Genomic DNA, 72,089 nt, shown 5'->3' on the forward strand with positions numbered 1-72,089 from the left:
AGGCACGGTAGGGCGTCAGACACATCAGAGCTTCACTAGCGGTGTAAATACATTCCATGTGGATTCATTCTATGCATAGTCGCCTTTTAATGAATATCACGCAAATCGTCATGATGATAGGTACATACGGTTTGTCCAGCATGTCCTAGGTGTTTCTATAAATAGATATATTTTAAAAATAATAAAAAACAAAGGCCGGCCCCGGGGGATGGGGTCCCCGGAGCCATAAGTGGCCTGAGGAGGGGGGCAACGCAGCCCTCTCCTAAAGAATTTAAATAAAAAAAAGGCCATGACCCGGGGGTTGGGGTCCCCGGGGCCGATTAAAGCCTTGGGAGGGCCAAATTTATTTTTTTCAACAAAAAAAACTTAGGGTGCAGGCACTGGGGGATGTGGTCCCCAGGGCCAGTAAATTAGAAAAAGAAGTGGGGCCACACAGCCCTCCTTCTTAAAAAAATTAAAAAAATAAAAGACCGGCATCGCGCTGGAGGCCACGCCACCTCCTTGCAGCACTCTGCAAACGCGCCCCCTGGCCAGTTGTAAGTCGGGGAATTAATTCCCCTTCAATACTGAGGGTCCCTGAGGGCCAACTAGCCCAACAGGTATCTCCAGTGTGCGCCAGGGAGCTGCGTTGCAGACAGGTGTTCTCAGGCCACGCCCCTTTTTACACCTCTATGCAACGCAGCTCTGTGGCGCTTACTGGAGGTATCTAGTGGGCTAGTTTGACCCTAGGGACCCTTAATATTCAAGGGGACTTAATCTCTCAACTTAGAACGGCCACAGGGCGCGTTTACACAGTGGTGAAGGGAGGGGACGGGGCCTGAGGTGACGTGTGCAAACACGCCCTGTGGCGCGTTTTAAGTTGGGGAAATAATTCCCTTTCAATCCTGAGGGACCCTGGCGCCAACTAGCCCACCAGGTGCTTCCAGTAAGCACCACTCCGCTGCGTTGCAAAGAGGTGGTCTAGGCTGTGCCCCTTTTTACACCTCTCTGCAATGGCGCTTACTGGACGTACCTAGTGGGCTATTTTGCTCCTAGGGATCCTCAGGATTCAAGGGGACTTAATCTCCCAACTTAAAAAACGGCCACAGGGCATGTTTACACAGTGGGAAAGGAAGGGGACGGGACCTGAGGTGACGTGTGCAAACAAGCCCTGTGGCGCGTTTTAAGTTGGGGAAATAATTCCCCTTCAATCCTGAGGGCCCCTGGGGGCTAACTAGCTCACCAGGTGCTTCCAGTAAGCGCCACTGAGCTGCGTTGCAGAGAAGTGGCCCAGGCCGTGCCACTTTTTACACCTCTCTGCAACGCAGCTCTGTGGCGCATACTGGAGGTACCTAGTGGGCTAGTTGGACCCTAGGGACCCTCAGGATTCAAATGAACTTAATCTTCCAACTAAAAATGGCCACAGGGCGTGTTTACACAGTGGTGAAGGGAGGGGACGGGCCTGAGTTAACGTGTGCAAACAAGCCCTCTGGCGCGTTTTAAGTTGGGGAAATAATTTCCCTTCAATCCTGAGGGACCCTGGGGGCCAACTAGCCCACCAGGTGCTTCCAGTAAGCACCACTCCGCTGCGTTGCAGAGAGGTGGTCTAGGCCGTGCCCCTTTTTACATCTCTCTGCAATGCAGCTCTGTGGCGCTTACTGGAGGTACCTAGTGGTCTAGTTGGACCCTAGGGACCCTCAGGATTCAAGGGGACTTAATCTCCCAACTTAAAACGGCCACAGGGCGTGTTTACACAGTGGGGAAGTGAGGGGACAGGGCCTGAGGTGACGTGTGCAAACATGCCCTGTGGCGCGTTTTAAGAGGTAGTTTTAATCCCCTGCCCTATTATATACTAGGGGCTTACAGAGGAGGTCATGCTGATCACAGGGGGACACGCATAGTGTTCCCTAGTATATGTAGGTGTTTTCACTGTATTCTGAGTGTCTTTTAACATAGCACTGGCTCTAGGACTGGTTAATCAGACTCAGTTACCACCAGTATCCGTCTGAAAAAGTTGAGGGTACAGGATGATTTTGCAACAAGGCTTCTTTCTGCTCTTCTGTTTGTTCTTTCTGCACGTTATCCTTCTTCCTGTACTTTTCTTCGTCTTTGAGGACTTCTGTTGCTTCTTTCTGCATTTCTTTTTTTTTTCTTTCTGTGCGTTTTTTCTTCTTTCTTCACATGTCCCATCTCTGTAGGCATAGTTAGAAATTAGCATTTAAAAAAACTTTGAAATTCACTGAAAAAACCATAGGTTTCAGGCATGTTATAGTTAGGAATTAGCATTTAAAAAACCTTAGAAATTCACTGAAATAAAAAAAGGTTTCAGGGGCGTTATAGTTAGCTGGACTTTTCACTCGTACAAAACCATTGAAATTCCCCCGTTATAGTTAGTTTAGCTAACTATAACTCGCGCACCCGCAATGCACTGCTGATGATGTCACATATTACATCACTCATGACATGGTCAGTGACATCACTCATGACATCACTGATGACATCTCAAATGACATCACTAATGACATCACTGATGACATCATCCTTGTGATAGAGTGGCAGACCTCCTCTTCCCCTAATATAACCTTTGATACACATGTTCAAAAATAGAAACTACAATGTTCAAAACAATGGACATACCAATACCAGTTACAACAACCTATTCAGTAATTCTAAGATCCACATACACATCCACTCATTCACCAACAGTCCTATACAGTCACTCATACATGTACTCACTCATCATATGTACTCACACACCTGTACATCCTGTTACACAACGCCACTCATCCACAGAGTTACTCACACACATAGTCACTCATGCTAATAAAGAATCAAACATCCATTTACTTGCATATACAGTTATACACACACCACCAAACTTACTTCTACAGAAACTTACACATACTTAGTCTTTTAAACAATCACTTATAGAAACACATACTTATTCATACAGGAACTCTTTCAATCTCTCACTCTCACATATACTCACTTATATACACCAATAGTCACATATACTAGTTTAAAACATATGTAGTTACACATAAAGACACTATTGAGACAGTCTATCACTCACTAACACACCATTACACACACTCATCCACCCATACAGTCCTGCACACATGCTGTCTTCAACACATGCAAACAGTGAATCACTCATTCATGCACCTATGCACTACGTAATACCCCCCACCGAACCATACAGACACTCAGACACTCATACTGATACTCAAAAAAACAACTAATAACCTATATAGACACTCATGTAGCTACTCACCAACCCATGCAGCCACTTATACACAAAGTGAGAGACTGATACAGATATTTACACATTTAAACATTACTCATTAAGCCATGTATTCACTAAGATACACTTAATCAGTCAGTTATACAATACATTTTTCAAAAACAAATCATCCATTTAGACACTTATATACCCATTTATTCTTCCATCGACCTTGAGATATACATATATAAAACATATGTAATTTTCAGAAAAACACACATTCACTGGATGATGTCATCAGTGATGTCATCAGTGATGTCATTTGTGATGTCATTAGTGATGTCATGAGTGATGTCACTGACCATGTCATGAGTGATATAATATGTGACATCATCAGCAGTGCATTGTGGGCGTGCGAGTTATCGTTAGCTGAACTAACTATAACAGGGGAATTTCAATGGTTTTGTACGAGTGAAAAGTCCAGCTAACTATAACGCCCCTGAAACCTATGTTTTTTTCAGTGAATATATATATAATTCTGTTTTTTTTACCTTTGGCCGTATTTACTCGTGTGATGCAATAATACTAATGAGATCTGGTGCACTGAAGGTATAGAAGATGCATGTATTGTGTGTGTGCATATTAATGTTTTTTCTTGTCACAGACATCTGGATTGCTGATATGAATCTTCTGTAGGTTTAGATTGTAAGGTGGGGTGCAAAAATGCATTTGATGCAGTGCATTTCCCAGTAATTAGTATGAATGAATCATATATGTGTTCAATGCTTTCTTTATGAATTGTGACCAGTTGTTGTTTTTGGTTATTAATATATGTATTATTTTATTGTGCCACATATAAAAGTACGGTATAATTTATTGGATTATATGTAGGTTGTAGAATTAATATGAATTTAAAGAAACTGTTAAGTTAGTGTGATAGTGGGCCTTAAGCTTACAGTTGAGGTATTTAATTCAAATGTAAAAGTTGTTTTTCTGCATGTTTTTTCACTTCAGGTGAAGACCAAAGTCATTAATTAGTTAGTAAAATGAACATTGTATTTCAGAGATAGTGAGGTGAGGAAGAACTGGCAAAGTCAATTAATTTTAATGAAGAGCAAAGGGAGTCTTACCAGTTGGTAGTATCAGATGAAAGGAAGAATTCAAGGATGGATTGGAAGCAGAGATTGGAATAGGGGAGTAGTGTTGATGGTACCAAGTTCTTTCTTGGGAACTGGGAAAGCACTATGATGTGTATGAGGTCATATTTCTCAAATGTACTTTGTGCTTTTTAGTTATGGAACCCACCGTGGGTTTGGTCAGATTCCTTTTAGACTTAGAGAGGTACAGATCGCTCTTGTCATCTCTGATTGTGTGGCTTCATGTCATACATGACTTCTAACCTATAGAACATCTACAGTATTTCTGATGCTGACAACTTTCTTGCTTCCATGAGTCAAAAGGGTTTCCCCTATCTTTAGTTTAGGGATGTGTTTAATAGATGTTGCAAATATTTCCAATGTATGGGGAGAAGGATCAAAAACATTTGTTTAGTCATCAAATCCTTTTCCCTATTTTATGCTTTGCTGCCACCGATATTCTTATGTGTTCCTTGGTGTTGTGTGACGGAACCATGCATGCGATTACCACGCATACCGGTTCAACATTGTCCTAACCATGCAAGTCTTAACCATGCATATGAATATACCACACAGACCTTTGCAATGAAATATGCATTGTTCAGGCATGTTTGGCAAAGAGTCACTAAGCCACTTCCCGTACACTCATCCAATCACCCAGACTCCTTCCATACATTCATCTAGACACTACTCATGTACTCAATTAATCACCCAGATACTGCTCATGCACACATCCAATCATCCAGGCAGTACCCATGCACGTTTCCATTCACCCAGACACTGCCCTTGCAGTCATGTAATCAACTAGACTCACACACTCATCCAATTACCTATTACTCATTACTCATGCACACAAACAGTCTCTCATACACTGCTCATGCACTCTTGCAATCACCCAGGTACTATCCATGTACTCATACAATCAGTCAGATACTACCCATACACTCATCCAACCACCCATGCACTATTCATATAGTTATCCGATAACCCAAGCATTAACCGTGCATGCTTTCAATCACTCAGGTACTACCTATGTACTCTTGCAATCAGCCAAGTACTACTCATGCAGTTATTCAATCACGAGGCACAACACATTCCCTCATCTAATTACCCTTGCAGTCATACAATCATCCAGGTAGTACACATTTAATAATCCAGGCTCTACCCAGGCAGGCAAACAGTCACCCAGGCAATACCCATGCACTCATTCAATCACTCAGGCAGTACCCATACATTTATCCAATCACACAGCCACTACCCATGCACTCATCTGATTGCTCACAGTACCCATACATTCATCCAATCACCTAGACACTATGCATACTCTTATCCAATCACTCAGGCACTACTCATGCACTCATCCAATCACTCAGGCATGACCCTTGCAGTCAGCGAATCACCTAGACACTACTCATACACTCATCCAATCACCCAGGGCCTACTCATGCACAGAACCAACCTCCCAGACACTGCTCATGCACTCTTACAATCACTCATACACTAGTTATCCACTCAACCAATCTCCCAGACAGTAATCATGCACTCATCCCATATACATGCACTATAACACAAATGACTCTCCCATACACATATGCATACATACAATCACTTTCACAACATAAAATATTTCTATTTTTAATCAGAATAGGTGGTTCCGCTTGAATGGGCGCCACTGCTTGATGAATCTTTGCAAAATAGGAAGCAAAAGTCCCCTTTTGAGTTCAGCTGCTGTGTTGAAAGATTCGGGGTGATAGGTCAAGTTGGGGCCATGAAAAAAGGGGGTCCCAAAATACATTTTCCTTATGTTATGTCTAAGCGGATTTTTCTTTTTTTTTAACACAGCCACAGCCTGAACCACTCAATGGAATTACACCAAATTTCGCAAAAACCTAGATCTTGGTCCAAAATGTGTGCGTTTTGTGATTTGCTGTAAATCTGTTCATTAGTTTCAACGATATTTAGCTTTAAAAAATATAGATATCTGGGGACACAAATCCTTGCATTGGACTCTGTGGATCCTACTTAAATTTGATTGGCTGCCAACACTTCAACCAGGAAGTGTTAGCAGCATCTTGGGAGCCGAGTCCCACGGAAAATTAAAAAAGAAAAGAAAAGGGGGCAGGGTAGGAATACCCTGACCCTATAGAGATGCTGGGGGATTCCCACAGGGAACCCGCAAGAGGATAAAAGCTGTTTTTTAAATTGTGCCACTATCGCATGTGGATCCATGTATTCACCGCAAAATAAAAAAAAATATTTTGAAAGAAGCCCCCGGGTGGGCCACATTCCAGGGGACTGTTTATAAAAATATGTGGCTCATGTTGCACCCCCTGCACCCTGGGGACCACCACTTCCTCAGAGATTTATGTATTTTTGAAGGGGGGCCCGAGCAGACACCCCACAGTCCCAGGGGTCGTTACCTCCCAGGGCTTTTGGGAGCCATGTGCCCCCCTGCAGCCCCTGGGCCCACCACCTCCCTGGGGCATTCATTACAATATATGCAGGGGTTGCCCTGGGCAACTGCCAGAGCCCACGGGACCACCACCTTCCTGGGGCTAAATAAGACATTAATGTGGGTGGCATGCACCATCTCCCCGGGCCAATCAGCACTAGAAATGTGAGGGGCCTCTGAAGACCTCTCAGAAATCTTGCTGTGTGGGCCTTACTGGAGGTAATAGGACAGCTTGTTGGTCCCCAAGGACCCTCTGGACCCAAAGGCTCATCCCCCAGCCAGAAGAGTGCCAGGAGAGGCGTTTTCAGAGTGTTGGAGAAAGGGGGCTTGTCCTTGTCCTCCGAAGCCCTTGCAGCAATCCCACTGTGTGGGCCTTACTGGAGGTAGCAGAAGGGCTTGTTGACCCCCAAGAACCCTAAGGAGCCAAGAAGACTTCATCCTGCAAGCATCAGTGCACCAGGAGGTGTTTTTGCAGATTGGTGGAAAAAGGGGGCGTGGCCCCTGAAGACCTCTAAGCAATTGCGCTGTGTGGGACTTACTGGAGATAACAGGAGGAGTTGTTATCACCCTAGGACGTCCTTGTGGGCCAACTACCCCCACCTGTTACCTTTAGTAAGTCCCACACTGCGGGATTGCTGAGTGGTCTTCGTGGCCTGCCCCTATCTCTACCACTCTGCATGTGCACCACTGACTCACCCACTCACTCATTCATACAGGCAGTCACACACACCCTAACCCACCCACATAGACAGTGGGACAACCATACAAGTACTTAGACAACCAATCACTCACCAACACAAGTTCTCACGTACCAACTCACACAACCATACAGCCACTTAGACACCAAATGACAGACTGATACAGACAACCAGTCGCTCATCCACACATTGAACATACATTCACTGAGCCACCTAATCAATCACATATATAGTCAGCCAGTCAGTCACTGAATCACCCATACAGGTAGTGATACACCCACTGATTCACCAATACACCTCACTATATTTATTTAAAACTCATAAACTCGGGGGGGCGTGGCTTGACCGCCGAAGTGTCATGGCAGATCCCGAGTGAGCTCCGCTCCGTCGCGGGACTCGGAGCCTCTTTTCTTCTTCATTTTTGCAGTTTTTACTGCTTGGAGGGACTGTCCTGGAATATGATGTCGCTGTGAGTCCGCTGGCCGCCTCTGTACCTGCATATCTTTGTTTTTAACGGTTTTTACCGTTGCGACGTTTTTCTCTCCTCAGAGATGCGAGCGGCCGCCATTTTGAGGTGCATTTTTGCGGCGCTCGCATCTTCTTCTCCTATTTTTGTCAGCTCGACTTGGCATCTGCTTTGAGGCTCTTTTTGCCTCTAATATGATTTTTTTAAATGCTTGAATTTGGTCAGGGGCATTTTTACTGCCATTAATTCCGGATTGTCATCAGTTCCTGTCACAGCTATGCCTTGTCTTGGCGCTTGGTGCAGTTCATGTGCTTCTACTCTCCGACTCTTTATAACATGATTTGCCATTATTGCCTCTGACTTCTTCTGCTCTGGCTGGTTTTGTGTGGTGCCTTCAGCCTACCGTAGCTGTGCCACTTTCAGATAAGATGTGTTCCCATTGGATTTTGTGACTGTGTTCCGGCGGTATAAACACCTTGGGTTCGAATTTGTCTCCTACATGTAGCGGATTACTTTCATGTCCTGCTGCCTCTCCTGGATCTGACGCAGTGCCCCTGTTGGCGTGGTGTTGCTATTTATCTTCAGTAAAGTGTCGTCAAGTTCTCGTTTCTTTGGCGATTTTTGCTCTCTTCGGCGATTGCTGTGTTCTGCCTTTTTGCTTTTTAAGGATGGCTAATGATCCCCTCATGTCCAGGCCATCGGTCTCTGGTACAAAACCGAAAAGGCACAAAAATGACCCACCTTCGCCAATCCTATCATCACAAAATCCTGTTCTGGACTCCATTTTGGATGAGGTTCGAGGCCTTCAGCCTTTCATGTCTGCTACCAACGACAAGCTCAAACAAATTGAGGAAAGATGGATTGTCATGGAAAGTAAGGTTTTAGACCTTGAGGAACGGGTCAGTGACATTCAAGATGTCTCTGTGAAGATTCCTTTCCTTGAGCAAGAAATTCATAAACTAAAACTCCACACAGAGGATCTTGAAAATCGAAATCGTAGAAATAACTTACGCCTTTTTGGCCTGCCGGAAAATGTTGAAGGGGCTGACCTAGTCTCATTCCTACAAAAATTCCTGCCAGAGCTTCTTGACCTTCAGTCTACATGTACTCCCCTCAACATTCAAAGAGCACACCGGTTGGGTCGGCTTCAGCCATCGTCTAACAAGCCTCGTGGTATTATAATGTTGTTCTTGGAATTCACCGAGCTTATGCAAGTTTTGAAGGCTGTGAGAATCAAACGTCGTCTTCTTTGATCTGGCCATAACATTTTTATATCCCAAGATGTCTCTACTGCCACCAACGCCAGACGCAAAGAATTCCTTGCTCTTCGACCTCAATTGCGTCAGCTTAATATTCAATATGGAATTCTTCATCCCTGCCTCTGCAAGATCACTCATGATGGTCTCACGCGTTCCTTTGAGGATCCGGATAAACTCAAACTTTTTCTTCATAATTTCCTCTCACATGGCATGGATACTGGCTCTTAATTCTAATCATAGTGTTGGGTTGTTTCTTCTTTAATTGTTTTGGTTGATTTACTTGTCTACTTCCTTTGATTTTCTGTCCCTCTCTACTCTCTACTCTTATTGGGCTTATAGCCCATTTATCATTTTCTGCATCTGCTTTCAATGTGTCCGCGTCCTTCGGTGTCACCTCGCTTCCCATTCTCAAATTTCCTCTCTCTTTACAGGTCTAGATGTTTTTCCTTGATCTGTCTACTTGTCGCTATTTCTTCCTTTTACTTTTCTTTCCTCCTCCTCTCCCTCTTCTTTACTTTTCCTATCCTTCTTGTTTTCTCTCAGTTTCGCCCTTGTTTCCTTGTACAGATTCGTCTCTTAAGAGTTGGTCTTTTGTCTTACTCATTGTAAAATGTCCCTTCTATTTTTATTTTGTCCTTCCTGCAGTTTTGTGGTCCTATTCCTGTACGTTCCCCTCCATCCAGAAGTATGGTTAATGTAGTCTCGTGGAATGTTCGTGGTCTGGGTCATCCCGTCAAGCGTCAGAAGGTATTGTCTCATTTTGCTAAACTTAACACCCAGGTTGCTTTTTTACAGGAAACCCACTGCAATGATAAAGAATCACTTAAACTTAAACGCCAATGGGTAAATCAGATTGTCTTCTCTCCTGCTATTGATCGTCATGGTGGTGTCGCTATTTTATTTCACAGGTCTATTAATGTACAGATTATTTCGTCTGAATGTGATCCAAATGGTCGTTGGGTATTGGCTGAGGTTCTCATAAATAAAAGACAAGTGACTTTCTTCAATATTTATGGTCCTGTTAAACCTGACACTGAATTTTGGCAATCTATAAAATTGAAACTATTATCAATTTCCACTTCTGATATTGTGGTTGGGGGTGATTTTAATAATTGATTGGACCCGTTCACAGATAGGCAATCCAAGTGTAAATTCAAACCTGACAAAACCCACAAATCATTTTAAACAGCTGTTTCCTCTCGCCCACTTTTTGATTCCTGGAAAACATGTAACCCTGATTCCTCCGAATTTACTTTCTTCTCTCCTGTACATCATCCTAGGTCCCGTATTGATTATATTCTTGTGTCCAAATCACTACTACCATGTCTACAATCTTCTGACATTGGATCTATTTTTATCTCTGACCATGCCCCTGTCTCCACCCATATTGACCTATCTCTCACCACTTCCAAACAGGGCAGATGGCGCTTCAATAATTTCCTTTTATCAGACCCTATTTTTATTTCAGAAGCGACCTCTTTTATTAAGGAATTCTTTTCCTTCAATAATTCTTCAGATACCTCCCTACATAATAATTGGGATGCTTTTAAAGCATCTTTTAGAGCATTCACCATTGCCTTTTCCTCCAAGAAGAAGAAGTTGCTGCACACTAAATATAAAGACACCTTAGCCCATATAAAATCATTAGAACATACGTATTACTCCTCCAATTCCCCCTCATCACTTCAAGACTTAATCAAAGCTAAATCCACCCTGAATAAAATCGTAACAAATGATGCCTGTAATGTCCTTCTCAAGATTAAGTCAAAATATCACGGGGGCCAAAACAAAGCTGGGAAATTGCTAGCAAATTATTTAAAAATTAAATCAGAACGTAAAGCCATTGGCCCCATTCACTCAGAACTGGATGACTCTCTCCTTTCGTCTGATTCTGATGTTGCTGCCACCTTTCAATCGTATTACAATCTCTTATACACAGAAACTACCAAGCCTTCTGATGAAGATCTCGCCTCTTTTTTCCGAGATATCCCTAAACCTAAAACCTCCCAAGATATTTTTCAATCCCTTGAAGAAGATATTTCCTTACAAGAATTAACTGATGCTCTTAAAGCCTTGAAGAAAGCAAAAGCACCTGGCCCGATGGCTTTTCAATTGAATTGCTTTCTGCTTTCTCCTCAATTTTTGCGCCCAAATTATTAGAACTTTTTAATTCTTTTATATCCAACTCCCAAGCTTGTGGTTCTTTTTTGGAAGCCCTTATCATTGTGATCCCCAAACCAGATAAGGATTCCTCCTATTGTAAAAATTTCCGCCCTATTTCACTCATTAATTACGATTGTAAAATTTTTGCAAAAATTTTGGCCTCACGTTTAGAGAAAATTGTCCCTTTGCTCATTAACCCAGACCAAGTTGGTTTTGTTAAAGGTCGCCTGGCCTCGGATAATGCTAGAATGTTTTCCAATGTCCTTGCTCTTAGTAAAAAGTATCCTTCCCCATTAGCTGCTTTATCCCTGGATGCCGAAAAAGCCTTTGACCGTGTTAATTGGGAGTTTTTGATTCATACTTTGAGATGGTTTGGTTTTGGGCCGAAATTTATCTCATATGTTAAATTGTTATACACCAATCCTAAAGCATGTATTTTTGTTAATGGCCTTTTTTCCCCTTATTTTTCCCTTCAAAGAGGTACGCGTCAGGGCTGCCCTCTCTCACCTTTACTCTTCCTGTTTTGTTTAGAACCATTTTTGGAACGTATCAGAAATAATCCTCTCATTACTGCTTTTCACCTTAAATCTCACCAAATTAAGTTGTCAGCCTATGCTGATGATGTTCTTATTTATATGTCTAACCCTGTGTCTTCCCTACCCCCCTTTTTGCAGGAAATTGCATGATACGCTAAGGTTTCAGGTTACAAATTAAACTTCTCTAAAACGGAGATTTTACCCTTAAATTCTTCCTGTTATCAATATATGTTTCAATCGTCTAATTTCACATGGTGTCCTCAAAAAATTAAGTGTCTCGGCATTTGGTTTTCCCCTAACATTCGTGATACATTATCTCATAATTTCTCTGCCTTAAAACTTAAAATCACTAATTTGTTAAATCTCTGGTCTCCCTTGTTTCTCTCTTGGTGGGGTAGACTTGATACAATTAAAATGATGATTGTCCCTCAGATACTGTTTATTTTATCTATGTTACCTTTTAAAATTCCTAAATATTATTTCTCTCAGATTAATTCGTTATGCACTAAGTTTCTATGGAATAACAAACATGCACGTATTTCTTTGTCTAAATTGATTCGACCTAAGAATGAAGGGGGGGTAAGATTTCCTGATTTTATTCTGTACCATAATGCATTTTTGATTCGTCAATTTTTTGCCTTGTCCAAAGATTATCGGGATTTACCTAAACCTTCTTGGGTTAAAGTTGAATGCTTATTGTTAAATGATTTTTCAATACGAGATGTTGTTCACATGTCTAACTGTACTTTTATTTCCAAATACCCTATTTTGAAACACTCTCAAGGTTTGTTACACGCACTGTTCTTTAAGAAATTGAATACCTACCAATCCTTTCTTGCGTCATCTATTTGGTTTAACAAGTACATGAAATTTCCCCACAAATCTTTCTACTACAAACAATGGAAGGAAAAGGGCCTTATTTATGTACATCAATTGATTGTTAATAATGTGTTTCTTTCTTTCCATCAATTGCAAGAATCTTTTCACCTTCCTGATTCCTGCATCCAGCCATATGATACTTTACTTTCAATACTACAGGGGTGCCTCCAGAAAATCCTCTCTCTTTCTCTTCCACAACCTACTTCCTCTCTTCCTGATTCTTCATTATTTCAAATCTCTCCTGATGTTATTCCTAGTGCTTCTTTTATCTATAAATCTTTATCTACTTCTATCTGTACACAGACTAAATCTAAGGTGGAACTGGAGTGGGAACAAGACCTATCTTTGTCTCTATCATTATCACACTGGGATAAGTTTTGGCAGAAATTATTCAAGACCTCCAAAGCTGCTAATATCACACAATCCTTATTTTTTATTTATAATAGAGTTGTCATTACTCCCCTTTTGTTACATAAATTCAACCACTCTGTTACATCATCTTGTTGGTCTTGTTCTAATGCTGAAGGTTCTTTAGTACATTTATTATTTTACTGTCCTAAGGTTTTTGCTTTTTGGAATGATATATGGTTAAAACGTTCATTGATTTTTTCCTATAATGTACTCCTTAGTATTCAAAATGTATTTTTAGGCACTGTTTCGCCAGATTTTGATCTAATGCCTCCCGTTTCACCATTACTGAATTTATTTCTCGCTGTTGCTTTTAAAGTTATACTCTCTTGCTGGAAGGATAATTCTAAATTATCCTTTTTTCATTGGTGGAACTATATATGTGATGAACATAGAATTGCTTCTATTCCTCAATCTTCCATTCACCTACAAATTAAATCTGACCTTCTCTGGCTACCTTTTACTTCTTTTCTATCATCACCATCATAATTTCTACCTATTCTTATTTTCTTGTTTCTTTCTCTTTACTCTTTTTTGTTTCGTCTTCTCCCCTTCCTTTCCTTTTTCTTTCTGTCCCATCTTTCTCTCTCCCTCTCTCTTGTTCCTCTTCCCTTTTAAATGAAAATTATTCTCCTATTGAATTATTATACTTATTTTAATTATCTGCCTAGAATGTTTGTAATTCAATGTCATATACTAAGCACTGTTTCTCTTTCCTGGCTCAGTACATAGTTGTATTTCTGTGCATTTATATCTTCAATAAAAATTATTTAACAAAAAAAAAACAAAAAAAAACCACTCATAAACTTTGTGTGTGTGTATATATTTATATATATATATATATATATATATATATATACTCACTGAAAAAACCATAGGTTTCAGGAACGTTATAGTTAGTTGGACATTTCACTTGTACAAAACCATAGAAATTCCGGTGTTATAGTTAGTTCAGCTAACTATGACTCGCGACTCCGCAATCAGTGATGTCATCAGTGATGTCATTTGAGATGTCATCAGTGATGACACTGACCATGTCATAAATGATGTAATATGTGATGTCATCAGCAGTGCCTTGCGGGGGCGCGAGTTATAGTTAGCTGAACTAACTATAACACCGGAATTTCAATGGTTTTGTACAAGTGAAATGTCCAACTAACTATAATGTTCCTGAAACCTATGGTTTTTTCAGTGAAATTCAATGGTCTTTTAAATGCTAATTTCTAACTATAATGTGCCTGTAACCTATGTTTTTTTTAGTGAATTTCTATGGTTTGTTAAATGCAAAATTTTTATCTATAACGTGCCTGAAACCTATGGTTTTTTCACTGAATTTCAAAGGTTTTTTAAATGCAAATTTGGAAGTCTAATGTACCTCAATTCTATGTTTTTTTAAATTTTCTATACATATATATATATTTAAAAAAATTGTGAATAATTTTTAGTTAGGAAAACTATATTCATTCTTTTTTTTGTAATATTATACAGAAGTCTAGCACCCTTCGCGCATCCAGCACAATGGCTGTGCGCAAGCCGGTAGCCATTTTGAAAAGTCGCACTGGGGTCGCGACTTTGGCGTAATTTGTAAAGCATGAAATATCTTTGAAATAGTTATATATAAAAGTTTTCCCTATAAGTGTTTGTCTAAATTTATTAATAAAAGTATTTTTAAAGAATTATTTTCAATATAATTTCGACAAAAGTAAAGTTACGCAAATGCGTGGTGTAGCCGCTTAATGTGCACAACATTTCCCCACGCGTATTTCTGGGGTCATGCCGTGATAGCGCTGAGATCGAGCCGAAGTCGAGACTTCAGCGTACTTTTGAAGTTGAAAAAATGACTATAAAAAGTTTGAATATGATATTAGACTGAACAGTTTTGCTAATATACTTATTAAAAGTTTATAGAAAATGATATTTATAGTGTATAATGATATATATGATTTCTAGGGTGCGCAAATGGTGCGTGACAAGTGCGTGCACCATACGCGACTTCATGTCAGCAAATGGAAAAAGGAATCAATTTCATTGTGAAAGAGGGAGGCTCCATCCTTCTGATATTTCCCTTACTTTTTGTCCTGATAGAGAGAAGACCTGTTTCTTGCTTCTCTTTATATTGAAATACCTTTTTTGTGTGTTTGTTTATTTTTAATACAACTATGGCTTCTAGTTTTGCCGAAGTTGATCCACTTGCAGTAGAGGAGGAAGAACATATGGTGCAGCAGAAGAAGAAAAGAAAGGAAAGCATTGTTTGGTCATTTTTTAGTGTACAAGAGGATCTGCGATGGATGCCGCTTCTGCCTCCTGTAACCTAAAACGGCACAGTACGGTCAAACTGCGGTGGGACGCACACTTGTTGACCTCTCATGGCACTGCACACTTCAGGGAGGACGTTTTCCATTTGCTGTGTTTTGTGATGACGTGTCGCTCCGTCCAACAACAAACTCCTGTCCAACTGACTCTTCTACTCTCTCACCGGAAGTGAAACCAGGCCACGCGGACACTTTCACAATACAACAGTCGGGAATGCACTTTTCGGTAAAAAAACACATTCCTTCTTCCTAATCAAATGAAAGACTCACTGAAGAACAGGGGCCAGCTTCGATCGGTAAACAGCTGTTACAACGACTTTTTTACTTCGCAATAAAATTTCAACGCATGCATTACCATGCATGCGATGTACATCGCAAAGTCATTACTACGCATTTTTTTAGAACGCATGGTCATTTACCACGCATGCCTTTACAACGAATTTCGTTGCAAAGGTATGTGTGGTAAATAACCATGCGTTCCTAAAAAATGTAGACAGTCCATGTCGTTGTAAGGAAACATAGGCTGTTCCATTTCCTCACTACGACATGCACCGCCCCTCAGAGATGACGTGAAGCAGGAACCACGAGGAGTGACAGGTAGGGGGGATTGGGCATTGTGTGGGGGTTACTTTTCTAGGGTTTAGGGTAGTGCAGTGGTGTTTCGGTAGTGTAGGGGGTCATGGTGGGGGTAGTGTTTTAGGGTTTAGGGTAGTGCAGTGGTGTTTGTGTAGTGTAGGGGGTCATGCTGAGGTTAGTGTTTTAGAGTTTAGGGCAGTGCAGTGGTGTTTGGTTAGTGTAAGGGGTCGTGCTGGGGGTAAATTTAGGGTTTAGGGTAGTGCAGTGTTGTTTGGGTAGTGTAGGGGGTCGTGCTGGGGTTAGATTTAGGGTTTAGGGTAGTGCAGTGGTATTTGGGTAGTGTAGGGGATCGTGCTGGGGTAGTGTTTTAGGGTAGTGCAGTGGTGTTTGGGTAGAGTAGGAGGTCATGCTGGGGGTGGTGTTTTAGGGTTTAGGGTAGTGCAGTGGTGTTTTGAATTGAATTGAATTGAAATAGATTTATTGAGCGCGGTTGCTGCCCAAGGGCGTCCAAGCGCTGAGATAATTGGGGAGACATGCTGAGTGGCAGATTAGAACTCGGAGGCTTTGGTGAATAACCAGGTTTTCAATTTTTTTCTAAATGATAGTAGGTGCGGGTTGGAGCGGAGTGGGAGGGGGAGAGTATTCCAGAGTTTAGCTGTGTTCAATGAGAACAACCTGCCCCCGGATCTGGCTCTTTTCACTCTAGGGACCTTTGCCAGGAAAGCCTCAGTGGAACGGAGGTTCCTGTTAGGGTGGTAGGGGATGACAAGGTTGCTGTTAATTGCAGGCCCCGTTTTCCAAAAGGCCTGGTGCACAATGCACAGTGCCTTAAATGTCACTCTGTATTTGACTGGTAGCCAGTGAAGACTTTTTAGCGCAGGTCTGGCTGACTGGGCTCGTGGGATCTGTAACAGGGTGCGTGCTGCGCAGTTTTGCACCACCTGGAGTTTCCGGAGAGTCATCTCGGGGGCCCCAACATACAGGGCATTATTTGAGTCCAGGCGGGACTGGATGAGGCCTTGTACTGCCACCTTCTTGGCTTCTAGGGGCAGAAGAGGGAGGACTTTCCTCAGAGTCTTGAGGATGCCAAAACAGGTGGCGGACAACTTAGTAGCCTGGGTGGAAAAGGAGAGCTTCCTGTCCAGCCATACTCCCAGGCTCTTGACGTTTTCCTTGGGGGTAGGGGGAGTGCCCAGAGCTTGGGGCCACAAGGAGGCGAAAGGAATTGGCGAGGCTGGGCCTAGAAGCAAGAGCTCAGTTTTATCTCCGTTTAGTTTAAGGGAGGAGTTGGTCATCCATTCCTTAACATCTTCTAGGCAGCTCAGCAGGCCTCCATGGGGTAGGCTACTGGTCTCTTGAGCCAATGATACCACTAGCTGAGTGTCGTCGGCGTACGACACAATTTTAATGCCGTACGGTTTGACAATCCCAGCCAATGGTTTCATGTAGATATTGAATAGCACAGGGCTCAGAGAGGAGCCCTGTGGTACTCCGCAACTGAGAGGCTTGCTGGTTGATGTTATATCGCCGTCGAAGATCTGGAAGGATCTGTCGGACAGGAAGGAGTCGAACCACCTAAGTGCGTCGCCTGAGACTCCAATGACCCGGAGACGGTTCAGCAAGGTGGCATAGCTGACCGTATCGAAGGCGGCGCTTAGATCAAGGAGGATCACAGCCACTGATCCTCCCTGGTCCAGAACCATTCGGGATTCCTCGGCGACCGCAAGTAGGGCAGTTTCGGTGCCATGTTTAGGCCTAAAACCTGTCTGGGATACATCCAATAGGGAGTGGTTTTCAATGAACTGGACCAGGTGGGCGTTGATGTATTTTTCCAGTACCTTGCCAGCCCAAGGGAGGAGTGAAATGGGACGATAGTTGGAATGATCATCGGGATCCAGGTTCGGTTTTTTCAGTAACGCCCGTACCATGGCTTGCTTCCATGCTGTAGGAACGGCACATGAGGCTATGGATGCGTTTAGGAGTTCCAAGATAGCAGGCAAGGTGGCTTCGTGTGCCTGCATCAGGACTTCTGGTGGGGCTGGGTCGCGTGGGGAGCCCGATTTAACTTGGCGTGCCATTTTGCCGAGGGTGTCGAGGTCCATGGGAGGGAAGCGCTCTAGGGTTGGCTGACCTGGGGGGGGGAGGTTTCTAGGAGAGGGTGGGTTGGCTGTCTCCAAGGCTGCAGCTCCCGTTTGGAAGGTGGAGTAGATTTTCAGGACTTTGTTGTGGAAAAATTCCGCGAGCTCGTTGCATTGATCTTGGGTTTTGCTCGGAGGGGGGGCGGTCATGACACTTGAGCAGTGCTTTAATATCTGAAATATTTCCCTGGGCTTAGATTTAGCCTCTAGGATTTTATCAGAGTAAAAGGTCACTTTTGCCGTCCTAATCCCCTCTCTATATGCTTTTATCGCCTCTTTGTAGGCTACCTTTTTTTTCCGGGAGGAAATCCAAACGCCAGGCTCTCTCGACCTGCCTGCAGCAGCGTTTTAGTTCTCTTAAGGAGTCGGAGAACCAGGGCGCGGATTTATGCATTCTCTTAGATGAGGATTTCCGGAGGGGAAGGATCGTATCTAGTGAGTTAAGGATCCAGCTGACATAATTTTCGTTTGCTACATTGGGGTTTGAGCAAGGGGGCGGGCGGGTAGAGGCCAGATTGTGCCTCCAGGGTTCCAGTTGGAGTTTTGACCAGTTCCTCCTAATAGTTGTCCGGGGGGGTAGCTGGGGAACCTTGTGGATGGCCCAAGCAAACGGAATCAGAAGTGATCTGACCATGGGAGGGGGATGGGAGTGTCGACAGTTAGCTTTGGTAGTGTAGGGGGTCGTGCTGGGGATAGATTTAGGGTTTAGGGTAGTGCAGTGGTGTTTTGGTAGTGTAGGGGGTCGTGCTGCGGGTACATTTAGGGTTTAGGGTAGTGCAGTGGTCTTTGTGTAGTATAGGGGTCGTGCTGGGAGTAGTGTTTTAGGGTTTAGGATAGTGCAATGGTGTTTGGGTAGTGAATGGGGTCATGCTGGGGGTAGTGTTTTAGGGTTTAGGGTAGTGCGTTGGTGTTTGGGTAGTGTAGGAGGTCGTGCTGGGGTAGTGTTTTAGGGTTTAGGGTAGTGCAGTGGTGTTTAGGTGGTGTAGGGCTCATGCTGGGGGTAGTGTTTTAGTGTTTAGGGCAGTGCAGTGGTGTTTGGTTAGTGTAAGGGGTCGTGCTGGGGGTAAATTTAGGGTTTAGGGTAGTGCAGTGTTGTTTGGGTAGTGTAGGGGGTCGTGCTGGGGGTAGATTTAGGGTTTAGGGTAGTGCAGTGGTATTTAGGTAGTGTTTGGGGGTTCGTGCTGGGGTAGTGTTTTAGGGTTGAGGGTAGTGCAGTGCTATTTGTGTAGTGTAGGGGGGGTCGTGCTGAGGGTAGTGAATTAGGGTTTAGGGTAGTGCAGTGTTGTTTGTGTAGTGTAGGGGGTAATACTGGGGGTAGTGTTTTATGGTTAAGGGTAGTGCAGTGGTGTTTGTTGAGTGTAGGGGTCATGTTTTAGGATATAGGGTAGTGCAGTGGTGTTTGGGTATTGTAGGGGGTCATGCTGGGTATAAATTTAGGGTTTAGGGTAGTGCAGTGGTGTTTGTGTAGTGTAGGGGGTCGTGTTTTAGGGTGTATGGTAGTGCAGGTGTGTTTGGGTAGTGTAGGGGGACGTGTTTTAGGGTTTAGGGTAGTGCAGTGGTGTTTGGGTAGTGTAGGGGGTCATGCTGGTAGTAGTGCTTTAGGGTTTAAGGTAGTGCAGTGGTGTTTGTGTAGTGTAGGGGTTACTTTTTTAGGGTTTAGGGTAGTGCAGTGTTGTTTGTGTAGTGTAGGGGGTCATGCTGGGGTTAGTGTTTCAGGGATTGGTGTAGTGCAGTGGTGTTTGTGTAGTATAGGGTGTAATGTTTCAGTGTTTAGGGTAGTGCAGTTGTTTTTGGATAGTGTAGGGGGTCATGCTGGGGGTAGTGTTTTAGGTTTTAGGGTAGTGCAGTGGTGTTTGTGTAGTGTAGGGGGTCATGCTGTGGTTTGATTTATGGTATTGGGTAGTGTAGTTGTGTTTGGGTTGTGTAGGGGACATGCTGAGGGTAGTGTTTTAGGGTTTAGGGTAGTGTAGTGGTGTTTGGTTAGTGTAGGGGGTCATGCTGGGGGTAGTGTCTTAGGGTTTAGGGTAGTGCAGTGGTGTTTGGGTAGTGTAGGGGATCGTTGTGCTGGGGGTAGTGTTTTAGGGTTTAGGGTAGTGCAGTAATGTTTGGGTAGTGTAGGGGGTTGTGCTGGGGTAGTGTTTTAAGGTTTAGGGTAGTACAGTAGTGTTTGGGTATTGTAGGGGGTCATGCTGGGGTATTTATTTGGTGTTTAGAGTAGTGCAGTGGTGTTTGTGTAGTGTGCAGCGCATGTGCTGCGTCACTAGGTGAGACCTAAAAAGCATTGCACCAAGATGGCTGTCAACACTTCCTGGATTGAAGTGTTGGCAGCCAATTAGAGCCAAGCTTGTGCTTGTGTAGTTAGGACCCACCCAGATATATAAAGATGTTTTTCCTTTAATAGCTCAAAAACTACTGAACGGATTTACACCATTTAACAAAAAAGTCTCTTTCTGAAACAAGGGCTACCATTTTGCCAACTTTGGTGTAATTCCGTTCAGCAGTTCGAGCTGTATCCGTGTCTAAAGTTTCCTATGGAAAATTACATGGAAAAAATAGGTTTTGGGACCCCCCTTTTTTCTTGGCCCCTGCTTGGCAAATCACCCCAAAACGTTCAGGATAGGAGCTGACCGAGCGGGCCATAAATTCTGAAAATTTCGCGAAGATTTGTCAACCGGTGTCAAAGTTATTGGGAAAACAAAAAATGCTTTTCCTATGGAAACTAGGTCCTAACTATAACTATCTACAGGCGACCGCCAGTAGATAATATATATATCGAGCACACCAACCAGCGCACCCTCCTTCACTTCCTCCTCAGTGCGATCACAATAGAAGGGCACAAACTTCACTTTTAGGTACGCAATTCTTTATTTTACGCTTTAGTAGTCATTACACGTTTCGGTAACAGCCATTACCTTGATCACATGATTACAATGCATTTCTGTCTTTCATAAATACCACTGCCTTCCAGTGACGTCGTGTTATAAACATGGTGAACAGATTGTTTAACAATTACTGTCTACGATCTCAGTGTGAGTAATCCCAAGTGGGGGCTGTACAACATTGATATTAAATTCAACAAATAAATTTGCTATTATATTCTAGGCACATGTTTGTAACATATAAATATATATATAAATAAATAAATATATATTAAAATGTTCAAATTATGAATTGAGTTAAAACATCAGTTTTTAACCATTATAATTCATACTGAAACTTAATACGCAGACTATATTCAATCTCCATAGTACCAGGATTGAATGCTATATCCACATGAATGCATTGACCAACATACTTTGATATGCTTATCTCATATATCGATAAAATAAACTACATATGCATATTAAAAAAAATATCATTTGAACTTGAAAAAAGGCTGGTTAAATGCTTAAGCTTATAGCAGCAATATAAATTGTAAACATAATATCTGATAGAATAAAGTGCTAATGTGCTTACTAAATCTTAAAGTGCAAGTTAACTATGAAAGTGCTAATATGCAAAAAATAGTGCAAACGTGTATGTCATGCTACGGTGGATTTTGTAATATTTATTTTATCATTTTTATAAAAAACTAAAGTTTTCTTATTTTATAAAAATCTTTTTATTGTTTTATAAATTAATGTAAAATACACAGCAGGATAACTATGGAGTAAATTGTATAAGTATCAAAAACACTAGGTAAATATCTCAAATACTGGATAGATGTACAGTGAAGTGAATTACTATTATAAATAATTATGCAAATCTTTGTTGTTGTTCAGCCCGTTAGATGTCTTACTGTCCAGCTCTAATCAAATGAGTCTCGAGCTGGCACAGCAGTTTCTCTCTATTACTTCCTCGTCTCAGGGTAGGGACTGAGTCAGCCACAAAGTATTTCAGACATTCAGGATTGTTATTATGTACAGCTTTGAAATGTCTGGCCACAGGATATGTCACATCGCTATTTACAATAGCCCTTAAGTTCTGTAGAATTCTCACGTGCACTTGCAGCTTAGTGCTGCCCACATATTTTAAGCCACAAGTGCACGTGAGAACATACACAGCAAAGTCCGTTCTACTGTTGAAGTTAGCTCTAATGGCTACCTTATCAGTGTCAAAGGCTGTCTCATAATGTGTGGTGTTGACACCAAATTTACAGAGTCTACAAGGCGAGCACTTAAAAAATCCATTTCATGGTTTAAGCCATGAGGTAATCAGACTTAATTCAGGGCTGGCTTTCACTAGCTGCGTTCTCATAGAAGGCGCTCTTCTAAATGTGATAGACGATAGACGGAGCCGCAGGTAGTCTTCGGGCCAAAACAGCATCAGTCAATATAATGCGCCAATTTTTCTTGATAATGGCTTATATCTGTCTTTGTTGGCCACTAAATTTAGTTATAAGCCTAGCCATGTTATTATCTTCTCTTAATTCTGATATTGTTGTTGTGGATTTATTAGTACTTCCTTCACTGTACTGAAGTAGCAGGGATTGCCTCATTCTAATTTTGGCTTTGTTGGCCACTTCTGTCAGGACTCTATTAGTATATCCCGTCGCTTTGAGCCTCACTATGGCTTCCTCCATGCTTTTAGCAAGTTCTCCTTCCATGCTGCAAATTCTTTTTAATCTTAGGAATTCCCCAAAAGGGATACTGGGTATTAGATGTTTAGGATGAGCACTCTGTGCATGCAATATGGTGTTACCAGCCGTGTTTTTCCTATGCAAAGTTGTCTCAATCTTCATTTCCGAAATATATACTTTTACATCAAGGAATTCTACTGTCTGGCTACTCACATTTGATGTAAATTTAAGATTCACATTGTTCTTATTGATATCCCTTATAAAATTAGTAGCACTGAGCTCACTCCCTCTCCATATTATAAAAATATCATCAATGAATCTAAGCCAATGCACCACATGTGAAGGTATCTGGAGGGGTAGTTGTCCCGCAAAGACATTCCTGGGGGCCAATTACCCCTCCTATTACCTCCAGTACGTCTCACACAGCAGGTTTGCCAAGTTTGAGATTGTGCAGATATCCATATATGGACCTGAAGGATCCGCAAACCCTCCCGATCTCATGCCTGAGATGTGATTCGATTGAACCGAATCACAAAAAAGAGGTAAAAAAAGTTTAGTTTTTTTACATTTTTGGCGTGAGTCACATAGGGTTTGCAAATCCTGCTGAAAATGTAAAAATAAAAAATGGGCCTGGAGACAGCCACCTCACCGGGGCAAAATTCATTATATGCAGGGGGCCACTTGGGCTGCCCAGACCGCCACCTCCCCAGGGTTTCTTTTTAACAAAAAAAGGAGTGGGGGGAGTCCTACATACCCCTCGCAGCCCTGGGGACTGCCACCTCTCTTGGGCTATATGCATTAAATGCGGGGGGCAACGTGACCCCCCTGAAGCCCTGGAGATCGCTAACTCGCCAGGGCTATCTGTAAAAATGTAGTATGGGGAGCTTGAGCCCCTCCACACTGCCCCTAAGACCACTACCTTCCCAGGGCATACATAGATTATATGCGGGGGCCTGTTGCCGACCCCCAGTCCCTGGGAGCACCACCTCCCTGGGACTTTAAATATTTTGGAGGGGGCCACCCGACCCCCCTCCTGGACACCTCCATGGACCTGGGAACCCCACCCACCATGCCCAGCTCCAGCAATGTCCCGGGGTGCCCACCCCTGGGACATTGCAGTTTGGTATGCGATGGCGGGAGCACTGCTCTCACCATCCCATAGCAGTGCTCCACTGTAAACAAGTGAGAGTATTTTGCTCTCACTTGATCACAGTGGAGCACTTTGCTTTTTACCTTTAGGGAACTGCATGTGACCAGTTCCCGGGGGGTACAGAGGTTATCCAGCTCCCACAGGAGGCAGAAGCTGGCTGGGACCGCGGTCCCACAAGAGATGCCCATGCCCCAGGGCATGGGTTTCCCAGGGCAGAAAAGGGCCAGGAGGGGCAGCGCTCGACCCCTCTCCTTTTTAGTTAAAAAAAGAAAAGAATGGTCAGGTTCCGGGGGATGAGGTCTCAGGGACCATAATCGGCTGGATGAGGGGGCCTAAGGCTTCCTTCCATAAAAATTTAAAATCGAAATGAAATTGTTTGGCCCCGGGTGATCGGGTCCCAGGGGCCGAAATGCGCCTATGGAACTGGGATGCAATCATTATTATTTTTTTCTCTCGTGATAGATGCCGCGACCCTACCGCGGCTCTCAGCAGTGAGTTCGCCGGTCCACCATAAATAATTTATTAAATAGAGTACGATTCAGAAGGTAGTGTTGTAGTGTTGAACTTTTTTATATAGCTAGTGAGATTGAAGTAAATAATCACATTGAAATTGATAAAGTTAGAAATAATATAAAAGAATATAAATTAAAGTCTAAACTTGAAAAGTGAAATGTGTTGTACATTGAATTCGTGTTTTCGTTTTGTGAATTTGTAACGGGTTCGCAAATCCAGAAAATATTTAAAAAGAGCAAATATGCTAAGAAATATATTTTTTCACTGTTGGGTTATAGGGTGGCTCTAATAGGAGCTGTTGTGTTCATTATGACTTTGTTACAGCTACATGTAAGTGCGGATGCACAGTTTAAGGTTGTTGAGAAACACTCTGCTCCCTTCTTCTGTGAAGTGAACTCAATCAACTCTGTAGATGTCATGCATATCAAAATATAGATTGTTGTTATAGATGGACCCCATCCATTGGTCTCCGAGGTAAGCAGAAACAGCTTTATTAACATGCTTCCTACCTTTGTCAATCTGTGGACAGTAGTGATTTGACCACTTCCATTTCAGTCTTTGGCATATGTTAGAGTATACAAAGACAGTTTGAGGGAAAAGCAACATCAGTTGTGCAAAGGTATCCTTCATTAGGATTTCCAGACCTACCAGTCAATGTGCCTAGGCCATTGCTACCACAGTACACAATCATCAGGTCAGGGGGTTTGAGATGCAAAAAGGTTTTAACCAAAGGCATCAGTTGGTGCCACTTTAATTCTCTCCGTGCAAACCATTTAATATCCACATTTTGCAAACCTAGGTCTTTGTCAATACCTCTGTGTTCAGCATACCTTTTGCCCCAGAAAACATAGCTGTGCCCTACAATTCATACTATAAGCATTTTGAAGGGATGTGTGGAGGGAATCAAAAGACGTCTGTATCTGAGTAAGTCAGTTAGTAGAATGTGTGGTATCTAAAATGGTGGAGAAGATGCTGTTTTACAAAAAACATTTAACTGATTGGTTGTACATAAACATGATGTGCACAAAAAATAAGATGCATGTAACTTTCCTGAACAAGCATATTTCTGATTGGTTATAGAAAAATGTTTGAAAGGTACAGTACATAGGATAAGCAAATGTTTTGCAAAGGTCAACCACACCTGCTATTTGTATTTGTAAGCTAGTCTGCTGAATTTGCAAATATGGTGAACTTGTGACCTTCTGGTACTGTTAAATGTTTTAGAAAGTGTTACTATGGAAACTAGGATTAAACAGAATGGGGGAAGGGTTGATACTTAACTGTGGTTTTAAAATATGGAATGCTAAGTTATATATAAGTAATTTGCTACAAAGGAAAAATTCCCAAATCAGACCTATGTTTAGAAGTGATGTGTTCTTAAAAAATAATACTAGTATTATTGGAAATAGGTTTTTGAACTCTCATAAGGGTTCACGGCTCCATCGTGATGCTGAACTGCGGCACCGCAGTGGAGTCCCAACTCCAATAAATTACAGAAGTATATTGGGTACTTTTGGAAGAGAGTAATAAAGGGTTGATGTGTGTATCCAATAGAAATGGGTTTTAGAATTTGAAAAACTGAAGGGAGCATTTTGATTTGTACTTACATTTATTTGTGTGCAAAAAGAGATGTAAAGTTTGCCATTACTGTTTTTACCGTGGTGCACCACATTTATTGTGTTGGAGAGAAAATCTTTAAGGAGTTTCTGACATTTTCATATTCTGCAAAAGCATTTCAGAGGGGAGTTACGGATCAGTGACTTAATATCGAGAGACAAAATATCGACTACACACAATATCGACGAGAAAATATCGTATACCACAATATCGACCACCAATACTTAATTTATAATGCACTAAAATATTGAACCCACTATATCGACTAAACAAAATATCGTTTATAACATTATCGAAACACAAAGGCGCCGATCACGATCCTGTAAAAACCGGGTACGAACCGTCGGACGGAGCATATTCTCCGTCCGACGCGCACCCGGTCGTCAAAATATACAAACATGGAATTACGATTCGCACGGGAACACCATTTCCGTACGAATCGTAAAAAACCCCGACCGAACAAAATAAACCTACAAATGCGATCCGGGAAAGCGCCGACCTGACGTCGGGACGCTCGCAGCCTGCCATTCACGAACCAAGAATTACGATTTGCACCGACGTCATCCCGCACGGTGAATATTTTCCGGCTGCCAAAAACTGCCGGGAAATCAGGACGACGCGAACAAGGACTACCAGTACGCGACGGACAGACAGGACGACGCGAACAAGGAGTACCCGTACGCGACGGACAGACAGGACGACGCGAACAAGGAGGACCAGTACGCGACGGACAGACAGGACGACGCGAACAAGGAGGACCCGTACGCGACGGACAGACATGGACCCGAACCTACGTGTCATCCCGGCCCTCATAGCAGTCGACCTCCTCTACAGGTTAGGACGCAGACGCCGCAGAAGGTCAGAACAACTAAGGGAGGGGGGAAAGTGGGGTGGGGTGGGGGTGGCAGGACCAGGGCAGGCCACAAACCCCCCACCAAAGTCACACAGCACACATGCCCTGGACATCCCTGACTCCCATGCCCTGGTCACTACGAGGGGGTGGGGGCGTGTCCAGCTAAGCCAGCGACCGCCACAACGGAAGTCCGTCACGACGCGAACCGGCAACACAACCAGACAGGTACGTCCCGTACTCACGCCTGAAGAGTGTGGGTACGAGTCGTACCACGCCCACACCCATGTCACCCCAACAATGGCGGGACGGCTCGTACCCATGTGGCAAAGGCCTGGGTACGGGCCGCACAAGCATCACATAGCGTGGGGACGGATATGTACGGACCCTACCCCCACCCCGTATGCATGGAGCGTACCCCCACCCCAACAGTGTAAGTACGACACGTACCCCCACCCGCGTACGTATGGAGCGTACCCCCACCCCAACAGTGTATGTACGACCAGAACCCCCACCCGCGTACGTATGGAGCGTACCCCCACCCCAACAGTGTAAGTACGACATGTACCCCCACCCGCGTACGTATGGAGCGTACCCCCACCCCAACAGTGTAAGTACGACCCATACCCCCACCCGCGTACGTATGGAGTGTACCCCCACCCCAACAGTGTAAGTACGACCCGTACCCCCACCCGCGTACGTATGGAGGGTACCCCCACCCCAACAGTGTAAGTATGACCCGTACCCCCACCCGCGTACGTATGGAGCGTACCCCCACCCCAACAGTGTAAGTACGACACGTACCCCCACCCGCGTACGTATGGAGCGTACCCCCACCCCAACAGTGTAAGTACGACCCGTACCCTCACCTCGAATGCATGGAGCGTACCCCCACCCCAACAGTGTAAGTACGACCCGTACCCTCACCTCGAATGCATGGAGCGTACCCCCACCCCAACAGTGTAAGTACGACCCGTACCCTCACCTCGAATGCATGGAGCGTACCCCCACCCCAACAGTGTAAGTACGACACGTACCCCCACCTCGAATGCATGGAGCGTACCCCCACCCCAACAGTGTAAGTATGACACGTACCCCCACCTCGAATGCATGGAGCGTACCCACATCCGTGTATGCCATGAGCGTACATATTGTGAAATAGGAGGGGTGTGTGCAGAGTCCTCCCAGCAGTGCCCAGACACAGGAGGGGTGGGTGCCTATCACTCCCAGCAGTGCCCAGAGACAGGAGGGGTGTGTGCAGAGTCCTCCCAGCAGTGCCCTGAGACAGGAGGGGTGGGGGCCTATCACTCCCAGCAGTGCCCTGAGACAGGAGGGGTGGGTGCCCATCACTCCCAGCAGTGCCCTGAGACAGGAGGGGTGGGTGCCTAACACTCCCAGCAGTGCCCAGAGACAGGAGGGGTGTGTGCAGAGTCCTCCCAGCAGTGCCCAGAGACAGGAGGGGTGGTTGACTATCACTCCCAGCAGTGCCCAGACACAGGAGGGGTGGGTGCAGAGTCCTCCCAGCAGTGCCCAGAGACAGGAGGGGTGGTTGACTATCACTCCCAGCAGTGCCCAGAGACAGGAGGGGTGGGGGCCTATCACTCCCAGCAGTGCCCAGACACAGGAGGGGTGGGTGCAGAGTCCTCCCAGCAGTGCCCAGTCACAAGAGTGGTGTGTGCAGAGTCCTCCCAGCAGTACCCAGAGGCAGGAGGGGTGTGTGCAGAGTCCTCCCAGCAGTGCCCAGAGACAGGAGGGGTGGGGGCCTAACACTCCCAGCAGTGCCCAGAGACAGGAGGGGTGGGGGCCTAACACTCCCAGCAGTGCCCAGAGACAGGAGGGGTGGGGGCCTAACACTCCCAGCAGTGCCCAGAGACAGGAGGGGTGGTTGACTATCACTCCCAGCAGTGCCCAGACACAGGAGGGGTGGGGGCCTATCACTCCCAGCAGTGCCCAGACACAGGAGGGGAGGGTGCAGAGTCCTCCCAGCAGTGCCCAGTCACAAGAGTGGTGTGTGCAGAGTCCTCCCAGCAGTGCCCAGAGACAGGAGGGGTGTTTGCAGAGTCCTCCCAGCAGTGCCCAGAGGCAGGAGGGGTGTGTGCAGAGTCCTCCCAGCAGTGCCCAGAGACAGGAGGGGTGGGTGCCTAACACTCCCAGCAGTGCCTAGAGACAGGAGGGGTGGGTGCCTAACACTCCCAGCAGTGCCCAGAGACAGGAGGGGTGGGGGCCTAACACTCCCAGCAGTGCCCAGAGACAGGAGGGGTGGTTGACTATCACTCCCAGCAGTGCCAAGAGACAGGAGGGGTGGGGGCCTATCACTCCCAGCAGTGCCCAGACACAGGAGGGGTGGGTGCAGAGTCCTCCCAGCAGTGCCCAGTCACAAGAGTGGTGTGTGCAGAGTCCTCCCAGCAGTGCCCAGAGACAAGAGGGGTGTGTGCAGAGTCCTCCCAGCAGTGCCCAGAGGCAGGAGGGGTGTGTGCAGAGTCCTCCTAGCAGTGCCCAGAGACAGGAGGTATGGGTGCCCATCACTCCCAGCAGTGCCCATGGAACGCAAAGGGTGGAGTAGCCACAGATACCATGCCCACAAATGTCAGTCAGGTGCACAAAGACCCTGCAGTACATGTACAACATGTGTGCGAGGCTGGGAGTATACGCATGCATAGCGCAGAAAAGAAAACATGTACACATGAAGTCATGTCAATAGGCCACATACACAAGTACAATGACTACCAAGGATGCCACGAATGATGCAGGTGGAGACATCGCTCAGCATGCATGTGCAAAGGTGAAGGACTACGTCACACACCCAGCTAATGGACACACAGCTCTGTGCTAAAGTCAGGGGACACCCTGCAGGGAAGAAGTCAGGGTACACAGAGGAAGGAATACACCTTGGGACAATTGCAACATGCAGCAACTGCTTACATGAATGGAGAAAGGTAGCTAACACCGTGTGATGGCACACAGATCCCAGGGTCCCCCCTATGAGCAGCACACTACTACATTTCCCACACACCCAACACATGACCAACACCCACAACCATGTAGCAGCCCCACCAACAGCAATGCCAGCAATGCAGGAGTGTTCCAAGGGCAAAAAATAAATAGCTTTATTCAGCATGAGCAAAAAACTAGTATGACGTAAGTCCAATAATAACAAAGGCAATAGGGCAGTCCAGGAGTCCCAGCTGGATGGGGGACACAGTGGGATGCGTGTCCCCTAGCTTGCCTGCACAGTTACAATCCGTTGTCTTCCACAGGGGTGAGGGCATCATGTGGGGGGAAAGAAACAGGCACCGCAGGGACAGGAGGGTGAAGGGTAGGCGTCGTGGGTGCAGGGATGGAGGACTCCACCACAGGGGGTGGGGCAGGGCCAAAGGCGGAGGCCAGGATCTCGCTGCACACCTTAGCAAGGTCCTCCAGGGACTCCCCTGCACCCGAAGGAACCACAGGCCCCAAGGAGGGGGGGGTCAGAGGGATGGGTTGCAGCGCCACTGGGGAGGGTGTGGACAGGGGGGGGACTCAAGCACCCTGACCGGGGACCTCCTTTACCGCTTGCGGGGTGGTGTCACTGTGGGGCTCAGGGACAGAGCGGCCATGAAGGAGTCTTTGGGGGAGATGTGGCCAGGAGAGCTGAGGGGAGGGGATTTGGAGGGAGTGGATTGGGTGGAATGCGGACTCCCACTCTGGCTGCGTGTCACACGGTTGCCCCCCGACCCAGTGGGTGTGCCTACTGCACCCTGTGTGTGCGTGTCAGGAGGTGTGTGGCGGACCTTCCCTGCTGGTGTGGTGCCTGTGTCTGTTGTGGTGGGTGCATGCTTACGTCTGGGTGTATGTGGGACAGGCATGGGAGTGGGAATTGTGGAAGGAGCAGGGGTAGGGGGTGGGACGTAGCGCTGCAGGAGACCCACTGCTGCAGTCAGTGTGGAGTCTATGGACCTCAGCAAGTTGCGTTGGTCAGCCTGCGATGAATGAATGCCCTCCAAGTATGCCTCCATGTTGTTGAGGACCTGGCTGTGGCCATGGAGGACATTAAGGATCGCAGTCTGACCAATCTGCAACTGCCGCTGGATGTCCACAGACTCAGCATTGGCGGCAGCAGTGGAGACAGGGGCAAGGGGTGCGGTGCCTGGCAGGAAGGAGACATGTGGTGACCGGGCACGTTGGGAAGGGACACAAGCACGTGGGAGGCGGCTGATGCCAATGGAGGGGGCGGTGCCAGATGTAGGGCTGCTGTCAGATGGTGGTGCAGCCACCGCCCACTCGGAGAGATCATCCTCGGACCCGTCAGCTTCATACACTGTTGTGCCAGTCGACAGGTCCCCGGGTTCACTCTCCTCCGCCTCAGTCCCACTCGAAGTGCCAGCCCCGATGTCACCGCTGGCACTGGTGCTCGGTCCCTCCAAGCCGTCTGTGTCCATGTCTCCCTCCGTGTCCCCCGACGATGCTGTGGGCAGGGTGAAGAGACAGAAATTAATCATACACCTGTATACATATGTCACATGAGTCAAATCTACGTAGGTTACAGTGCATAGCCTGAAACAAAGGATGAGTTACAACTACAAAACAAGGTACATACGTAGGCCCTGCAAGACACAGTTGTGTGACCCACCATGCCATGGAAAAACTATGGAGAGCATGACACAATAGCAAATGAGATGACATGGTATTCTGACTGAGGAGCAAGTCCCTAGGGACAATACAGCACTGCATCTGCACCACACAGCGTGGCAGGAAATTGGGATGAGCAGGGACCAAATCCAGGAACTAGAGGCACATGCAGCATAGGTAATACTGAGAACATGCCCACCCTGACTGGCACGCTGCACCTTGAGTGTATGTCCAGACAAACATCAGACACTGGCCAGTCCGAGCAAGGAGATGACAGGTCTTGACATGTAGGCCATGGCCGCCCCACCCACCCCCTACATGAGACAAATCTGTGGAGACACAGGAAGCACTTACATCTCTTAGTCTGGGTGAAATACACATGGGATGCAATAATTCAAGATTGCACACCAAATACCCAAGGTGCGCCTGTCCAAAGAATCAAGTACAAATGGGCATCATCAGATGATTGCTACAAGACACACAGGCAATGGCCACCGTGAGTATGTACTTGGAAAATCAGGTCAAGCTGGACAGTGGACACTTGTAATACATCTCACGTCAATAAACATGGTGCCAGGGGACAATGGCACAGAGCACAACCTATGCTGTAGACACAGAGATTGTCGACATTCTCGGATTACACACATGATACCTAGGAAAAGATGCCCCTGGGGACAGTAGTGGCCACACAACTCCATGCTCCTGAATGGAAATGACTGCCACACACGCTAACATCCCTGCACTATGCGTAACGCACACTCATGCACATCATGTCACAGGCCACCACATGGGACATGCCTGCTGAAAGGCCTCGCACTCAAGAGATTAACTCCCATGTCTGAAATCAGCATTAGTGCCAACTGACATGGAACCCACAAGTCCAGAACTGGACAGGGCACAGGCAAGGTCACTAAACCTGTTACACACCACCCCCACACATGATGCTGCAGGCATTGTACACTTGGAGAAGGTGTCAGGCTACATAACTTTGTGATGGAGTGACTACACAGAGACCAGGGAACACATTGCAAGGTGGGGAAGGGAGGCAGGAGAGGCCTGCAACACTGTGGGTAACAGGATCTGCACAGCACCATAAACCCTGGAAGTGTATCCATGGAACAGTGCACTTACAAATGCTGGTGAAACACAACAAACACACACATGTACCTACCCCCTTCCGGCTGCTGCATCTCCTGTAGGCGCCTGTCCAAGTCAGGAAAGACCACCGCCAGCACACGTTTCTGGATGTGGGAGAGACGGTGGCGCCCGCGGTTCTTATGGCTCTCAGGTGAGTCCCCCAGCAGGACCCGTGCGATCCTCCGCGTCCAGCACCGGATATCCTGCCAGCGTTTCCTCACCTGGGGCAGGCGCCGCTTCCGACCATCCGCACTCCTCACGGCGCTGACGGCGTCCAGCCATATCTTCTCCTTGGCAGAGGCGTCTACCTGTGAGGATGGACAAGTGACACTACCTCAATACACCTGGCACATGTCACAGGGACACAGATCATAACACATTAGCTGTTTCCAACAAGGCATAGTATGCATCCAACGCATTGCACCTTTGTCATAGGGACATGATCCTCTGGGGGAATGCCAAAAGCAGTACGTGCCATTTAAAGGACACAGGTGGAATGAGGGCAACTACACAAGCAATGCTCCAGGCCCACACTGTGCATCACACCCACCCCTCCTGTCTCTGGGCACTGCTGGGAGTGATAGGCCCCCACCCCTCCTGTCTCAGGGCACTGCTGGGAGTGATGGGCACCCACCCCTCCTGTCTCAGGGCACTGCTGGGAGTGATAGGCCCCCACCCCTCCTTTCTCTGGGCACTGCTGGGAGGACTCTGCACACACCACTCTTGTGACTGGGCACTGCTGGGAGGACTCTGCACACACCACTCTTGTGACTGGGCACTGCTGGGAGGACTCTGCACCCACCCCTCCTGTCTCAGGGCACTGCTGGGAGTGATGGGCACCCACCCCTCCTGTCTCAGGGCACTGCTGGGAGTGATAGGCCCCCACCCCTCCTGTCTCTGGGCACTGCTGGGAGGACTCTGCACACACCACTCTTGTGACTGGGCACTGCTGGGAGGACTCTGCACACACCACTCTTGTGACTGGGCACTGCTGGGAGGACTCTGCACCCACCCCTCCTGTCTCAGGGCACTGCTGGGAGTGATGGGCACCCACCCCTCCTGTCTCAGGGCACTGCTGGGAGTGATAGGCCCCCACCCCTCCTGTCTCTGGGCACTGCTGGGAGGACTCTGCACACACCACTCTTGTGACTGGGCACTGCTGGGAGGACTCTGCACACACCACTCTTGTGACTGGGCACTGCTGGGAGGACTCTGCACCCACCCCTCCTGTCTCAGGGCACTGCTGGGAGTGCTGGGCACCCACCCCTCCTGTCTCAGGGCACTGCTGGGAGTGATAGGCCCCCACCCCTCCTGTCTCTGGGCACTGCTGGGAGTGATAGGCCCCCACCCCTCCTGTCTCTGGGCACTGCTGGGAGGACTCTGCACACACCACTCTTGTGACTGGGCACTGCTGGGAGGACTCTGCACCCACCCCTTCTGTCTCAGGGCACTGCTGGGAGTGATGGGACCCACCCCTCCTGTCTCAGGGCACTGCTGGGAGACATCAGGCATTCCCCCCCCTGGTACCCCCCCTACAGTACAGAGCATGTGTGTCACACCTGGACACAATGGCAGAAGTCACAGTCACAAAAAAGGGACACAGTCTGTGCCAGTGGACACTGAACTCACCTGATAACCTGGTCGCCCATACAGCAGGGGGTACTGTGGGAGGATCACATCCACCAAAGCCATGTTCTCCTCCAGGGTGAATGGCTGTGACCTCTCCACAGCCCTTGACTTGGTTCCAGGGAATCAGTAGCAGCAGCTGGGTCGTGGAATACAGAGATGTGCAGGCAAGTGCTCCCTCATGGGACCTGGCTGCCTTATATCTGCCTTGCTGGCCCATCTCATGCACAGGAGTACAGAGTGATTGGTCACTCACATATGCATCCTATGTTTCCTCCAATCCCTTCAAACCTAGCAGTCTGTGGGTTCTCAATCAGTTTTTTTATCCTGCATGATGTCAGCCCCACAAACACATTGCAACAATGTAGATTCATTCCAACTGACTTCTGCTGTGCAACTTCCTGAACAATATCAAAATTTGAACTTGGTCTCCATGACAACCAGCATGCATGTAGGCCTTAATACTTGTCCCTCATGTGTCCCCTATGTAATTTGGAGCTTCACACATAGGTACGGTGCGTTCCGGGGCCCTAGGGCACCCCAAATGCATAGCAACGGCCCGTACACGCGTGCCTATGTTCACTATCACTATGGGTGTCCTCGCGTATGCGTACTCGTAGTGGTACGGGCCGTACACACGCCTGTATGCTCACTATCACTACGTGTACGCATACGCGAGGACACCCATAGTGATAGGGAGAGTACAGGCCTGTGTACGGCCCTTACAACAACGTGTACGCATACGCGAGGACACCCATAGTGATAGGGAGAGTACAGGCGTGTGTACGGCCCGTACAACTACGTGTACGCATACGCGAGGACACCCATAGTGATAGGGAGAGTACAGGCGTGTGTACGGCCCGTACCACTATGGGTGTCCTCGCGTATGCGTACTCGTAGTGGTACGGGCCGTACACACGCCTGTACGCTCACTATCACTACGTGTACGCATATGCGAGGACACCCATAGTGATAGGGAGAGTACAGGCGTGTGTACGGCCCGTACAACTACGTGTACGCATACGCAAGGACACCCATAGTGATAGGGAGAGTACAGGCGTGTGTACGGCCCGTACAACTACGTGTACGCATACGCGAGGACACCCATAGTGATAGGGAGAGTACAGGCGTGTGTACGGCCCGTACCACTATGGGTGTTCTTGCGTATGCGTACTCGTAGTGGTACGGACCGTACACATGCCTGTAGGCTCGCCATCACGATGGGTACACATACGGCAGCACTCCCATAGTGATATGGGAACGTACACAGGCCCTCTTAGCAGCAGTAATGGTTTTCACACATCACAGTGGTGACAGGCAGCACACAGGAAGGAATAGGGCGGACATACTTGTCCATGGATGGACATACTTGTCCATGAATGGACATCAAGGCATTGTCTGTGCATTACTACATGTGTGGGGCACAGGTGTGACAGGCTGTGATGTGGCACATTACTCCTGAGTCGAGAAGGCACCAGATGTATGATGAGATGTGTACAGATGTAATGTGTGACGGTGCAATGTGTGCCAGGCATGCCCTTGACTCCTTGGACATGTGTGCATGTCGTACTGCACACTTGGGATGACCGACACTGGCATGGCACGGACACCAACACACGGAAGTGTCCCCTGATGCCCGTTACAGGGGTTACCACACATGACTTGTCACTACCCACGGTGCACGATGTGACTATGTCATGTATGTGTGGGGGCTTCCCATTTGGTTGATGTTGGAGCACCCTCAAAAGCTGCAGCTGTTGCAGCAACCAACATGTGTCTGTGTGTAGATTGACATCGCACACTGTTCCGCACACCATGCCACATGTGGTTTTGGATGTGAGGTGCGCATGTATGCATGGGACACGAAGTAGCGTGACAAGGACATGTCTGCATCCTCTCAATGAATGTGTGGTGAGTCATGACATGTGCACCTTCATGGCAAGGTGTGTGGGCTGTCCTAGTGTAATGTCATGTGACCTGTGGCTCTAGTGTTCCGCTACCAGTCTCTGCAATCGGCCTCCTACTTCTGCTGATGTGTGGGTGTATGTCACTCCTGTCTTGCGTCTGGCTGTTCACTTGCACTGGGACACAGCTAATCCCATGGCATGGCATGGGGAGGTTCTCAATCTCCGTGTGTAGCTGGGTCTTGGTAGGAGTGTCACCTGGCAGGCATACGTGTCCAGGGCATGTGGCACAGACCTCACTCTGTATGTAGCATATGTGTATAGACAGAATAACATGTGCTCAGTACAAATGATTTGTTGTTGTGGTGCACTCACTCTTCCTTGTCACTTCCAAATTACTGCAGAGCGCCGCCTCTTCCCCGAGCAATGCCGGACTTGGCTGCCATGCGGGAGAATGATCGGATCCGGTGCTACCGCTTCCCACGATGGTTGATTCTGGAGTTGACGGCGAGACTGGCACCACACCTGCAACCGCTGCACAGGTATCCTACGGCACTGACACCCAAGCTGAAGGTAATGGCAGCCCTACATTTTCTAGCCACGGGTACCTTTCAAAATACCATAGCTCATGTTGGTGGCATGTCCCAGAGCATGTTCTGCCGTGCGCTGCATGATTTCTTAGAGGCCATGTTGCTTCACCTGGATGACTTCATCAAGTTCCCAACCCCTGAACAGATGACTGGGGTCAAGCGTGGATTCTATGCCCTGGGAGGGATGCCACATGTCATTGGGTCCATAGATGAAACACATGTAGCTTTGGTACCACCACACGCACGGGAGGTAGCGTACCGCAATCGGAAGCACTACCACTCCATCAATGCCCTTGTGGTGTGTCTGTCCAACATGGTGATTTCACATGTCTGTGCTCGTTTTCCAGGATCAGCACACGATGCCTACATCATGAGGCGTAGCAGGATTCCTGAAATGATGATGCATCTGCGCAACGAACGAGCATGTGTTGTTGGTGGGTACAGTCTGTCTGTCCTGTATTTTGCATTGCCTACCAGCACGACCGCTTCACCACTTCTAACGATGTCCATGTGCTTCCCATGTAGGGGACGCTGGCTATCCCAACATGCCATGGCTGCTCACAACTCTCCGCAACCCCATCACGCCGGCCCAGCTCCGCTACAACACCGCCCATGGCCGGACAAGGCGAGTGATAGAGAGGACGTTTGGCCTGCTGAAGAGCCGATTTCGGTGCCTCCACAAGACCGGCGGCGCACTCCCATATGCCCCTGCGAAGGTCTGCAAAATCTTCATGGTCTGCTGCATGCTGCACAACATGGCAGTTGAGAAAGCTGTGCCACTCATCCTGGATCAAGATGACGAGGACCATCCACCCGTGGAGGACGAAGGGCTTGGCAATGGGGCTAGTGATGTGGAGGATGTGGAGCCGCAAGAGGACATCCGGACTCGGCTCATACGCGACTTCTTTGCTTAGTGGTGAGTACCAGTGTCTGAGTGTGCATGCATTGGTCCCCGTGTGGCATGTGTTGTGATGTGTGTCTCCACCTGCATGTATGGCACGTGAGTCAGAGGTGTGTGTGGGTGTGTCACTGGAGTGATGGTGCCAGTGATGGTTGTATTTCCCCAGTCATAATTGTGACCTAGCATGTTGTCATCCATACATGTGTCGAGTACATGCACATGCAAGTGGCTGTGCTTTTTGTGGCTGACTTCTTGTGTGTCTCTCTTCCCCAGGTACTTGCGCATGCCGTCTGCTGCTTGCATTGTTGTGGCACTGCTATTCCTCATGGACACGTCATCGTGGGCTGACTCAGCGTTACAGGCACGGACACGTTTGGAAGTCTCCTTAGGGTAAGGGATGCATCAGGGGTGTTTTGGGTGTGGCAGTTGTTCACAATGTATGCACACTGCCCCTGTTGATGTTTGGTTCCTCTGCAGCCATGTTGCATCACCATGGGACACGACATGCAGCTGTGTACACCTGAATAGATGGTCTGACTGGTTGACAGTCATCAGTGATGGGATAGTGGATTGTGATGATGGCATCAATGTGTGTGACACTGCCCTCGGACACATACGGTTAGCATTGGCTTGACATGGTGTGGGACTTCCACATCAGCGGATCAATGGTGTATGGCAGTCTCTCCGTGAGCAGCTGTGGGTGTTTATCTGTTAGCCGACAATTCTGTGCCAGTTCCATGGCTAACACGCATTTGTGCTGCAGAAGGGGGGTGCCAGTGTTGGACCCACATGTTACTCCACAAGAAGTGTTCATGTGTACTTCAAGTTGCCTCTGCTATCCCGAAAACATGACTAATAAAGGTGTCCCTATACCTCCAAGGTGCCTCTTCTGAGTCAATGCTGGTGTGTTGCCACGGTGCATCCAGCATGTCTGGCATGGTTTTCCCGGATAGTGGCTATGTGTCGATGTGTCGAGTAGCAAGATGCAAGCTGTGTGTGTGGGCTGAGACTGTGTATTGGGCATGATGTCCATGACTGTGTGGGTATTGTGACATGTGCCATCCCCATGCATCCAACGTTGGCCAGGCCCCCATTCTCTGCATCCACCGGACTCAAGCTTGCAGGACATGGTTCTGCCACCTGTCTACACATACCTGGGTGCCCCCCAGGACACTCTACATGATCCCTGACCTCTGCGCATGACTGTTGCTGTACTCAATGTGTCTGTCAGCACGGTTGTGCGGCCACCCCCTCAGCTGGTTGGGCCCATCACGGGTGTGTATGGTGCTCCATGTCTGTCTTGCTTAATACACTGTGACCCGTGTGTCCTGTGCCAGACTCAGGCCCCAGGGTGTGGATGGTTGAAGTCAAAAGAGAACTCAGGCATGTTTAGACTTTACAACACACATGTAAGGTAATAATGCAACCAGCAGGCATCTTCTCTTCATGGTGTGATATTTTATTTTGGGGGGGGGGTATAAAGTGAGGGGCTTTCCGGGAGTTTGGAATCCAAAGTTCAGTAGGGGAGTTGGTGTCCTTGCCATTGGAAATCCTCATTGTCCATGCCACAGTCTTTGTCAACATTGGTCAGACAGTGACCAGCAGGGCCATGTGGCAGTGAATGTCTCTTGATGCTGTGATGCTGTTGCTCCAGTGGGCCAGGTGCCAGGCCAGGTGTCCTGGGAGATGGTGATGTAGCGCCGACCCTCACGGTCTTTTCCGTGGACGACCCGCCCTCCTGCGGGGACCCTCAGAAGCAGGCCGTGACGACGTCTGGGATGCTCCATCGGATGTTTCCTCCTCCTCCTCCTGATCCCTCCCTGTGGGTGGTGATGTTCTCCGCCTTCTGGCACAGGGAGGGTCGGCCATGTTGTCGGGCATCCAACGGAGTGTATCGTGAATTCCCGTGTACGCCGTCACGAGCTCAGCCTGTCCGTCCTCCATCCTCCGTTGGTGTTGCAGTAGACAGGCATGTAGCTCCGCATGTTGCTGGGCCTGCTGGGTCTTGATCCCCTCGAGGACGTACACAACCTGGGCCAGGGCCGTGGTGTCCTGCCGCTATGTGTCCAGAATGTTACGGACATGGGAATATACCGGTTCCCCAGCCAACTGGTCAGGCTCGCGCCTCCGCCGTCCTCCACTCCCACCACCCCTGCCCACTTGCACCTGGCCTGCCCTTGTGGGTACATCGGGTCTCCAGGACCCCTGAGGGGTGGCATTGGCGTTGTCGCCTGCCTCCTCCTGGGTGCCCGGGACACCGTGTCCCTCCTGGCCAGCCTGGCTGCATTGTGGTGGTGGGGCAGGGATCCTGGGTGTCTCCTGGGATGTGGCAGGAGTGGGGGTGGTGGTTGGCACAGTTGTACCTGACGCAGGTGCTGCAGGTGGTTGGACACCAGAGGGGCCAGGTCGGTCGGGGTCGTCCACAGAGTGGTGAGAGTCGTCGCTGCCGGTGGGATCGGGCTCCCGCAGATCCGGGTCCTGTGAGTCTTCCCCCCCAGTGTTGGGGGGTGAACCACGACGTTGACCTGTGTGTGAGAGAGACAATGTTAATATTGGTCCATGCAACATCCATGTTTCATCAGTTTCAAAGTTGGCACTTTTCCTCTTGGAATTAGGATCTGTCTTGCATTCCACTCACAGTGCACTTGTGCATGGGTGTGTCCCTTGGGCACCACTTTGGCCCCTTTAACTATGTGTGGCACAGTCTTACTTGCTGCGTCAAGTGTGACTGCAGTCAGCAGTGGAGTGGGCAGGTGTGGCGAGCCATGCATTGGCGCCTTCCGTGTAGCACTGTACATGTGCACATGGAGTGGATCCACACACTTATATAATGCAGGTAGCTGTCGTTGTGCTCGTGAACAGGTTGTGACATGGCCCTGTGTTTTGCCATGGAGAAGAGGGGGGGTTCTGGCACTGGCCACCCTTGGCTACATGCACGCAGTCTACTTGCTGACGAGCAGACATTCCCACACACCACACGGCTGATTTGCTCTCCCTGTGTCTCCCTCCCTCTCTGTCCCCCTCTCCCTCCCTCTGTGTGTCAGCCTCCTCCCTCTGTCCGTGTCCCTGTGTCTCCCTCCCTCTCTGTCCCCCTCTCCCTCCCTCTCTGTCCCCCTCTCCCTCCCTCCGTGTGTCAGCCTCCTCCCTCTGTCCGTGTCCCTGTGTCTCCCTCCCTCTCTGTCCCCTCTCCCTACCTCCGTGTGTTAGCCTCCTCCCTCTGTCCGTGTCCCTGTGTCTCCCTCCCTCTCTGTCCCCCTCTCCCTCCCTCCGTGTGTCAGCCTCCTCCCTCTGTCCGTGTCCCTGTGTCTCCCTCCCTCTCTGTCCCCCTCTCCCTCCCTCTGTGTCCCCCTGTCCCTCCCTCTGTGTGTCACCCTTTGTCACCTCAGCCCAGCTTCCTGGGCACACACTGTTAGCAGATGTTTGAATGGCCCTTGGCTTGTTGATGTGAGTTTGTTTCTGATCTCCAGGCACCCATTGGGTGTAGTGTGTGTCTCTGCGCTGCTGCTGTGGTGGTGTGTGCTGCCACTCTTTCACAATGTTGGCTGTTCATTAGCTGCTGTCATGTGCAAAACAGTGCCTTCACCCCCATGTGTTGATGCAAGGCGTCCGCCATTTGCTGGCGAGTCTTTCCTGTGTGGGGACACAGTGTTTGTATGGCTGTGACCTAGGCCATATGGGCAGAGGGCATTGTTGTCTGCTTCTGAGTTGCACTATGTGAATTTTGGGGCCCGCCCTCCCGCCATCCGGGTTACCGTGTCATGTGTTGGTGTCTTCTGTGGCCTGTGACTTGACATTGTCCAGCTGGGTGCATGGGGCATGGTGGCGGCAGTGGCATGTGCGTGTTCATGGAGTGTGGTTGAGTCATGCGATAGCTTGGGGTGGTTGCGTGCCTGTTAGTGATTTTGGTTGTGGATGACGTTCCCCCCATGTGAGGTGCGTTGTTTGTGTACTCACCCGGGTCTCGGAGTCCTCCTAATCCTTCGACTGCCTCCACCGGCTGTATGGCCATCACCCTCTCCTCCCAGGGCTGGTAGTGCACGGGTCTGCGGGAGGGCCCTCCTCCAGTGGCGTTGGCCTGGTTGTGTTCCTCCAGCATCTTGGCTCGGACCCTCCTCTGCAGATCGTACCACCTGGCTTGGCATTCCTGCCTGGTCCTTCTGGTGTCCGCAACAGCATTCACAGCATCGACGATGGTCTGCCACATGGCTGTTTTTGCTGCCATGCTGGTCTGTCTGACCAATGTTCCAAAGAGCTGTGGCTCGACTCTGAGGATTTCATCAACAAGGACCTCCAACTCTCGGTTACTGAACTTTGGATTCTTGTTAGTGGGCATGGTGAGGGGTGTGGGTGTGGATGGTGGGGGGGTGTGTGGATGGTTGTGGGTGTGTGGGTGTGGTTGTGCAGGTGTGTGTGTGTGAATGTGATGAGGGGGTGTTTGTGAAGGTGGTTGTGTGAAGGTGTGCAAGTGTAAGGTGTGGTGAAGCTTGTAGTATGGTTCTGTGGTGTCTGGCAGCAGTGAGTCTGTTGCAAAGGCTCATGGTTTGTGTGTGTGGGCGCTTTTTATTGGTCCATTGGTGGGTGTGGCTGTGTTTGAAGTTTGGGTGGGTGTGTTATAAGGAGTGGTGGTGTTTTGGGCCTCTGTTTGTTTTTGGCAGTTGCAGGTCAGTGAAGGTGTTTTTTTAGTGTTTGTTGGCCATGTTTAGTGGCTTTGTGCCATTCGAATAGTGTATTCTTGTGTTGTTTTGTTTTGTCCTGGTTGTGTACGTGCGTTTGGAGCGTGTGTACGGTGTGTACATGGGCCATTTGGTTGTACGGTGCTGTCCTTGTGTGTGGCTTGGTACGACTCGTACATGCGGTTGTGATGTTGGGGCCTGGGGTGCGCTACGTACTTAGGAGGTTGTGGTGGGGGTGCGACTCTGACGTACTGGGGTGTACATACACGGTGGTACGACACGTACAGGGGTGGGGGTACGACGCAAACGTACTGGGGTGTACATGCACGGGTGGGGGTTCGACACGTACAGGGGTGGGGGTACGACGCGAACGTACAGGGGTGTACATACACGGTGGTACGACACGTACAGGGGTGGGGGTACGACGCAAACGTACTGGGGTGTACATGCACGGGTGGGGGTTCGACACGTACAGGGGTGGGGGTACGACGCGAACGTACAGGGGTGTACATACACGGTGGTACGACACGTACAGGGGTGGGGGTACGACGCGGACGTACTGGGGTGTACATACACGGTGGTACGACACGTACAGGGGTGGGGGTATGACTCGTATGTACTGGGGTGTACATACACGGGTGGGGGTTCGACACGTACAGGGGTGGGGGTACGACGCGAACGTACAGGGGTGTACATACACGGTGGTACGACACGTACAGGGGTGGGGGTAGGACTCGAACGTACAGGGGTGTACATACACGGTGGTACGACACGTACAGGGGTGGGGGTACGACGCGGACGTACTGGGGTGTACATACACGGTGGTACGACACGTACAGGGGTGGGGGTACGACGCGGACGTACTGGGGTGTACATACACGGTGGTACGACACGTACAGGGGTGGGGGTACGACGCGAACGTACTGGGGTGTACATACATGGTGGTACGACACGTACAGGGGTGGGGGTACGACGGGAACGTACTGGGGTGTACATGCACGGGTGGGGGTTCGAAACGTACACGGGTGTACATACAGGGGGGGGAGTGTACATTAACGGGGAGTGCGACTCGAACGTATGGGTGCTGGGGGGAGTGTTGGACGCGTATGCGGGGACATGTCTCCATGGTTGCAATGGGAGTTCGGTGCGGACGGTGTTTTTACCATACGGTTGTGAGATCGGACGCACGGGTTGGATCGTGATTCCTCGGTCGGACTTGACTTTTCACATTTGTACGGTAAATCGTCCGAGGACGTGTCGGACACATTTTCCGACCCGAGGACGTGTGGGGAAATATTCCGAATGCGGTTCGTATGGACTTTTTACCATGCGAATCGTGATTGCCAGTTTGTACGGCACTTGTACGATTCGTACGGTAAAAAGACCGGATACGAGTCGTACGGGGAATTTTTTTCCAGGATCGTAATCTGCACCACTAAATCGATTATACAAATATCGATATCCATACAATTAAATAAGAAAGAACCATATTATTGAAAATCAAAATATAGACAGCCTACAATATCGAACCTACAAGAATATCGACTAATTATAAAACACATTACAACATATAAATGCATATAAAACTGACTTTTTCCCATCATAAACATACACAATACAATTAATTAATATAAATACATTTTACAAACACATGAAATCCAAATAAAATACCTTTTACTAAAACCACTCATAAAATTATAAATATATATACTAAACAAAACAAACACCAACATATAAAACATCAAATTACTTATAAATAACATTAAAACAATGAAATATACTTAAAATACATTACTACTACTTAATTAGCATCTTCCATATATGGAAACACCAAGAATATAAAATTCAAACTGAACACAACAACAAATCAGAATCGAAGACTAACTAAACCAACCAATGAGACAAAGTAATCAATTAAGACAACAGTATAAAAAAAAATTATTTACTCTTTTCCACTTCAAAACTACAAGAAAACAGAAGAAAAACGCTACCAGATTCTTTCTCAACAACAAGATATACTGTAGAAACAAAACCTCTAACAAAAACAAGTAAGTAAAGAATCTTTGGTAAAACTTTAATTGTACTAACTATTTGTAAGAAATGCATACAATTTATATGTAAGTTAAATACACTTTCATTTACTTATATCTCCACTACAGATACTTGGAAGCACAAGAAAATTCCTCTACAAATAAAGAAAGACAGCTAATCAAAAAGTAAGTAATTTTCAGTTTATAAAACATTAATAATGGAAAAAAGTTATAAGAAATACTATGAAATTAAAATAAACTAAAAATGCTTTCATTTATTTATATCTCCACTACAGACACTTCCAGCAATCTCCAAAATTATCTACAACAACAGAAAAAATAAAGCTAATCAAAAAGTAAGTATTTAAAATAATGACTTTAAAGTAAATAGATATTATAGCTAATTAAAACAAACCCTTTCCCAATTCCCCTATCACCTAAAACAAATAATTGAAAATGTATTAACATTAGTTTTTATATATCAACAGATATACCAACTCTTTACGAAAAATAACAGCCAACAACCACCAAAAGAAACATCTTTTCCACATCTACATCAAAATTGTAAGTATATATCAACAAATAAATATCTTTCTAACACATTATTTCATCACATGATATTAACTTAATTATATCTACATTTTCTTTAGAAATAAAGACATCACCATGACTGAAGGCGAAGAATTCATCCTATCACAAAAAAGGAAAAATGCTCCTATGTTACATGGGTTATGTCTATACGCAAGAAAAACAGAAAGATTTAAAAGTCTTCTGGAAATGTAGCAAGTACTATGCTAACAAATGCTATGGAAGAGCCACAACTCAAGAAACTACTGTATTATCTGTCAATGAGCACAACCACCCCCCAAATATTACAGGAATTGAAATTAGAGGAGCAATAGAAAATATCAAAGAAGCAAGCACTAGCACCGAAAAACCCACTAGTGAAATATTAAAAGAACAGCTACTACAAATACCCCAACATGCATCTGGACAATTACCATCCATTGATGCATTAAAAAAAATGATAATTAGACAAAAAAAGAAAACAACGGCTCCCATACCTATCCCTAAAACTTTCCAAGAAGTAAACATCCCACAAGAACTAAGCATTACCCATAATAAAGAGCCATTTATTTTCTTTGACAATAAAAACAGTGAAAAACGTATAATAATGTTTGCCACTGCAAATAACTTAACAAAACTCCAACAATGCAACACCTGGATGATAGATGGCACATTTAAAATATGTCCTAAGCCATTTTATCAACTGTACACAGTACATGCTATGTACCAAAACACTAACATTCCCTTCATCTACTGCTTACTCCCAAATAAAACTCAAAGTACCTATCTAGAAATTCTCAACAAAATAAAATCAGAAATTCCAAATTACTTCCCACATACAATAATAATGGATTTCGAAATAGCCATGTTTCATGCTATTTTAAAAACATACCCCCATACATTTATACAAGGATGCTATTATCATTTTAATCAATGCCTCTGGAGATTTCTCCAAAAGTCAACACTGAGGGGCCGATTCCGATCCTGGAAAAATGCTGTACAAATCGTGGTATGGAGCGTTTTCTCCATACAACTCGTACTTGTAAGGATTCCCCTACAACCTAGGAAGTACGATCCGTACAAATAGACGCTCTCCATACAAATTGTAAAAAAGACCATACAAGCGATTCCGATTCGGATTGCCCTGCATGCGTCGTTCACATGTATTCCCGGCAGCAGTTTACAACCCGTCAAGTACGATTCGTACAAACGGCACTCCGTACGGCTCTTTTTTACAGGAGCCAAAAAGTGCCGGGAAAACATTGTACGCCCCGAAAACAGTACGAGACGGACCCCCCATGTATGCGTCGTACACCCCATGAATACAGGGGTACAGTGCGTATATACGGTGCTTACCGATGTCACGGAAAGTGGGGTACGGTGCGTATATATGCGCTGAAGGGGTACTGGTCGTGTACGCACCGTACAAGCACCGTACCCCAAAATCTCTTGTGTACGCACCATACCCCAAAATCGCGTATGTACGGTGCGTACCCCAAAATCGCGTATGTACGGTGCGTACATGCGCGATGTTGGGGTATGCACCATACACACGCCTCGCGTGTGGGGGGACCCCTGTACGCCTCATACCCCTATACGACCCGTACCCCGGTATGAGTCGTACCCCCAGGACGAGTCATACCAGGGTACGAGGCGTATAGGGGTTAGCTTCGTAGCCCGGTACGAGTCGTTCCCCGTATACAGTCCATTTTCCATACCAATCGTATGCTGACAACCCGGTACGAATCATACTTGACCGGTTGGACAGCTTTTTTACAAATTGTATGGTCTTTTTTACAAGTTCGTGTCGTACAGCTTTTCCCGATCCGATTTGTAATGATCGGGCCGATCTGTATGTATTTTTCTCGTACGAATCATACTACACGGGTTGGAAGGGACTTGTACGATTTGTATGGAAAAAAATACGGATCTGATTTGTATGGAAAATAAAAATCCAGGATCAGAATCGGCCCCTGAGTGTAGAATACGTAACAGATAGCACCTTAGCATACCATATAAAAAAACTAATAGCCCTAGCCTATGTCCCTGTGACTGACGTACCAGAACACTATAACCTATTAATAGAGAGTCCATTCTACAAAAGAAATGAAGAAAAGTTAAGTCCACTACTGGATTACTTTGAGGACACATGGGTAGGGAGACTACACTGATCAGGCCACAGAAGATTACCAAAGTTCCACATACCATGGTGGAACGTGTGCCTCAGTACCCTAAACAAGGAAGCCAAAAGTAACAACGCCGTTGAAGAATGGCATAACGCCTTCCAGGCAACAACAGGAAGAGGTACACCCACACTTCAAAAACTAATACAAAGTATTCAAAAGGAGCAAAGCTACCAAGAACTAAGGATACAGCAATCCATTACACTAATTAAACCAAAAGTATGTACTTCTCCAAAGCCAAGATACACTCTATCCTACAACTCGAGGCTTAGAATACTTATCCCTAATTCCAAAAAGCATCCTTTAAATCCAATATAAATATAAATGAAAACATTCTCATATAAATCACAACATATGCATAAATAAAATACTTCAAATTTTGCATGAAACATTAATTTGTCAAATATATACAATTGATAAAATATTAAAAATATATTGACAAAATAATAATATTTAACAAAATACAATACATAGCAAAACAGAAATAAATAACATTTCCCTCCCACATACCATTAAAACAATTACTTACAGTTGTTGTAGCACCAAATCCAATGAAAGAGAACGTCAAAGTCCATCCAGGTGTCGATGTTCCCCAAACAACGTTAAATAAGCCCCAAAAAAATGCAAAAATGCAAACATGTCCAAAAACAATTCCTCGAATCGATAAATCCAACTTTAAATGGCATAAAAAACCCGAAAAAATATAAAAGGTAAAAAACGCTCCAAGAAAATGCCCAAAATAAAGAGTGTGTTAAATAAAGATTAGCTGACAAAACGAATACACACCTTGTCCAAAAAAAAAAGATCAACTGATCCCCAAAAAAATCATTTAGCGATAAATCCAATTGGCAAACCCTTCAAAAATGCGAAAACGCTTACAAAGTAAAAAACGCTCTATAAAAACGCGAAAAATTAAGAGTGTGTTAAATAAACATTAGTTCACCTCTTAAAAAAAAAACAGCAGCATTCTCCAAAAAGCGACGTCGTCAAAGAAAAACCTGTAAAACAAAAAAAAACATACCCACCCACACAAACATACATAAACACAACTTCAAAAAACGTTTAATAACATTTAATAAAAATACACATAAAAATATCTACAAACACTAATACCGAAACACGAGTCCTAAAACACGGAACCTACTCGAAAATTCACACAACGTAACACACACCTAAATTACACCAAAAACACAACCACCAAAATCTAAATACACTACAAACCAACAAACTACATCCAAATTAACTTTAAACCTAATTTAAACAATAATAAATAACTCTTACCTGCCTCCAAGCGACACAGCTCCCAACCGCGATCTCATCCCGGTGAAATAACCCAAAACGACACTAAGCGGTTACAAAAATAGTCCCCTTCAACAAAAAGGATTGAATAAATAACAATGTTAAACTTAAATATAATAAAACATACAGTAAACTTACCGAAACTTTTACCAAATTTTTTTCTAAAAGGATAAAAAAATATGATTAATTTCACAAAATTTCGTAAAACTAGTACAACATTAATATTAAATAATATAACACATATATTAATTATTATTATAAAAAATAAATAGGATTATTAACTCTACATTTCAAACACATAAACCAAAAATATCAAAATATAAAATAAATACATTACTTTACACCCACATACAAAACACTTAAATAATGTAAATATTAATATTATTAAAAAATATATATTAATAATATAAATTCAACATGTCTACTATATATAAAAAATATACTATTAAAGTTTTATTATGTTTAGTTAAATGCAATTAAATGAAAATGCTATATTCCTTTTACAACAATAATGAAAATATAACCAATTTTGTTATTAATACTATTAATAATACACATATTAATAATATTAATACTCTATTAATTGTGTATATATTTAAAATGTAATGTGAAAATATGATTGTTTTCTAAAGTACAATATTAAAATGCAATATTGTATTAACCAATACTAGTATGTTAAATGAAATATGTGAATGATAAAAAATAAACTGTTAATTAATATACCAATATTATTTTGCATTAAACGTATATTTCTCACAAACATACAAAATGCAAATGTATATTAGCAATTATCAACACATGTATCACTAAATATAACAATGTATGAATATATATGAAGACAGATATATAGGTGCCAATTCGGATCCTGGAGAAACTGGGTACGAACCGTCGGTCGGAGCGTTTTCTCCGTCCGACTCGTATCCGGGAAATAAACATTACAAACATGGAAGTACAATTCCCACGGAAACACCATTTCCGTACGAATTGTAACAAACACCGACCGACCAAAAAATACATACCAATGTGATCCGGGAATGCTCCGACGTGACGTCGGGACGCATGCAGGCTGCGGTTCACGAACCAGGAAGTACGATCCACACCGACGTCACCCCGCACGGATGATATTTTCCGGCTGCCAAAAACTGCCGGGAAACCAGGACGACGCGCACAAGGAGCACCTGTACGCGACGGACAGCCATGGACCCGAACCTACGTGTCATCCCAGCCCTCATAGCAGTCCACCTGCTCTACAGGCACCGACGCAGATGCCACAGAAGGTCAGAATAACACCCAGGGGCAAAGGGGGGGGCAGGGGCAGGACACATAACCCCCACCCAAGTCACAAATTACACATGCCCTGGACATACCTGACCTGCAGGACCTGGTCACCTCGAGGGGGTGGGGGCGTGTCCAGCAACGCAAGCGTCTGCCACAACGGAAGTGGATGTTGACGCGAACCGGCAACACAACAATACTGGTACGTACCGTCCCCAGGCCTTAAGAGCGTGGGTACGGGCCGTAACACGCCCACCACTACGTCACCCCGACAATGGCGGTACGGCCCGTACCCACGTTCGAATGGCCTGGGTACGGGCCGTACCAGCATTGTTGGGGTGATGTGGGGGTACGCGTGGTACGACCCGTACCCACGCTCTGAAGGCCTGGGTACGGTGCGTACCCCTATGGCACCCCATTGGGGGTCTGCACCGTACCCAGGCCCTCAGAGGCTTGGTACGGGTCGTACCACGCGTACCCCCACATCACCCCAACAATGCTGGTACGGCCCGTACCCAGGCCATTCGAACGTGGGTACGGCCTGTACCGCCATTGTCGGGGTGACGTAGTGGTGGGCGTGGTACGGCCCGTACCCACGCTCTTAAGGCCTGGGGACGGTACGTACCCAGCCCTGCAAACCGTGGGTACAGGAATGTACGGAGCGTACCCCCACCCGTGTATTAATGGAGTGTACCCCCACCCCACCAGTGTATGTACGGACCGTACCCCCACCCCACCAGTGTATGTACTGAGCACACCCACACCCATGTATGAATGGAGCGTACCCCCACCCCACCAGTGTATGTACGGAGCGTACCCACACCCGTGTATGAATGGAGCGTACCCCCACCCGTGTATGAATGGAGCGTACCCCCACCCCACCAGTATATGTACGGACCGTACCCCCACCCCACCAGTGTATGTACGGACCGTACCCCCACCCGTGTATGCATGCAGCATACCAACTCCCCACCCGTGTATGTACGGACCGTACCCCCACCCGTGTATGAATGGAGCATACCCACACCCCACCAGTGTATGTACGGAGCGTACCCACACCCATGTATGAATGGAGAGCACCCACACCAGTGTATGAATGGAGCGTACCCACACCCGTGTATGAATGGAGCGTACCCCCACCCGTGTATGAATGGAGCGTACCCCCACCCCACCAGTGTATGTACGGACCGTACCCCCACCCCACCAGTGTATGTACGGACCGTATCCCCACCCGTGTATGCATGCAGCATACCAACTCCTCACCCGTGTAAGTACGGAGCGTACCCCCACCCGTGTATGAATGGAGCATACCCACACCCCACCAGTGTATGTACGGAGCGTACCCCCACCCGTGCATGAATGGAGCGTACCCCCACCCCAGCAGTGTATGTACGGACCGTACCCCCACCCCACCAGTGTATGTACGGAGCGTACCCACACCCGTGTATGAATGGAGCGTACCCCCACCCCACCAGTGTATGTACGGAGCATACCCACACCCGTGTATGAATGGAGCGTACCCCCACCCGTGTATGAATGGAGCGTATCCCCACCCCACCAGTGTATGTACGGACCGTACCCCCAACCCACCTGTGTATGTACGGACCGTACCCCCACCCGTGTATGCATGCAGCGTACCAACTCCCCACCCGTGTATGTACGGACCGTACCCCCACCCGTGTATGAATGGAGCGTACCCACACACCACCAGTGTATGTACGGAGCATACCCACACCCATGTATGAATGGAGAGCACCCACACCCGTGTATGAATGGAGCATACCCACACCCGTGTATGAATGGAGCGTACCCCCACCCGTGTATGAATGGAGTATACCCCCACCCCACCAGTGTATGTACGGACCGTACCCCCACCCCACCAGTGTATGTACGGACCGTACCCCCACATGTGTATGCATGCAGCATACCAACTCCCCACCCGTGTATGTACGGAACGTACCCACACCCGTGTATGAATGGTGCGTACCCACACCCTTGTATGTCCTGACCGTACATGCCCAGACATAGGAGGGGTGTGTGCAGAGTCCTCCCAGCAGTGCCCAGACACAGGAGGGGTGTGTGCAGAGTCCTCCCAGCAGTGCCCAGACACAGGAGGGGTATGTGCAGAGTCCTCCCAGCAGTGCCCAGACACAGGAGGGGTGTGTGCAGAGTCCTCCGAGCACTGCCCAGACACAGGAGGGGTGTGTGCCTATCACTCCCAGCAGTGCCCAGACATAGGAGGGGTGTGTGCCTATCACTCCCAGCAGTGCCCAGACATAGGAGGGGTGTGTGCCTATCACTCCCAGCAGTGCCCAGACACAGGAGGGGTGTGTGCCTATCACTTCCAGCAGTGCCCAGACATGGGAGGGGTGTGTGCCTATCACTCCCAGCAGTGCCCAGACATAGGAGGGGTGTGTGCCTATCACTCCCAGCAGTGCCCGGACATAGGAGGGGTGTGAGCCTATCACCCCCAGCAGTGCCCAGACACAGGAGGGGTGTGTGCAGAGTCCTCCCAGCAGTGCCCAGAGGCAGGAGGGGTGTGTGCAGAGTCCTCCCAGCAGTGCCCAGACACAGGAGGGGTGTGTGCAGAGTCCTCCCAGCAGTGCCCAGACGCAGGAGGGGTGTGTGCAGAGTCCTCCCAGCAGTGCCCAGACATAGGAGGGGTGTGTGCAGAGTTCTCCCAGCAGTGCCCAGACACAGGAGGGGTGTGTGCAGAGTCCTCCCAGCAGTGCCCAGACATAGGAGGGGTGGGTACCTATCACTCCCAGCAGTGCCCAGACACAGGAGGGGTGTGTGCAGAGTCCTCCCAGTAGTGCCCAGACACAGGAGGGGTGTGTGCAGAGTCCTCCCAGCAGTGCCCAGACGCAGGAGGGGTGTGTGCAGAGTCCTCCCAGCAGTGCCCAGACACAGGAGGGCTGTGTGCAGAGTCCTCCCAGCAGTGCCCAGACACAGGAGGGGTGTGTGCAGAGTCCTCCCAGCAGTGCCCAGATGCAGGAGGGGTGTGTGCAGAGTCCTCCCAGCAGTGCCCAGACATAGGAGGGGTGTGTGCAGAGTCCCCCCAGCTGTGCCCATGGAAAGAAAGGGGTTGTGTACACACAGATACAATGGCCACAATTGTCAGTCAGGTGCTCAAAGACCCAGCAGAACACGAAACACATGTGTGCGAGGCTGGGAGTACACACATGCAAAGTGCGGAAAAGGGAACATGTACACATGAAGTCCTGTCAATATACTCCACTCACAAGTACAGTGACCCCCAAGGATGACACAAATGATGCAGGTGGAGACCTTGGCCAGCATGCATGGCCAAAGTTGAAGGGTTCCGTCACACACCCAGCAAATGTAGACACAGCACTGCACAAATGTCTTCACAACACCCTGCAGGGAAGATGTCAGGGTCCACAGAGGAAGGAACACACCTTGGGACAATGTCACCATGCAGTAACAGGTTACATGACCAAAGTTTGATAGCAAATACCGTGTGATGGCACACAGATAACAGGGTCCACCCCACGAACAGTACACTACAACATATCCCAGACACCTAACACATTATCGCCACCCCAAATCATGGAGCAGCACCACCAACAGCAATGCCAGTAAAGCAGTAGTGTGCCAAGGAAAATAAAATAGCTTTATTCAGCAATGTCCCAAAATGATTTGTACGAAGAGTTAAAAATGCACAAGGCACATAGGGCAGTCCATTGTTCCAATCCAGGTGGGGGACACATTGGGATGCGTGTCCCCTAGCTTGCCTGCACAGTTCAGACTACCTTGTCATCCACAGGGGGGGGCATCATGTGGGGGGGAAGGACCAGGCACCGCAGGGACAGGAGAGGCAAGGGTAGGTGATGTGGGTGCAGGGATGGACGACTCCAACACAGGGGGTGGGGCAGCGCCAAAGGTGGATTTGAGCACGGCGCTGCACACTACTGCCAGGTCGCCCAGCGTCTCCCCTGCACCCGAAGGAACCACAGGCCCCAAGGAGGTGGGGGGGTCGGAGGGATGGGTCGCAGCGCTACTGGTGGAGGGTGTGGACAGGGGGGGCTCAACTCCCCTGCCGGTGTCCTGCCTCCACCGCTTGCGGGGTGGTGCCACTCTGGGGCTGATGGACACAGTGGGCAGGACTGACCCTGTGTCCGACTCTTGGCCAGGAGAGCTGAGGGGAGTGGATTTGGAGGGTGGTGGTCGTGAGGAATGTGGACTCCCACTCTGGCTGCGGCTCTTCCGTTTCCCCCCCGACCCAGTGGGTGTGCCTACTTCACCCTGTGTGTGCGTGCCAGGAGGTGTGCGCTTTGCCTTCCCTGGTGGTGTGGTGCCTGTGTCTGGTGGTGTGCGTGCATGGCTACGTCTGGGTGTGCTTTGGACAGGCATGGGAGTGGGAAGTGTGGATGTTGCAGGGGTAGGGGGGGACGTAGCGCTGCAGGAGACCCAATGCTCCGCCTCCTCGGAGTGCTCAGCCTCGGACCCGTCTGCTTCATAGTCGGTGGTGGTTTGACTGGACAGGTCCTCCGCTGCACTCCCGCGGCCTCCGTGCCACTCGATGTGCCAGACAACTCTGCACTGCTGGCACTGGTGCTCGCTCCCTCCTCACGGTCCGTGCCAGTGTCTCCCTCGTAGTCCCCCGACGATGCTGTGGGCAAGGTGAAGAGACAGGAGAAATCAGACACCTGTATACATATGTCACATGAGTCAACTCTACATTGGTCACAGTGCATAGCCTAAAAGGTACAAGAGTAACATCTACAATACATGGTACCTATGTAGTCCCTGCAACACACAGTTTGTTGACCCCCCATGCCACTGTTAAAATATGGAGAGCATGACACAATAGCAAATAACTTGATATCAAATTGGACAGAGGAGCCAGGCTCTGGGGACAATCTAGCACAGCATCAGCGACACACAGCGTAGCCAAGAAAGGGATGAGCAGGAACCATGTCAAGCAACTCTTGGGACATGCTGCAAAGGTAATACTGAAAAACATGGCCAACATGACTGGGGCACTGCACCTTGAGTGTTTGGCCACACAAACATCACACACTGGCCAGACCGAGCAAGGAGACTTCAGGTTTGGACATGTAGGCCTTGCCCGCACCAACCCCCCCCTACCTGAGACAATGTGATTGAGACTGAGGAAGTACTTACACCTCTTAGTCTGGGATGAAAACACATGGCCTGCAATTAATCCTGATCGCACACAAACTACCCCTGGTGCGCCTGTCCACATATATCACTGACAAACAACCATCATCAGATAGTTGTACCAAGACACACAGGCACTGGCCCCTGTGAGTATGCACCAGCTAATTTAGGTCACCCTGTACAGTGGACACATGTAGCACAGTATACGTGAATACAAATGAGGCCATGGTACTATGCCACAGGGCCCAAACCATGCTGAAGACACAGAGATTGTCCACATTGTCTGATGACACACATGATACCTAGGAAAAGGTGCCCCAGGGGACTGTAGTGGCCACACCACTCCATGGCCCTGGATGGATATGACTGGAACACAAGCCACCATCCCTGCACTATGCACATCTCACGCTCAAGCACATCATGTCAGAGGGCACAACATTCAACATGCAGGCAGTAAGGCAGTACACATGAAACACACACTCCCATGTCGGGACTCAGCATCAGTGCCAACTAACATGGACCCCACAATGACAGAACTGGCCAGGGCACAGGCAACGTGCAAAAACCTGTTACACACCACCCCCACACATGATGCTGCAAGCATTGGGCACTTGGAGTAACTGCCAGCCTAGATGACCTTGTGCAAGAGTGACTACACACAGACCAGGGAACACATGGAAAGGAGGGGAAGGGAGGAAGAACAGCACCGCTTTACTTTGTGGAACAGGATATGCACTGCACATTTAAACCCTGGCAGTGTATCCATGCAACTGCGCACTTCCAAGAGCTGGTCACACACAACAAACACACATGTACCTACCCCCTTCCTGCTGCTGCTTCTCCAGTAAGCGCCTGTCCAAGTCGGGGAAGACCACCGCCAGCACACGCTTCTGGATGTGGGTCAGACGCCGGCGCCCACGGTTTTTCTGGCTCACTGGTGAGTCCCCCAGCAGGACCCGTGCGATCCTCCGCGTCCAGCACCGGATGTCCTGCCAGCGTTTCCTCACCTGGGCTAGGCGCCGCTTCCGACCCTCCGTCCTCCTCACGGCACTGACGGCTTGCTTCCAGATCTCCCCCTTGGCACAGACGCCTACCTGTGAGGATGCAAAAGTGACAATACATCAATCCACCTTATCAATGATCCAGAGACACACATATTACAAATTATGCATGTATGAACTGGCCATAGTATGCAGCCAACTCATTGCACCTTTGCCATAGTGACATCATCCTCCTGGGAATGGGCGAATGCAGTAGGTGCCATAGAAAGTACACAGGTGGCATGAGGGGTGCAACACAATCAATGATGCAGGCTCACACTGTGCATCCCAAGCTACAACAGGAATCTGAACAGTACCCCTAAGCAGTCACATGCCCCAGCCCACTTACGCTACCTCAGCAGAGTACACAGACACACACAGGCACAGAACTATCACCTGGCATAGGCAACTGCCGCTACAAACCTCACTCTGCACATGTGCCACTAGACTGGGGGTGTCACAGATGTGGGGCTGTCTCAGCACGGCAGACATCCAGCACAGCTCCCTGCTCACATCAGATGGCCAGGGTGTGTTGTAGGGATTCTGCTTATGCACAGAACTATGCGCAGGAGACCAGGACCTCAGAGAATTGTGGTGTACCAGAAAACTCCCCTCAGAACCCAGAACCCCTTATCCGACTAGCTTAGTATCCCATTCGTTAGCCTAGATCTAGCTAGGCGGTCCCAATGTATAGACAAACCAGAACAAGCGACTTAGATATTTCTCAGGAGTGGTGGGAATCCGAAATACCTGTTCGTATCTATTTGTTAGTCCACAACAGAATAATACAGACATGGTAAAGTTTAAAGAGTTTATTTTATAAACCTCGCGTCCTAAGATGCAGTACTTTGGCTAACACTAGCAGAGTAATGGTACAGATCAGAACCATAAGCATTATTACAATACCATACAAAATGAAAGGAGCAATCATACTAATAATGACAGTGGTATACAGCCACACTCCTTTCTCTAGAATCTAATACATTATTATTATTAGACTATTAGAAGGTCTCTTAGGTTAACGGGGGGGACCCCATACCGTATAGATCAGCTTAGTAGAATCACATCAAAGGATCAGCTAGCTCTCTCATGCATCAGCTCTTCTGTTCGAATGTGTGCAAACCCAAACTGCAATATTATAGACGCTTGTCCTTCAGATATTGGCAGCTGCATGCATGATATGTCTTAGAAGTGGTATGATCAATCTAATCACAACACTCTGTACCTTCTAGTGACCCAGACTCGTTCTTTACATGATGTACAGACCAAGGGCACATTTCACGGTTAAGAATGTGAAACAACAGTTTTTTATCCTGTAAGGCAAAGTCGAGTCAGCATTTCTAAAATGAATAACACATAACAACAGCGCAGCAGAAACGACAAGCTGGCTTGCTATCAATTATCTCGTTTATGCTAACTTAGTGTTGTAAATAGGGCGTGGCTTAATCCATCCTACACCCCCCCATGATCGGAGCACGAACCAATAGGGATACACTTATCAAGAACGCAGAGTTCAAGTGATGTAGAACGGAACCACGGGCATGAACTATAAGTCCATATAAGGTAAGTGTAAAGTCGAGAATAAAAAGGAAGAAAAATTTGTTTAAAAAAATAAAAAATAAAAACGATGTCTTAAAAATATCAGTAAGAAAATGTCGAAGAAAATTAACAGCCCTGGATGCACCCTGGAGAGACAATGTCAATCAGTCAATCCATAAAGGTATATGCACCGTAAGTTGCAACTGCTTCCAAGAAGAAATCATTGGAGCGTTCCGCAAAAGTATCTGCCATCCAATTTAGCAAGGGAAAGGAACACACGTGTTCATCAATTATCGGAGCATCCAGCACCACAATAGGACAACTGTCAGCATCCTTGATATAACTCCTTTCAAGGAATTCAATAGCCGCCTCTCCGATATCCCAGTCAGCAAGGACTCCTTGTGCAGCACCCAAAGCCATAAACCCAACACCAGAACAATCAAAATCATGAGCCACTAAGGGACACATTAGTTCATCAAAATCCGGGTCAGGTGACGCCAAGGTTGACAGGCACAAGTCCAGAGCCCACTGGAAGGGACAATCTAGGCAATGAAAGACAGGTTGCACACAGGTAAAAAAGGGAAACCGGAAAGACAATCCATACTTGATGCTTAAGACCGCCAAAGGGAAAGTGCCGTAATAATCAAGCATCCGGCTACGATGATGGAGCAGGCGGAGCATGCTGTCTTGCAACTCCTGGTGTGCAGCCATATGGAAGTGCGCAAATCAGCAAGAGGATCCCGGCCACCAAAGCGAGGAGCAAGGGGAACCCTCCGAAGACACTCGAAAAAATAGAATGTAAAAATGCGGGGATTACACCAAAAACAGTCTGGAAAGATGTCACGAGGCCCGAGCCCACAATTTAAAAAAAATTAACAAGGCCAGTCGTAGACGAGGCATTAAAGATAGTTTGAATCAAGGGTCCAAAATGGAGGGGGAGGTCAGTATTTAAAAGAGCTTGTACCTCAGTGCGTGTGTTCGCCACATTAAGAAGAAATGTTTCACGGGACGAAGTCAACGCAACTTCTTTTTTAGACAAAAGAGCCCTTATTCTGCTCATCCTATTGAACTCTGCGTTCAAGGTCGGAATCGCCGGCCAGATTGATATATCGAGTCGGCCTTGTGGGGGAGGGAAAAAGACGTTATTACAGCAAACCACCTTCTGCGAAACAGTGACTATGTAAGGAATACCCACTAGCATCCCACAGCAAGCTTCACTATTTAAAAGCAAATAACTACCGTTGGCAAGCAGCTTAAAAGAAGACGTTATAACTGGCATTGGAATCCCCTTTAGGACACAAGCCAAATTTGGAGCGTGTATATTGCAAGCGCCATGTAATTGTATATGTCTACAAACCACAGAATGATCAGGAGCGGAAGTGCATTCTTCACCCTTTAAGTAAACCTCCTTGCCATCCCTTACGCATCTGTAAGTGAATGGAAGTGACCAAACTTCGTGCAAGAACGCATCACCAAGTTGTTCATATCTACCAATGGCATAATGCTTCATGCACGAACTAAATTTAAACAAACTAAAAGGTAAAGTGACCAATCCGTGTATAAGCCACACGGCTGAATTCAACTCAGCAACAGAAAAAGGTAAAGGTTCTAATTTTTCAATGTGTAGCACTGCATAAGTTGCATCTTTCATGGACATGAACTGCTGTTTTTCTGTCAAATTAAAAGGAAGGAACAACGATGAAATATTCATGTAATCCCAAGGGACTTTCCCTGCCTTTAACGTTTGCAATGTCCATGCAAACTGCATAATTGAACGCAACTGATTTTGGCCATGATACAACACAGATACATCATCTTGCACAATGTCTACGACAGAAGAAACAATATTATCTAGTGTATAAATTCTAGAAGACAAAGTACAGCCAATACTTTTTCCATATTGGCCTGGTCAATAGCACGTAATCTTGAAGCAGCTTCAATTTGCGACAATTTCCAAATTTCATTGTAAATGGCATAAACCCATCGTTTGGACCTGCCATTTGCAGGACCCTTAATAAAATCATTCAAATCTATTTTGTCATTTAATCGTGATAAATGTAGCTTAACTGAAGTTAACGTGGAATGCTGCAGCCACGACTGACATAACTTACCTACAGAGTAGGTAGTCACAGTGTGTGAAGATGTAAAACGAGGGTCAACCCTAAGTTGTGTATACCCTGGAGCCAAATCCAGAAACCGACGTTGACAGGAATCTGAGCTTGTTTGCCAAACCAACCAACCCTCAGGATTCAATGTTGAAATATTGAATGTGTCGTTGGAAACAAGGGACTGCAACATAGTAAGGGACAGATCTGAGTGATTCTCCCAACCAGGGTAAGCACCCAGATCCGGTATTGAGGGGGAAATTAATTTTTTAGACATAGCCAATCCAAAACAGGTGGTCTGAAAAATAGATGAATTCAAAAATAATATATGGTTTGGGATAATACAGGCACGATGCAACGCTTCTGTTCCTTGTACCTGCCACGGTTTAGTTCCCCAAACCGATTTAAGATCGATAGTAGCTTTCCATACGTCATAACCGCCAATGGCCAATTCATCCATAAAGGATTTGGAATATAATAATTTTGTGTGTGTCAATCTGACCTTAGAAGTGGGTTCTACCGCCACCTTAAAATAAAAAGAATCAGGGTTTGACACACTAAAATCCGAAAAGTATGTGAATTTTTTCAACAAAGTGGCAGAGCTGCCAGGCATAGGGACAGGACAATGTTCCCATTGAGTGAAATTAACAAAATTCCGAAAAGTATTTGCTCTATGTAGGAAATGTGTGCCATAATGTTGAAAACAAAATTGCTCATCGTAGTTTGCAGTATTTAAATACAGGTCTTCAGTATCAAATGCAGCATAATATTTTAAATCAGAAAACAGTGCTTCTATTGCTTGTACATCCCAATCATCTGAGCGGATGTTTTGTTTAACTACATCACCCATAGAAACACGAAAAACAGTTGGCAAATTAATAACTTCGGTGGGACCATGAATTTGAAAGTTCACTGCATCCCAAGCAATCCCATCACGTACAGGCCAGGCGGTGATGTTCACAAACGTCTGGTCTCTTTTCATGATGTGTGATGAGGAATGGGGGGCCAAAGTTCCATCAATTAATTAAATTGTAGAACGCTCATTCAGGTGGTGTCCATTGATAAGTCTAAAAAACACTACCACAAAGCCAATTGTCATGAATAAAAAAATACAAATCAGCACCAACCAGATGTAAGTCCAAGGTGCAACCAAAAAATGTCTCTTGAACCAGGCAAAAAATATAGAAATTTTGGAAGGGGCAGTGGAAGTCAATGATTCAGTTTCAAAGGAAGAATGGGACTGGGTAAGTGTTGTTGTATGTAATAGGGGCAAAGGGATTTCTGCAGGATAAGCATACTCAGGATCATCAGGCAAACCACCAGCAGTAGGTGGCACAGGCGGATAAGTAACTGTAAGCATCTCAATGGAAACCTCAGGCACGATGATAGAGGGTGGCATCACAACAGAGTTTCTCAGCATCGAAGGGCAGGAAACCGAAGGTGTCATACTATGGAGAATCGGCCACCCTGTGTAGCTTGGCATTTTCAATTGAAATGTACCTGTTACCCTTGCGACCAGGAAGTGGGGGTAAAACAACTGTACGTGTACCCAATACTCCAAGCACCGGGACTGGTGCACGATAAGAGGGGCCAAACTCCTTCTTGTTCTCCACCTTCTCACGGACCAGGTCACCAACTAGAGGCAGCCAGCCGACTACCGGAATCAGGAGCGCTTCTTCGGATGTAGAGGGTACGTGTTCCTTTGCTAGAGTGTCTCTTGCTTCTTGTAGATTCTGCAATACAGCACAGTGGTCATCTAGGTCAAAAGGCGCGGCAGCCGCCGCCATGTCTAGACCGTCAAGGTCCGGAACAAACATTCTCACTCCAAAGAGCATCATGTAAGGGGTCCTCCCACCCATAGACCTTCTAGGGAGGTTATTAAGTGCACGTTGGACGTCATACAAGTGGGCAAGCCAGTTCCGGCCTGTACCTAATACCTTGGCTGTCAACGATTGCTTTAGGTCATCCGTTCCACAACACTATTGCCCTCAGGCCGGTATGGAGACGAAAATTTGACTTGGACCCCCAAACTTCTCATTGCTTCTTTGTACGCCTTAGAGGTGAACGCCAGGCCCTGATCAGAGTGAAGGGTACCACATGCAAAACTCCCTATAAAGACACGCAATGCTTTGATGACAGTCCTGGCATCAGCACTCCTTTGTGGCCACACCCACAGAAAACGTGTGCACGAATCAACTGCAACCAAGATGTACTTGTACGCAGTATCAGAGGTAAAAGGACCGCAGTGATCTAAATAAACACACGCAAGTGGTTGATTAGATATATGCAGCTGCGTTGGAGGTGGACGCGCAACAGAAGAAGGTTTAATCTGCTGGCAAATGTCACAACGAAGTACATAAGCCCGCGCTTGTTTATACAAACCGTACCACCAGTAACGTTGCTGCAAAAGAGACACAGTTGCTGACACTCCAGCATGCGCAGACGCAACACCTTCGTGGGCAGCCGTTATCAAATTTGGTCTGCAGTCCGCGTTGGGAATCAATCTATCACCAACGTCGTTAATCCTCACTAACGGGACGTTATCAGGACTTAAGTGATAATGGTATCGAGAAGGGAAACCTCTAGGGAAGCCTGTCCCTGTCTCAGAAGCAGCAATAGCTGCCAAGATGTCAGCATCAATCTTAGATTTTGATCTTGTAACTGCTGCTACTAAATATGTCGCCACTGCGGTTTTAGCTGCCTCATCAGCCAAACTGTTACCGACAGCATGGACACCAACTCGTTGGTGACCAAGAGTGTGAATTACATTCACAAGTGGCAGACTCCCTTTAAGTTCTGCCACCCGAGCCCAAAGCGTTTTATGCTTCACTGTGCCCCCTTTGGAATCACGAAAACCATTCATAATCCAAAAAAGCAAATTGTCGTTGTAAGATTGAACACAATAGTAAGAATCACTCACTATAAGAGTAGTCACCCTGTGATCAGCAAACTCAAGTGCAAGCACTAGAGCATGAAGCTCCGCCAACTGCGCGGTACAATCACCCAATGACTGTGTATGCACTGCATCAGATTGGAACTCTCCATTAACGAAAGTACCGACTACAATTGCGCAAGCCGCTGAATAAGTGTGCCTTGATCCAGTCGCGGGTTGCGCCGACCCGTCAGTGTACATGACAAAATGGTATTCCTCGATAGGGCGCAATGACAGAGGAGCTGGATGAACAAATTCATACTCCAAACTCTCCTGAGTCTGCAACGCCACGTCAAAGATGTATTCGACGTCAGGCCAAGCTAAGGAGGTCGCCCATTGTATCCACCTTGGATGTAAAGCCTTTGAATTTGGTACACTAGCTTTTGTGACTGCTTCGAGAGCAGGAAACGGTGTTACCACCAGCATGCGCTTTCCTTGTGATAGCGCTCGTTCTTTCAGGATCGCCATCTGAACTGCTGTCAAGACTTTTTCAACAGTTGAAAATCGCAGCTCAGCCAAAGTGTACAGATGGGATTTGTAAGCAATGGGAACTGTGTCGCCCTCATTGAATGTTAAGTACGTGAAACCTTCCGTGCCTGGAACAATTCTAATGACCAGGTTGGTGTGGTTATCACGAGTTTTTAAATATATAGCAGTAAGAAGATCAGTCTGCAAAGAATACAATGCAGATGAATGCTCTGGCAGCCAGCATGATCTGGTAAAAGTTGGTTGTACCAAAGCATAAAGCGTCTTGATACGCTGGGCATAATCAGGAATGTAGGAACGACCGAAATTCAGAAAGCCCAGTAATGATGGTAGTTTTTTCAGCGTCGTAGGGATACGAAGGCGTGCGCATTTCTCAAGGAAGTGCGGTGCCAAGCCTCGACCCTCATTATTGAGTTCGTACCCCAAGAACAATACTGTGAACTCAGCAATGTGGGACTTCTTAAAGTTAAACTTGTAACCGAAGTCTGCAAACATAGTCACTATGTTATCCACACGAGCAAGGTGTGGAAGCAACTCGTCGTCAGTCAGATAGATGTCATCAACATACGAGTATGCCTCCGGGTCTACCATCTCCAAGAGAGAGACCACTCGAGCAGAAAAAACTCCAGGGCTGTTTTTATAGCCCATCGGGAGCCTCTTAAACAATTTTTGTTTTCCACCCGAGGTAAATGCCGTCCACTCTTAACTATGAGGGGCCAGGTTATGGCAATAAAAGCCATTTGATAAGTCGAGCATGGTTTTGAAACGTTTTCTCACAAGACTATCGACGAGAGCCGAACTATGAGTATTTTGTACCGCACACGTCCGGCAATGCGAGTTTAAATGCCGGTAATCCAAAACTAGGCGGTACGACCCGTCAGGCTTCGTCACAGTGAATAAAGGATTATTCATGGGTGACACACATGTCTCAATCACTCCTTGATATTCCAATTGTTCAAGGATGGACGCGACGTGAGATCTTGCCTCGCGACGTATGGGGTATTGGGGTTGAGGCTGGGGATCGGACCGCAATGGAATCTCATGATTGGGAGAACATTTATCCCAGCCAACCTGATTACGATATAACGCAGGGGCAAGCACCTGTGCCCACTCCCCGGCTAACCTATTAGACTCATCCATGGGCACTGCGTGCCCAAAGGAAGGAAGTATGACTTCCTCTCCCCTTGGAGCATCCAAAATGAAAGCCGGAGGCCAATCTTTCTCCGCCAAAAGAATATCATAGGTGGTTGTAAGATTGTCCGAAAAAAACACTTTAATTTTGCGATGTATGTCACCCTCAATATTAAGGACTATGTCAAATAATCTTTCTGGGGGAGCTACGCGAGTATCAGCAGTTTCAACTGTCACATAAATGTCAGTTGCTGTCGCCTCCAGAAATGGACGCAACGCTTGCCGCACTACTGTAACTTCCGCCACGCTGTCTAGCAGCGTTAGTGCCCATGTCAGGTTCCGAAGCTGTGTCCGCACCATCTGAGGCACATTTCGCTGAGATAGCAGCAACTTTCTTTTTCTGAAACGGTGGACGTTGTCTGGCAGTGTCTTCCTGCTTGCCTTTACCGTCAGTCTGGTGGGGCTGGTCTCGACCTTGAGTACCCCGTCCTCTCCCACGCTCTCCACCACCAGTGTGCGAAGTCGATGTTTCCTGTGAAGAACGAGGAGAGCGTTGTTCAGAAACCTGAAACCTATCAGGTGACTTAATACGAGTACGATCGCGCAAATCATAAGTGCGTTCACTATACGACTGTACGGGTGAGGCAGAACGAGAAACCTGTTTCTGTTGCTGTTTTTCCTGTTTTTTGGCTCGCCAACTTTGTTTAGGAAAGTTGGGCTTTTCGTCTTTTGTAGACGAATTCACCTTAGTTTGCTGTACTACATCAGGAATTTTGATGTTAGGTTTCACGCCTAAGGCACTACGTCCAACCATCCTGTAGGCTTTTGCAATAATTTTTGCGAACTCCCTGGGTTTATCAGCATCATCCACAAGTTCCAGCATAGTACCAACTTGGAACTGCATGGCATCTCCTTTGAGGTTGCCCATTACCATGGAACAAACCACATCGAAACTGTCGACAAGCCTTAATCCTAACTCAATAGCTGCCTCCGCACCATGATTGTCTTGGACTTTCTTGATGACGGAGGGTAGTACAGACATAGATGGAGTGCCGTAGCACTTCGAATAGGTCGCAGCAAAGACCTTGCCCCAATTGTCACAATCAACAATATCAGGGACCAGGTCCTTCGGCAAAGTAATGGTGAGTATCCTGTGTTTATCCACAGGTGTAGTGTTTGGAAACACGGCTTCCAATTGATCAAATTTTTCTGCAAGCCAGTAAGGAAATTCATCCTTACTGAGGGGTCGCTTGCCGACAACCGCATTAACCATAACAGGGCTCATCACCACCGCGTGATGGTGATCCGTCCCATGCCCAGCAACCGCAGGTGCTCCCACCTGTACTGTGCGTGACACATACTGCACTAAAGCCCTATGGACCGTAATCAGGGCTGTGTGTAGCGTTCGTAAATCACCCACTCCCACCGTCAGGTAGCGTGGGTGTGGAGTATATCCGGCCAGTACCGGCCAAGTGGCCCCTGCAATGGACAACGGGCCCATTCTCGCTGGTACGACCTCATGGGGGAGGGCGCCATTAAACCAAATTGTATGCTGCCAGGCAGAAATAGGTATTTCTAGCGTCCTATATGGGGCATAAGCAGCAGGCACAGGCGTGGCTGTATATTCGTGGAACAAATTATCGTCCGTATCCACCTCCTCAAAGGTCACCCATGAGTAAAACAACTCATACGGGTAGGTGGCATCAGCACTGACCACAAAGACCACGCCCATCCCGTCATCAGGTACCCCATAAGCCCTCAAATGAGTGCGCAGAGGAACCCTACTATGAGCGGGAATATTAACCGCCATAAGGACTCACTAAAGAGTAACAACCAAATCTACAGTAGCACTTGGGCTCAAAAGTTATAACCTTTTTAATTTTCAAGCTTGTAAGAACCTATAGTCAAAACCTAGGTAGGTTAAACCGTCACTCCAGTTATCCGGAAACGAGAGTGAGGGTGGTTGTGGACTAACACAAGTACTACTAAAGCGTCTCAGATCATAAGACCAAACGTTAGGTGCGCCATTTTTCAGGGATTCTGCTTATGCACAGAACTATGCGCAGGAGACCAGGACCTCAGAGAATTGTGGTGTACCAGAAAACTCCCCTCAGAACCCAGAACCCCTTATCCGACTAGCTTAGTATCCCATTCATTAGCCTAGATCTAGCTAGGCGGTCCCAATGTATAGACAAACCAGAACAAGCGACTTAGATATTTCTCAGGAGTGGTGGGAATCCGAAATACCTGTTCGTATCTATTTGTTAGTCCACAACAGAATACTACAGACACGGTAAAGTTTAAAGAGTTTATTTTATAAACCTTGTGTCCTAAGATGCAGTACTTTGGCTAACACTAGCAGACTAACGGTACAGATCAGAACCATAAGCATTATTACAATACCATACAAAATGAAAGGAGCAATCATACTAATAATGACAGTGGTATACAGCCACACTCCTTTCTCTAGAATCTAATACATTATTATTATTAGACTATTAGAAGGTCTCTTAGGTTAACAGGGGGGACCCCATACCGTATAGATCAGCTTAGTAGAATCACATCAAAGGATCAGCTAGCTCTCTCATGCATCAGCTCTTCTGTTCGAATGTGTGCAAACCCAAACTGTTCTGCAATATTAAAGACACTTGTCCTTCAGATATTGGCAGCTGCATGTATGATATGTCTAAGAAGTGGTACGATCAATCTAATCACAACACTCTGTACCTTCTAGTGACCCAGACTCGTTCTTTACATGATGTACAGACCAAGGGCACATTTCACGGTTAAGAATGTGAAACAACAGTTTGTTATCCTGTAAGGCAAAGTCGAGTCAGCATTTCTAAAATGAATAACACATAACAACAGTGTTGTGTGCAGCGCCGCAGAAACGACAAGCTGGCTTGCTAACAATTATCTTGTTTATGCTAACTTAGTGTTGTAAATAGGGCGTGGCTTAATCCATCCTACAGGTGTATCCATCCCACATGCAGCTGGGGTGCAACACTCCACATATGCACACACCCACATGACAGGGGACTCACACACACACACCAATGTCCAGGGGACGGCCACATCATTTGCACACTCTCACCACAGGTACACTGAACAGACACACATCAGTGGGTCCTGGCACCTATCACCCTGGGGGGAGCACAGACTCACATCAGGACTGTAGCAACAACATTTCCAGGAGGATGAGGCAGTCCGAAAGCGGCATGCACCATGCAGTGATCGTCACAGTAAGCACCATGCTAGTGCGTTGTGCACACAGGAACTACAGCATGCTCTGCATGGGAGACATGAGCCCTACCCCCCCTGGGACCTACTATGAAGAACCCTGCATGTCTGTCACACCTGGACACAATGCCAGAAGTCACAGTCACTAAAAGGGGCACAGTTTAAGCTAGTGGAGTCTGCACTCACCTGCTCCCCTGGTCGACCATACAGCATGGTGTACTGTGGGAGGATCACATCCACCAACGCCATATTCTCCTCCATGGTGAATGGCTGGGCCCTCTCCACAGACCTGGACATGGTGCCAGAGGAATCACAAGCAGCAGCAGTGTTGTTGAATGCAAGGATGTGCAGGCAAGTGCTCTCTCAAGGGACCTGGCTGCCTTATATCTTCCTTGCTGGCCTGTTTCATTTACAGGAGTACAGAGTGATTGGCTCAGTCACATTTGCATCCTACGTGTCGTCCAATCATTTTAAAACTACCCCAGTGACAGGCTTTGCATGGTCTTAAAATTGAGCATGATGTAATGTCAACAACCACATTGCAACAAAGTAAATTGTCTCCAACCTACTTCTGCTGGCCACATGATGCAAAATTCAAACCTGAAACTCGGTCTCCATGACAACCAGCATGCATTTAGGCCCCTATACTTGTCCCTCATGTGTCCCCTATGGCAATCCTATGTCACAACACAGGTACGGTGCGTCCCAGAGCCCTAGTGCACCCAAAATGCATTGCAACGGACCGTACACGCGTGTGTACGGTCCCTATCACTATGGTGGTGCTGGCGTACGTGTACGCCTTAGTAGTCCGAAACGTACACACGCGTGTACGGTCCGTATCACTATGGCGTACGCATACGCCAGCACCACCATAGTGATACGGACCGTACACGCGTGTGTACGGTCCGGACTACTATGGCGTACACGTACGCGAGCACCCCCATAGTGATAGGGAAAGTACACACGCGTGTGTACGGTCCCTATCACTATGGGGCTGCTCACGTACGTGTACGCCTTAGTAGTCCAGACCGTACACACGCGTGTACGGTCCGTATCACTATGGTGGTGCTGGCGTATGCGTACGCCTTAGTAGTCCGGACCGTACACACGCGTGTGTACGGTCCCTATCACTATGGTGGTGCTGGCGTATGCGTACGCCATAGTGATAGGGACCGTACACACGCGTGTGTATGGTCCGGACTACTATGGCGTACACGTACGCGAGCACCCCCATAGTGATAGGGACCGTACACACGCGTGTGTACGGTCCAGACTACTAAGGCGTACGCATACGCCTGCACCACCATAGTGATACGGACCATACACGCGTGTGTACGGTCCGGACTACTATGGCATACATGTACGCAAGCACCCCCTTAGTGATAGGGACCGTACACACGCGTGTGTACGGTCCGGACTACTAAGGCGTACGCATACACCAGCACCACCATAGTGATACGGACCGTACACACGCCCTCGGAGCGTATGTATGGTGGGATTCACACCTGACAGTGGTGACAGGCGGCACACAGGAATGAATTGAGCTGTCATACATGGCCAAGGCTGGACATCAAGGCATCGTCTGTGCAGAACTACATGTGTCGGGCACAGGTGGGTCAGGCTGTGTTGTGGCACCATACTCCTGAGGTGTGAAGCTAATTACAGTATGATGGGCTGTGTACACGTGTCACGTGTGATGGTGCCCTATGTGCCACACATCCCCTTCACTCCTTTGACATGTGTGCATGTAGTACTGACTTGGTGGGCCATGCGTCACTGGCATGGCACAGTCACCGACACCCGCAAATGTCCCCTGATGCCAGGTACATGGAATGTTACCCCTGACAAGTGAATGCCTGCGTTGCACGCTGTAGCTATGTCATGTGTGTGTCATGTGTTCCCATAGGTTTGCTGTAGGTGTTTGGTCAAATGCATCTGCTGTTGCTGCAACCAACATGTGTCTGTGTGTAGATGGGCATGGCACACTGTTACGCACACCAGCACACATGTGTAATCCGACGTAAGGTGTGTATGTATGCATCGACACGGAGTTTCAAAGCAAGGACATATCTGCATACTCTCAATGTATGTGTGATCAGTCTTGACATGTAATCCTTCATGGCAAGGTGTGTGGTCTGTCCTTTTTCTATTACATGTGACCTGTGCCTCTAGTGTTCGGCTACCTGTCTGTACAATAAACATCCTTCCTCTGCACATATTTGGATGTCTGTAACTCCTGTAATGTGTCTGCCTGCTCACTTACACTGGCCCACAGCTAGTTTCATGGCATGGCATAATGAGGTTGAGAATCAACGTTTGGAGCTGGCTCTTGGTAGGAGTGTCACATGCCTGGCAAACGTGTCCAGGGCATATTGCACAGACCTGACTCTGTATGTAGCATATGTGTATTGCCTGTTGAGCATGTGCTCTGTACATTGACATTGGTGGTGTACTGTACTCACTCTTCGTTGTCCCTTCTAATTCACTGCAAGGCTCCGCCTCTCCCTCGAGCAATTCCGGACTTGGCTGACATGCGGGAAAATGACTGTATACGCCGCTACCGCTTCCCCCAACGTTTGGTTGTGGACTTGACGACACGGCTGGCAGCACACCTCCAACCGCTACACAGGTATCCTGGTGCACTGACACCCAAGATGAAGGTGATGGCAGCCCTACATTTCTTGGCCACGGGTACCTTTCAACATACCATTGCCCATGTCGGTGGGATGTCCCAAACCATGTTAAGCCGTGTTCTGCATGATTTTTTAGAGGCCATGTTGAAGCACCTTGATGAGTTCATTAAATTCCCAACTCCTGAGCAGTTGACAGCTGTAAAGCGTGAGTTCTATGCCCTGGGAGGGATGCCCCATGTCATTGGGTCCATAGATGGAACACATGTGGCTTTGGTACCACCACAGGCACAGGAGGTAGCCTTCCGTAACCGCAAGCATTACCACTCCATTAATGCCCTTGCGGTGTGTCTTGCCAACATGGTGATTTCACATGTCTGTGCTCGTTTTCCAGGATCAGCACACGATGCGTACATCATGAGGCGTAGCAGGGTGCCTGAAATGATGCTGCAGCTGCCCAACGAACGAGCATGTATTGTTGGTGGGTATACTCTGGCAGTCCTGTATTTAACGTCATCTTCCTGTCTTACTGCTTCTCCTGACCCACTGTTGTCCATGATGTTTCCATGTAGGGGACGCTGGCTATCCCAACATGCCATGGCTGATCACGCCTCTCCGCAACCCCAGCACGGCTGCCGATCACCGCTACAACAATGCCCATGGGCGGACCAGGCGAGTGATAGAGAGGACGTTTGGCCTCCTGAAGAGCCGATTCCGTTGCCTCCACAAGACCGGTGGCGCACTCCCATATGCACCAGTGAAGGTCTGCAAGATATTCCTCGTGTGCTGCATGCTGCACAACATGGCAGTGGAGAAAGCTGTGCCACTCATCCTGGATCCAGATGAGCAGGACCATCCACCCGTGGAGGATGAAGGGCTTGGGCACGAGGCAAGTGATGTGGAGGAGGAGGAGGCGGTAGAGGACATGCGGAGTCGGCTCATACGTGACTTCTTTGCTTAGTGGTGAGTTCCAGTGTATGAGTGTGCACGCATATGGCTGTGTGTGGCATGTGTTGCAATGTGTGTGTCCATCTGCATGTCTTCCAAGTGAGTCAGAGGTGTGTTTGGATGTGTCACTCGAGTGATGGTGCAATAGAAGAATGTTTTTCCAGAGTCATCATTGTCACCTCGCATGTTGACAACCTAATACGTGTCGAGTACATGCACATGCATGCGGATGTGCTTCTTTTGGCTGACTTCTGGTGTGTCTCCCATCCACAGGTACTTGCGCATGCTGTCTGCTGGTGGCATTGTTGTGCTCCTGCTATTCCTCATGAACACAGCAACATGTGCTGAATCAGCGTTACATGCACAGACAAGTTCAAAAATCTCCTTCGGGTAAGGGATGCAGCACGGCTTTTTGGGAGTGGTATTTGTTTTGAATGTGTGTGCACTGCTCCTGTTCATGTTTGGATACTTCACATATATGTAGATTCACCATGGGGCACAGGACCTGGAGCAGAATTCACCTGAATTGATGGTCAGACTTGGTGACAGTCATCTGTAATGAGATTGTGATGGAGCCATCAATGTGTGTAACACTGGCCTCGGAAACATACGGGTTGCACCGGGTTGACATGGTGTGTGAATTCCCCATTAGGGGCTCAATGGTGTATAGCAGGCTCTCCGTGAGCAGCAGGGGGTGTTTAGCTGTAATCCGTCACTTGTGTGCCAGTGCCATGGATTTCCAGCATCTGTGGTGGTAAGGGGGGTGCCAGTGTTGGTCCCACGTGTTCATCCACATGACCTGTGTATGTGTTGACAGAGTTGCATTAGCATTCCGACACACATGAGTAATAAAGGTGTCCCTCTGCCTCCAAGGTGCCTCATCTCTGTCAATGGTGGTCTGTTGCCACTGTGCATGCGGCATGTCTGGCATAGTTCTCAGAGATGGTGCATATGAGTCTATGTGTAGAGTAGCAAGATGCAAGCTGTTTGTCAGGGATTAGATTCTGTATTGTGCATGATGTCCATGGCTGTGTAGGTTTTGTGGCATGTCAGTCTCCACGACGGCCACTGTGCCACATGTGAATCCATTGTGTGTGTGTGTGCCATGTTGAACCAGACATTCCTTCCTTGACATGCACCTTTTGCATGGTTCCTTCCTGAGATCCTTGTCTTTGTGTGCTACTTGT

This window comes from Triturus cristatus, chromosome 4_2 (genome assembly GCF_964204655.1).
Source record: "Triturus cristatus chromosome 4_2, aTriCri1.1, whole genome shotgun sequence".
In the NCBI taxonomy this organism is placed as follows: domain Eukaryota; kingdom Metazoa; phylum Chordata; class Amphibia; order Caudata; family Salamandridae; genus Triturus; species Triturus cristatus.